The 72089-nt window shown below is 46.4% G+C and overlaps 1 protein-coding gene and 2 pseudogenes across 2 annotated transcripts; 1 reads left to right on the plus strand and 2 right to left on the minus strand.

Annotated features, from left to right (window-relative positions):
- Positions 1–15951: 15951 nt before the first annotated feature.
- LOC120678409 (nitrate reductase [NADH]) lies at positions 15952–22199 on the plus strand. 2 transcript variants are annotated; one of them, XM_039959592.1, is made up of 5 exons: positions 15952–17114; positions 17265–17405; positions 20137–20369; positions 20483–21828; positions 21859–22199. In XM_039959592.1, the coding sequence occupies exons 1-4, from the start codon at positions 16082–16084 to the stop codon at positions 21821–21823; spliced, it is 2748 nt and encodes a 915-aa protein (XP_039815526.1). In that variant the 5' UTR covers positions 15952–16081; the 3' UTR covers positions 21824–21828; positions 21859–22199. The 2 variants fall into 2 exon arrangements, with proteins under 2 accessions (XP_039815526.1, XP_039815525.1); XM_039959591.1 differs by having other exon boundaries at positions 20483–22199.
- Positions 22200–28876: 6677 nt separating this feature from the next.
- Positions 28877–35753, minus strand: LOC120679270 (annotated as a pseudogene).
- A 29420-nt stretch (positions 35754–65173) lies between these two features.
- Positions 65174–67941, minus strand: LOC120678191 (annotated as a pseudogene).
- Between the last annotated feature and the right edge of the window lie 4148 nt (positions 67942–72089).

Below are 72089 nucleotides of genomic sequence, written 5' to 3' on the forward strand. Positions count from 1 at the left end.
CCAAAAAACAGAGACGAAAATAAACGAAACGAGCAGGCTCCGCGTCATACAATCTACTTATACCTCCTCTGCTGCATTCCTGCATACGTACGTGCCAAGGGGCCCTTTGTTTTGGGGGCCCGGGGCGGCGGCCCCTCTTGCCCCCCTCAGGACCGGGCCTAGCCACCAGTATATTAAGCTGGACCTTATTATTTTTTGAGGGATCAGGAGGGGTTGCCCTTGTTGTATATCTATCAGTTTATAATTTTACTATTACTAATGGGAGGCTCATTTGGAGTCTTCACATAAAGCCACCTAGGATCCCAGGTGGATACTCTAAAAAAATAGAGAAATTCTATAAATTCTCACAAAAAATTAGAAACATCTAACCATCAATCCAACAACTCTTGTTATAATAACCATCGGATTTGTTGTCTTTCCTAACAAATTACCCACCTCTACCATTATGAAAACAGACTAAAGTAACCCCCTAATACTAATTGGAGGCTCCTTTGGAGGCTCCACATGAAGCCACCTAGGATCACAAGTGGATACTCTAAAAAAATAGAAAAATCCCATAAATTCTCACAAAAATTAGAAACATCTAACCATCAATCCAACAACTCTAATTATAATAACCATCAGATATGTTGTCATTCCTAACAAATTAACCACCTCAACCATTATGAAAATAGACTAAAGTAACCGCCTAAACATGTATCTAAATTACCCACTTCTACCATTATAAAAAAAATCTAAATGACCCCCTAATATTTGTGTAAATTACCCACCTATGTCATTATAAAAATTATTCAAATACTGACGGGTAAAAGTAATGGATACCCCAAAACGATCATTAAGCGACAAAGCCCCGAGCAGGTCAAGTTAGGCATGGCCCGTGACGAGCCAGGATGGCCCATCGTTAGCCGCCCCCACCTCGTCCGACCCCTGAGAGACCGCCTCCCTCTGGCCGACCCCAGCGAGGCCATTTCCACCTCGCCCGACCCCTATGGGCGGCTTCCGCCCCGTCCGACCCTTACGGGAAAATATGGCCATGTCCGACCCCCGCTGAGGGGAAAGGTACAAGATCACGTGGTAACTTGAACGCTCCACAGTACGAAGGCCATCATTAGTCAAGGGGAGGCCCACGTGGGCCAACATGGCTACTCGCCCATGCCTCAGCACGAGCCCGGGCAGTCGCGACAGAACCTCCGATGTGACTGCACCTCACTGATGGGATGGTACACAACCACTCCCCTGAAGTCAGCTCTAAGGACGGGGAGACTATCCTCAGGGATAGAGGGGAAGGACGGCCATCCCTGCCGATGTCAGCGCTATCGGCGAAGCGCCTGTGAACACGTGTCCCGGCGATGGGACGACAGCTACAGCACGCCAAGACTTCTCCCATCCGCCATGACCGCTAAGGGCGGAAAATGGGAAGGATGACTACCACCGAAGACAGTAGAGAACTAGGGACCGTACCCGGGCTGACAGGATAGAGGGGAGGGGTCAGATCACGTCCGACCCCCTCGGCTCATTTCTTTTTACTTATCCATCGTTTTTGTATCTGACCCCCTAGTTCTCCCTGAGACTATAAAGGGACGGGGGGTTGTACCCATACACGGTGGACCGACCAACCGAACTCTCACACACACATACACACACTCGCACACCTAGGGAATTGGGAGCCCACTCACTCTCTCATCTATTTGTAACCCCTACTGCAAACTTGAGTGCAAGAGCACGAGTGTTCGAACTGGACGTAGGGACATTCAACCCGAACCAGTATAAACCCTTGTGTCCAATCCTTGCATTACCATCTGGAGTAGTGACGCGCACACAGATTTACTAGCCAGTGATACGGAATACCAACAATTGGCGCGTCAGGTAGGTAGGGGATCTAGCGCGTCACGCGACTTCACCAGGCTTTGGATGGCCTACTACGCCGGAGGCTGGGTGCCGGGTGCGCGCTTGCGCTTTGGTAGCCCAGACTTCATCATCGCTCTCGACGGGACCTTGGAGCGAATCCAGGCCCCGTTCCCCTGCGGCGGTCTCGGAGCCATCACCGAGGCTCTACATGACACGCAGCTGTGCGCCTGGGAAAACGAAACCTCTCCAGGCGGGCAGCCGCGCGACTTCGACATCGCAAGGCTGGAGCGCCAACTCCACACTTTCCTGGGCCCGCATTCGACCCAGGAAGACATGCGCACCGCCGTGTTCGCGTTCACGAATGTCGCGGTGCAACTCGCCGGTGGAGAGCCTCTCTCTCCCCCGACATCATGTTCAACGCTGCCACATAGACGTACCCGTTCGGTCTGCCGAACGCCGCCACGTGCTATCGCCGCTCTCTGGCGGTGCCGTTCGCCCCGAAACCCGACAACTGCGGGCTAGTGGCGATGACCGACTATGCCATAGAGTCAGTGTTTGACCTGCTCGCGGAGGAGTCGCTCGTGAAGTATGTAACAGTCTAACAGAGAACAGAGTAAGACAGAGTAAGTAAACATCAGAACATACGCTGTTCAAATATTGTAAAGGTCAATGGTCTATGCAAACAACATTTATTAATTCGAATAAGAAGAGGAAAGAAATATAAGTGAAACAGTGGCAGCCCTTGTTTGTTTATTTTATGAGACATGAGTGCTCAATTCTTATCTGCAAACTTGTCGCTTGTAACATAAAAATTCGAGATTGTGCATCCAGTCTCATCGAAATCATTTTTTTTTGGAAAAAGGAAGCTTTATTGATCTTAGACAATTATATCAAAGTGATACAATTATATAAGATCCATCCCGATCTCTGCATAACTAAGATGCACACAGCAAATGAAAAAGAAACAAAAAAAAAAGAGAACGCCATGACCTAAAGATCATGCCGCAGCAAACTACCACAAGCGACTTCACCTTCATCCACTTCGCAAACCAAAGCAACTCTTGGACTATGAAGTAGGCTCCCGAGACAATGCCTCCAACGAGGAAACGGCACGCGCACGTGCTAACATTGCAGTGACCCAACCAATTAAGGCCAGATCAAAAATTTTCACCTGAGGGAGTAATTCATCTTAATCCAAACAATGCCTTCAACAAGGTCACTGCCAGGTTCAACCAATTAAGGTCAGACCTATAAATTTCTTTCCGGAACCGGTGAATTAGTAACAAGTACCACCACAACAAAGTCACGCTGTGTTGCTTCTCTCTTCTTACCAAGCCAATGCTTCCATATAGACCAGATTTGACCCACTTCGAACGGCCACAAACTCCAAGTCTGGCAGACCATCTGAACTTGTAACCTGAGATACCATACTGCAAAGTAGCCACTGGGTACCGTGCATAATCCACCGGAACAAAGTACAGATGAAATCCTTCTTCGAGTAAGAGAATCCGCGAATGAAGCCAAGGTGACTCATGTCTCTTGTTCTCATCGAAATCATGCCTATAGGTAATTAGCTACCCCGTAGGACATATCATTCAGACAAGATTTTGTCCTATGAAAAAACAGCTTGTCCCGCTTAAGGACTCAAACTTCGATTATAGTCAAAAGAACATGATGCCCTCCACTCTACATGTCATCACTAAGTTGTTGGGATGCTTGTCAACACCGCATGATACTCAATGCACTTTTTTACGCAACAATCTCTGAATTAGGACAAATTACTACCTTGATCCATCATCTTCCGTATAATTTGTGTAGTATTTATCATCTTTGTCTTCTTATTTTTTTTGTTTAAGTTTCTAATTCTAGATAAGATCCAGAAACCATTGGTGAAACGATTTTCTTCCTCGTAGCAAGAAATCTAGAACAACAGGTTTAAGTTCGGATGTTGGGAAAATTTGCTTTCCATCTTTAGAGAACATATAACATGATTGAATTTGCAGCTCACTTGATCGAAAAGCAAATAGAGTGATTGATTTCTAATCACTGGTGGTTTGTTCTAATACTCAGCTAATATACATCAAGCAAGAAACCATAAACAACATGGCAGAATAGCATCTTTACATTACACTTATGAACAACTTATAGGCTACAACCTCACCAGAGAAGTAGTTTTTTACAGGATTAACTATTGCACAGATTTCAAATCTATAAATATCATCCGGTGCATGAAAAAGGCTATTTACATTTTACTTTTAAAAAAAAGATGACAAACAAAGCAGCAGAGATGTCTACATCCAAAAATGTGGCATACCCAGTTTTCATTGTTTCACATTTTTCAACTTTGTCGTTGTGTCCAGAACATGACTTGATCCAGTATTTTCCCTTGCAATTAAAATGGATAAAGCAATCTCAAGCTCAATCAACTATGCAATCTAACAACCAATCAATTTGAACAAGTGAATCAAGGATTGCTCACCTGCGTTGCTGCTGCTCCTACCTGAATCTGCTGTCGGCTGCTCGGCGCGGGTTGGCGGAGGGGAGCCGCGGCGGCGTGGGTAGGGGTGGGGACGACGGCGGAGTTGGGAGTGCGGGAGTCGACGGAGGGTGGTGAGAGCAGAGGAGAAGGCAGATGCGCGGGAGAGGGCAGGAAGTCCATCGCGGCAGGCGACGGTGAGGGCAGGGGAGGCCGCCGCGGCAGGCGACGGCGAGGGCAGGGCGGCGGCGGCGGCGGTGCTGTAGGATAGGGCAGGACGGCGGCGGCGGCCACGGTGGTGTAGCAGTGGGCAGGGCAGCGGCGGCATGCGAGGGCAGAGCGAGGGGACGACGGCGTGCTAGAGGGCGAGGGCACGGGCAGACGGCGGCGGCGTGCAATGCGGAGGACGAGGGCGCGGGCGGGTGGGTTTTTTTAATGTGCAGTGACCATACTGCCCTTTGACGAATTAAATCAACCAAAATAGTTATTTTGGATAGGCCTTGGGAGGCGTTGTAAAGTATTTTCAAGTATTGTAAAAGGTCTCATGATATAAAGGGGATGGAGTTGCATCATGAATGAAGATACACATAGAAATACCTAGGGAAAATACAGAGATTAAGCTGTTGCACCAACAAGGTGTTATGCACTACTAGTTAGAAAATATTTGTAGAGTATTATCAGGTGCTATAGGCATTGCTATCTTTCCTCTTCATTCCGGAATATGTTCCTTTCTTTACAGTTGCAAGGAGGCTTCCCATCTACCCAAACATCCAAGCTATCCACTTACTAAATAGTACCAACAACCTAAGCCGCATCCACATACACACAAACACACCTCACAGTAATCTGTATGTACAAGAGCCCTCCAATTTGCTATACCATTCCTCAAATGGGCTCTGGCGCCAAGCTCGGTACCGGGATTTATGGTGCCGAGCTGGGTCAGAATGTGCGAGGCCAGAGTGGATGGCTCCCCAGGGCTCGGCGCCACGAATTATGGCGCCAAGATGTATCACCTCAGCGCCATGATTTGTGGCGCTGAGCTCCTGAGTCCAAGGATGCAAAATGTTTCTCGAAGGGTGCAATTGTGAAAATCTTTCATGACAAAAGCTAAAAAGCAAAAAATACTGTGCGGACTGCCTCCCCGGCCTTTCAGGCTCGCTGAACTGACAAGGCAGCTCCCAAGCCTCAAACTGACAAACCTCTCCGATCTGGATCAGCTGTTGCTATCGATGGAGCGATCAAATCACACCCAAGCATGATTGGTGTCTGACAGGTGCATCAGTGATTTCTTGAATGCTCTAATTACTTGCAAACGCCGTGTTCTCTGAGCAAATTAGCAGTAGTTAAGCAGAGCTGTATCATGTCGCTTCTGCGATACCGGCTAATTGTCCGCACCTAATGCTATCGAAAAAATCAGTCTCTACGACAGTTTTAATAGCAGTTCCGTCTCTGTCATCAAATATCTAAGCTGATAGAAAATAAAAAACAATATTCCTAACCTTCAAGAGTCCAAGACCTTACCATAAAAACAATGTGCCGGCGTCAGCAGAGAGGTTGGAGACGTGAACACAACGGACTGCACGGATCGTACATTGAAGTCAGATCAGCGAAGGCGTCAAACCCAGAACCAGCAATAGGTAGCATCGTCACTTGCGCGCACTAATTTATTGTGCAGAAACCGTCCATGTCGAATCGATAAACCAAACTGACAAGAAGTAGGAAGTCAGACAGAGATGCCTGGTCAGTACAGCTAAGGGGTTGTTTAGTTGGTGAAAAAATTTGGATTTGACTATTGTAACACATTTCGTTGTTATTTGACAATTAATATCCAATCATGGATTAATTAGCATCATTAGATTCATCTCGTAGGAATCAGTTAGACTATGTAATTAGTTATTTTGTTCAACTGCATTTAATGCTCCATGCATGTGTTTAAAAATTCGATGTGACAGATACTGCACAAACTTTTTTTGGAAACTAAACGCAGCCTAAGAATGTACTCTGACTCTGTAGCACATCAGGCTCATCAGCATCGTAAATCCGCACGGATTAACCAGAGCAGGCTGCAAAGAAGGTTCGTGTTACCGCAGGTCAATCAGAATTCAGAGCAGGGCTGCGCAGAGCGTCAAATCCAAACATAGGCGTACGTAACGTAAGGGCGGTTGGGTTGCAAAAAGCACTGAAGAAGTGAAGATCAAAGCTTGTCAAAAGCTAAACTTATGTTTAACCAAAAGTTTGAGTTGATAGATTCAAAAATGCAGCTTGCAAGCAAGGTAAAATCTCGTGCAACAGCTGGTAGATTCCTTGAAGCAACTCCAACACTCAATTCGCGACATACAACTGGACTGTGTATAAGAATTCCTCTCTTTCTGACTTTGAGTTTGTGACTTTCTTTCTCTGTAGCTTGCAAAACATGAACACTAAACCGAATGAGATATGTAGGCAATCCACTCTATTTAGAACCTTTCAATCCCATGAAAGCTACCGTAGTATTACTAATTGGAGATTTGCGTTAAATCTTACGAGGCGCGCTTGGAAAAAGATAAATTCTAGAAATTCTTACAAAAATTAGAAATAACCGACCATCAATTCGCTACACTTGATCTACAACAGTAACCGCTGGTCTATTGTGTTTTCTAAAATAATTATTCAGCTCTACTATTATAAAAATAGTGTAAAGCAACCCCTAATTTTATATCTAAATTACCCACTCCCCATTATAAAAATGAGCTCTTTTACAATGATTGTAAAGTACTAATGGTACTTTTATCTTGAACTTTTTTTTAGCCGTTGATCTATAGAAAATATTTATAAAAATTAAATTAAATAAAATTAAATTAATATTCGGTCCCACTTTTTGGTACTTGGTCCCACATTTTGGAAGTACCAGGTACCTGGTCCCATATTTTAGAAGTACTAGGTACTTTATCCTAGATACTTCCTACCTTTACCACCGTAGGATTTTATCAGATGGACGGCTCCTATTTTTTTCAATCATTGTAAAGTTTCTCCTAAATTATACATATTACCTATATATGTCATTATAAAAAAAACACCCATTGTTACGATGATGATGAAGCTAGGACTCTAGCAAGTCCGTATGCATAAATGTGATAATATCCTTGCACAATAGGACTAGAATAATAAGTTAAGGAGACCTTGCTAATAAAACTCACTAGAATTAACCAAAACATGTCATTGTTAACGACGTTTCCACAGTCCTTCCGCATCAGGGTTCCTTAAGACTAAAAGCTGAAAAACTCAGTACAAACACTGCGGATGAATCCTTCCGCTGCCTTTCACCTCCTTTTGCCCTTTATGCATGTCGGTCGCACCACAAGTTGACACAGATGCGATGCGACAAAGAACATATGGTCCAGACGGACGACTGAATCCCAGCTCCATGCCAAGAGCACACGAACCAAGAAGCAAGGCCAACAACTGAGGGTGTGTTTAGATCTCACAAAAACTCTAAACTTTTCATCACATCTCCATCACATCGAAACATTAAATATAGCAAATGACCCATGCATGGAGTACTAAATATAGGTAAATAAAAAAACTAATTACATAGTTTTGATATATGTTGCGAGACGAATCTTTTGAGCCTAGTTAGGTCATGATAGGACAATATTTACCACAAACAAACGAAAAGTGTTATATTGTGCTACAGTGTCCGATGTGACTTTTTCTTCCACCATTTCCAGAGATCTAAACACAGCCCGAGCGATTGGCTGACGTCTACGTCCTCTCTAAGGCCACCAACAGGTCCGCACACGAACAGAGCAGACGAAGCGTTGGCTACAGGGCTAGAGGCATCCATCGCTCTGCTTCTTTTCTCTATCCAGAAGGAGGCCAGCGATCCAACGGTTAGTGATGGGGACGCGTTCAGGATCTCTCTCTCTCTCTCTCTCTCTCTGCGAATATAGTGGACTCCCAACCGCCACGACGCCGGACCCGTGTTCGCAGAAAATGTTATCCCGCGACGTGTTGATGCATGAATGAGAATACAATAAGATCTTGGCGTATGGAAAGAAAAGCTGCAGGGGGATTAGAGGATAGACGGACTCGCTGCGTCCATGTTTTTGTGATTTGGTTCTCACTTCTCAGTGACCTTTAGCTAGCAGATCTCTGCATTTCGTATCTGACCTTCTGATTATTCAAAAAAAAACATGCAACTGATGATGTTGCCTGCACTATACTTTTTCTTGTCAGCGTCGTGGGCGCAGCACGATGATCCTGGAAATATCTCTCTTCTGCCTGCAACGATGAATATCTCTGCGATCTGCGCCCCAGCACATTGTTGTTCACACTGACGTTCCTAGAGAACAAAAAATTCTTGCTCACATTTTTGGGTACATCACTGCTAGCTCTCTGCAGCGCAAACCTGCTACATGCAAGCTCACGCGCTTTTTCTCTGCAGGCGCTTAGCAGCATTTCGTCGGTCATCTGATTTCACGAAACCAACTGTCTGGACAAGCTAGCCCCGGCGCATCAGCCACGCGGCGGCGGCGGCGGCGGCGGCGGCACACGGTACAAGCGGGACGAGAAAGGGGACCTGCGGCGCCGGCGCACGATCTGTAGCGGTTTTGCCCGCATCGGGGGGAGGCGCGCGCCAGCCCGGCGGTGTCGTCGTCGCGTCTCGCACGGCGCGCACGGGGGGCCGGGAGAAACCAGCTCGCTCGCTCCAGAACGCGCGCCGCGGGCGCGGCCCTTGGCCCCCGTCAGGAGGCAGGGCCGTTTGCGCGCGGCCTGCCGGGAGCGGCGCGGCCAGGCGAGGCCACCGCGGGCTAGCGGCCCTCTCCGCCCTCGCTCACGGCTCACCCGCCGCGCGCGCGTCGCGTCCCACCTGGCCGTTGCGCTCCCCATGCGCCAACTCTGTCCCCCCACCCCCGGCGCGCGCGCGAGGCCACGCCCCCACCCGGCCACCCGGTCAGTCACCCACCACCCACCCGAGCGCCCACCAGAGCTCGAGCTCGCCGCCGGCAGCTCGGTGAATTGTAAACTGGCCTGCCTAGCTAGCTCGCCGCATCGACCGATTTCTTTGCTGAAAAAGTGATGGCCGGACGATCCGTGCATGACTAGCTGCCCGCGGGCTCCCACAATATACTAGTAGCTAGTACCATGCCACTAGTGTCCCAAGGATTCCCTTTTAGGGCTTTGGAACCGCCACCGCTAGCTAGTATATTGGTTGCCATCATCTGGAGGCGGGCGTCCGGCGGCGCTTTTTTCCTCAGTGACCGATCGAGCTCAGTCGACTGGGGGAGGTTGCTTGTCCGGTTGATTGGCTGCTAAGCTAGAGACAGACCAGCTGTACTACTGTGGGTGCCCGACTGCCCGGCCTGATTGAACGAGATACTCGGATAAGATTCAGTAATCATAGAGGCTCCTAGTATATAAAGCTGGCGATTAAGATTTTTTTTGGACATCTCGGTTGCAACTCCCGATGAGATGATGCCTCCCATGACCCTGTCTGAATAAAGAAGCCACCACCAGCGAGTGGAAGAGGCAGATGTTCAGTTGTCCTGCTTCAGCATAGCAGGTGAGCAGCACAATGCACAATGGGCGGTTCTTGCGTCTGCACAATGCATTTGCAAATGCACACGCAGATGAAATCAGCAGAGTATACAGCACGACTTGCACTGTGCAGCAGATGAACTAGTGCATTATTATTTCCAATCAACCTGTTGCTCAGCTAGTGACCACCACAACACTTTTTTTTTTCCTCTGAGAACGGCTACACTTTCAAAGCATCGGAATATGAAGTTGCATAGATCCACGGGATATCTGCGAGAGATCCGATCCCATCCAGTCCAGCAGACCTGCAGCTAGCAACATAGCCCAATCAGCATGGGCGCCTCTTGGTGCTTCCAAGCAGCATGGATCTGGCCGTTCACAGGTGGAGCATGCAGCAGCGGGACGTGGAGTCCTGCATGGTCGCCAAGGCAGCAAAGTGTATGTGCCACAGCCACCAGGCAAACGCTAGGTGCCTGCCTCTTCACGTGCCTGCGTCCTAGCTAGCTTGCGAGGGATCGGAGCTAAGCTAGCTGGTCTGCTGCTCCCTGGAATGGGCGGTTGGCCGGACCAACCGCGCGCGCGCGCGCGCGCGCGGCGGCCCTTCCCGCATCTGAGGAGGCGCGCGCGCGCCGGCGGTCGGCGCCTGGTCGTCGCCGACGGCGACAGCGCGGCGTGCCGGGCTGGCGGCCGGGGAGCACGTGGCCGGAAATCGCAGGGGAACGTGCGTCACACACTCGGGCGACCGCTCCGAGCCGCTTGTGTGGTTGCTTGACGGATAGGGACGAAGAGGGGGTGTAGAAGAGCTCAGCGCACGGCGGCATGACTGCCAGCGACGACGGAAACCTGATCGGCCTGGGCGCACGGCGGAAAGAGACACCGCCGGCGGGGGTAGGGATGGCTTTCCGGCGATGCCGACGTGGTTTGGAACCGTGCGCTCCCTCCTCGCTCAAAGATCATGCTGTTGATGTGATAGCTGGATTGATCGAGACATATCTCGAACTAGGAGACGGCGGTATTAGACATATTATCTGCAACATCCTATAGCTGATTATCATTTTTTAAAGAACTACCGAGGTAGAAATGTATCTTTAACATTTTTGAAAGAACTACTAATGAGGTAGAAATGTATCTGAGTAGATTTCATAAAACTGTAGTATCAAAACTGCATTTTTATTATTATCAGACAGTGTCGCTAAATAACAATTTGATATATATCATAAATAATTGTACTTATGTTCCCATTCTATAACACCAATTGCCGGCATTAGGATCTAATAGAGGAGTTTAATCTATCTATCAGCTAAAGTTTGAGGCGAAATATAAGTGATGAGACCAATATAATCATAATCTTACTATACTGATTGTTGGGAGTGTTACTTGCAATAATTCATAGATAGATCCAGAGTTTTGACATTGCTATAGATTTGGATACATAACATGGCAAGACTAGGATATATAAAGCTCGTGCTACAGAAAGAGATGTGGCATTTACATTGATGGTACTTGGTGATAGTCATGAAAAGAAATTGAGTGATGGCACAAAACACCACACATTTCGAAGTCATATTTTCACATTGCGCCGCAATTAAAAAGCACTTCAAAACCTTTCAAAAAATAAAAAGCACTTCACACTACACCAAGTTAGCTTAAAAAGAACCTCACTTTGGACACCGAGACAACATGGATGCCTTGGGCCCAATTAAAAAGCACTTCAAAACCTTTCAAAAAATAAAAAGCACTTCACACTACACCAAGTTAGCTTAAAAAGAACCTCACTTTGGACACCGAGACAACATGGTTGCCTTGAGCCCATGTAAGCCACACAAAAGATTTGATTTGCCACATGGATTTTGGCTTACAAAATAAACCGTCAAGAAATCATAGCCAACCAAAAGGACATTTTTTTCCGTCATTGTTTTAAAATATTGTGGTGTCCATCAAATATCAAGTGCCTCGTTTGATGTATTAAGATTTATAGATTTCTGAATCTCAAATTTTCGTGTGTCCATGCCGTACATACCCCTACGTACCATGACACGTGCACTTGCGATAACCGGCAACCCCCATGGAACACTCAAACTATTGTCATGTGGCTGACATATGGGCCATGCATCCAATAGAAGGTTGCTCAAAGTGAGAATTATTGAGCTACAACCTGGTGCAAGGTGACAATATGACAAAAAAAAATGTGGTGTTTATGCAATTTATTAGTCGAAGAAATTACCGTGATCAAAGAAAACTTACCCGTGCTGAACAGATGCATGAGTGGAGAAGAGCAGTCCAGCGGAAAATATCAACGTGACACCGAAGAGGATCGGATTTCAGAGAGGAAAACATTACTGAGACCACGTTTATTATGCTTATTATAATGCTACAGATGAAGAAAAAAAAAAGTCGACATGTAAGTGCTTGTGCTAGTTCATATACCTTGCTAAATCCAGTGACAAAAACGGTAGAGGAAGGACAAAGAGCCCTCACATTAATCACTGTGGGAAACGCATTGGCCTCTTTCCGTAGTCCGTACGGAATTATATTCACGCATATATATATATATATATATATATATATATATATATATATATATATATATATATATGTGTGTGTGTTGTATATGCTTTATTATACTTGTACCATAGTCGTGCCTACTTTAACGGGATGTACCCGTATACTGTATAGTAGTTTTTTAAATGACTTTCGAGTGTGGACGCACGCACGTAAATAACCCGAAACCTTTGGAAGGAAGCACACGAGACCCGCTCTAAAGCTGTTCAACAGACCAGAGCGATCGAGTATTCCCCGTCTGCCACGGCTTCCGTACCCGCCGAAAGCCGTGGCAGACGTCTGCTTGTTCCCGTGCTTTCCACGTCCGCCGACGAATACCCACCCCCCTCCCGCCTGCCGCGGCGTCCGTCGTTCTCACGGTCACGGCACGGGGGTCCAGGTAAAACCCCGCTTGGTAACTGGTCATCCAATCCAGCCATCCAACCCACCCCATTTTCTGCGGGCGCGGAGGCCGGCGGCCCGTGGCCCTTGGGCGCGCGGCAAGGCCAGGCGGCCGGGGCGACCGCGTCCGCGCGCGCAGCTAGCGCACATGGTTTAGGCATGCAGGCAGACTGGCAGAGGCAGAGGCGACCGGCGCGACGCCGACCCGCGCGCGTGCCGCCGCCGCCGAGGCGGCCCGCGGGCGTGGAGCCCCCAGTAGACCGGCATCCAGGAGGCCGCTAGCCGCGCACCGGCCGCCACTTCGCAGCCCTTGGCGCCCCCGGCAAGGGCATGGTGCCTTGCCTGCATGCCCTACGCCGCGTGCCCGACCGCCCGGGGCACTGTGGGACGCGACGCGTACGTACAGCCGCGGGTTGGCAGCGAGAGGAGGCTGCAGATTCCAGATCGGATTGCCCTGCCCCCGCTACGCCTACGCGGGTTAAACAAGTCGCCGCCCGGGCAGGCCGGTACGGTTGCTGGGCGGGTGATGCCAGCCAGGTGCATGCGCGCGCGCTGGCTGCGCGGCCGGGTCCGTGGTTTCGCGTTCGCCCGCCGTGACCTGACCTCGGCTCGGCGGCATTCTTGGCCGCGCGGCGACGACTGCCGTGCTGCGGCCGGGGCGGCGCGGTGGCCAGAAACCAGAATGATCCGGGGCTCGAGCCTAGCTCCCCTGTCTCCGCCGGGCAGGGGTGGCCGGCTAAGAAACAAGCGCACATGTGCGCGGGTACTAGCGGCGGCCAGCGAGGTGTCGCGCCGGGACTGGACGGTCGGCTGCTGCGCCGGTAGATCCGAGGGGCGCGGATCTGGATGTTCTTCGATGCCGTCATCAGATGCCTCGTAGCGTACGTCTTGGCGACGCGATGCATGATGCATCGGTGCGCTCGTTGTCTGTGGATGTCACAGCTCGGCGAAGATGCAATCCTTATCGGTTTCATGGTGAACGTGTACAACTGCAAGAGGATTAGTTTTGGATACTCGATGCATGGCTATAAACACGGTCACGTATACGCTCAGGTCAGGTGGAGGTAGAGTGAGCGAAACTGAAACCACCACCTTGTCACGTATACGCTCAGGTCACGTATATGCCATGTCACGTGTGCCGACGACGTGCCGTTGTGTGGTCCCTGCTTCACATAGTATTCGGCGCCGAGTATCTTGCCCCCAAAGATGCAGGGGTATATCCTGTGCTGCATGCATGGATCCCTGAACGGGAGACAGCTAGCTGCCTTGTTGATTCATGCATATTTCGATTTGAGACGGTCTATCATCCATCGTTGACATGCACTCATGCTGCTTTTGATGTAGTTGGCATCCATATGCAACATTAATTGATTGTGTGCGCCACATGTGGTTATCAAACCTAGCTATGTCACCCAAGTATATCTAGCCTCTCTGGCAAAACAAGGCATATAGTTCACAGTGGTGCTATTGTGAAAAAACATGCTAATGAGAAGAGAGGATGAGCCAAAAAGAAAAGTTCGAGGACTAAAATAGCCACTTCGATAGTTCAATGATGAAAGTGAACCCAAAAGTAAATTTTTAGGACTAAAATGACCATTTTTATAGTTTAGGGATGAAAATGATCCTAAAAATAAACTCGAGAGACTAATATGGCCGTTTTGATAGTTCAGGGACGAAATTGAACATTGGGTGATATTTGAGTGACGAAAATGACTATTTTGCCTTTCTTGTGAAGTAACCTGTCCTCCAAGGTTTGGGCTTGTGACTCAATACAAAAGTAGATGGCTACATGACATGATAATCGACAGCAAGGCACCTAGGTAACTTCGTGAATATGAATTTGTTGGCTTGGTCTTTCGAACGTCGTTCATAGGTGTAGGACATGCATCATAAATTCCTCAGGGCGAGTGTGTGCACGCAAGTTTTAATTTGCAGGCGTCTGCGTCTTCACAATGTCTAAAAATTTGCCACACTTATGTGACTTTCTACACCCTCATAGTTCTTTTGTAGATGAAATCATTTTATTTGATATTACTTAAGTAAAATTATTTAATTTTTATCCAAAATATTATAACATTGTGTCTTGATGTTTTAACCGTAAATACATCAATATTTTAGGAAAATATGACAACATCCATAAGTCTTCTATAGAGGAAATTTAATATCTTTGGTATTATGGTGTGCAAGCTGAAACGCCTATTTATGCGAATAAGACCTACATCAGGTTCTAGAGTTTCTAGTTAACATGCATTTGGAGGAAAAAAATTTATTTGCCATGCAAATTATGAAATTACAGTAGGTAAGGTTGAATTGGAAGCCAAAATCAGGATTGAGTTTGAACAGTTGAACATAGATGGTGTTATAGTACGTAGGCATCTTATAGCTGCTATCTAGGGACTAGGGATGCAAACAAAAAAAAAATCTTGTTTCGAACCCGCATATAACTAGGGGCGGAGCCTAGTAGAGGCGAAACTGCCCCCCCCCTTGCCTCGGTAGAAATTTCCTAGGTCACTTGTCAATTGTCATGGCCACTTGTATTTTGTGATATATGACCAATTATATCTATATTATATGTGTATATATAACCGTTATTTCTGAACTGTTGAATTGAATTTCACTTGCTTTTTAAAATCCCCCCCCCCCCCTTCCGCCACTGCATATAACCACTTAAAAATGCCCCGCATGCGGGATTGTGGATGAACCCACTGTTGCTAACCGTGCAGAGCTAGCACGAGTTGACGAATCACTCTAGTCTTGTTGAACTACCCTTTCAAATTTGTGCAACCGATTGAAATACAGTATTTACTTGGTCTCCAATTCGCGTTCTCGAAAACTACCAGTAATCTTATCCTATTTTTGCGAACCCACATCTCAGATCATGTACACACAGCCATACATATCGTGTCTTTTCTAGCTAGGTTGGAACACGAAGTACGCTCTAGAGTTTCGCACAAAAAAAGAAAAGAAGAAGTACACTCTAGAGAACGACAATATATAGTATTATTACACTGTAAACAAGCTAAGAATCACGATCGATATGAGACATTTTTGTGGCGTTGAAGAGTGCTACTCAAAGTGCCAAGCGTTAGTGTGCTAGCCTTATAGTAGCTAGGACTAGCAGAGAACGTGTGGCGCACACTGGCTTTTTAGGCGCCGCGCCCGTGTATATATACGCCGCTCGTGCCAAGCCACCAGCCACTGCTACTCCATCACCAGCTGCAGCAGGCAGCAGCAGAGCGCACGCAGCAAGGAAGAACACCACCTCTCCTCCTCCTGCCTTGCCAATCGCCATACAGCATGGCCGCTTCTGTCGAGCCGCGGCAGCAGTTCGGCCGCCTGGAGCGGCCGGTGCGCGGCGGCGGCGCCACGAACGGCGCCAAGGCGTACCCTCCTCCGGCGAGCCACCTCCCGCGGCGCGCCGACTCGCCCGTGCGCGGCTGCGGCTTCCCTCCCCTGGTGTCGCCGCCCCGCGGCCGGCCCGACGACGCGTCGGACGACGAGGACGACGAGCAGGAGGACTGGCGCGAGCTCTACGGCTCGCACCTGCAGCTGGAGGTGGAGCCCGCGGTGCACGACCAGCGCGACGAGGGCACCGCCGACGCCTGGGTGGAGCGCAACCCGTCCCTGATCCGGCTCACCGGGAAGCACCCGCTCAACTGCGAGCCCCCGCTGGCGCGCCTGATGCACCACGGCTTCATCACCCCGGCGCCGCTCCACTACGTGCGCAACCACGGCGCCGTGCCGCGCGGGGACTGGGCGACGTGGACCGTCGAGGTGACGGGCCTCGTCCGCCGCCCCGCCCGGCTCGCCATGGACGAGCTCGCCCGCGACTTCCCCGCCGTGGAGCTCCCCGTGACGCTGGCCTGCGCGGGCAACCGCCGCAAGGAGCAGAACATGGTGCGGCAGACGGTGGGCTTCAACTGGGGCCCCGCCGGCGTGTCCACCTCCGTCTGGCGCGGCGCGCGCCTCCGCGACGTGCTCCGGCGCTGCGGCATCGTGCCCCGCCGCGGCGGCGCGCTCAACGTCTGCTTCGAGGGCGCCGAGGACCTCCCCGGCGGCGGCGGGTCCAAGTACGGCACCAGCGTGACGCGCGAGTGGGCGCTGGACCCGTCGCGGGACATCATGCTCGCCTACATGCAGAACGGCGAGCCGCTGCTGCCGGACCACGGCTTCCCCGTGCGCGTCATCATCCCCGGTTGCATCGGCGGCCGCATGGTCAAGTGGCTCAAGCGCATCATCGTCACCCCCGCCGAGTCCGACAACTACTACCACTACAAGGACAACCGCGTCCTGCCGTCGCACGTCGACGCCGAGCTCGCCAATGCCGAAGGTATGTAAAAGAAAAATCATGGAGGCAAAGGATGAAGCATTTGCACCAGCAATCCTCCATCAGATCTTGAACAATTTTCGATCCCTGCAGCTAACTAGATTAAATTGATCGGATGTCTGAACATCTTTTCTCTTGCAAAAATGCGCGCAGCGTGGTGGTACAAGCCGGAGTACATCATCAACGAGCTCAACATCAACTCGGTGATCACGACGCCGGGGCACGACGAGATCCTGCCCATCAACGGCGTCACCACACAGCGGGGCTACACCATGAAGGGGTACGCCTACTCCGGTAAGGCCTACTAGCTACTCCTACTACACTGACGCCGGGAACCTCTGACTTTTCTTTCTTTTTGACTATGACTTTACTGCTTGGTTAGCTGGTAAGATTAAGAATATGAAACTTGCATTGGCCCCGTGTTTTCATATTCATGGCGGTGCCGTGACTCGGCTTACTTACAGGACTGCTTCCATTTATTAGACGCAAGCTAGCATAGAGAGGAACCAGTTGGAATGCGTTGCTATTAGATGGTAGTAGTAACCTGTAATCCTTGACACAGTTTTTTGAGAAAATAATCTGACTTGGGAATGCGCTGCTACCAATCTGACTTAGATTTTTTTTAAAGAAAAAAACTGACCTAGGAAATATGACCAGTGGTGCCATGAAGAGACATTCCTGAAGAAGACCTTTCCATTCTATTTTTTTCTTTCAAAAAAGGGAACGTTTTTAAATTCCACCTGGCGCGAGAAGCAGCTTAAAACTTTTGAAAATCTGAAGATTGACAACCAATGGTAGCGCACTAGCTACCAAGATCCAATAATTGTTGACATCACATCTCCCGGGGCATTCCCAAAGTTTGATTGTTGGGTAATTTTGCTCTGGGACACTTTATAATGTTGATTTTTGCTAGTGGACACTACTCAATTTTATCTTTGCTACTGGACACTCTTTAAATATATATCTTTGCTACAAAACATTATAGTAATTAAAATAATAATTTTCTGATTTAGAGGATAGAGAGAACAAATAACATGACCAAAATACCCCTACAATACCAGGTTGCTCACAGAACTCAAGAAAATCAACAGTCAAACGCTATTTGACTTCTCTTTCTCTTTCTCTCTCCTTTGTCTCTCCCCTGTTTCTTTCTCCCCGTGAGCAGAGCTCGCTGGCAACATCGGCATCGCACCGCGCCGCGAGCCTGATTAGTCAGGGCGCTCGACCGGCCACCGACCAACTGCGCCGCGCTCCTCCGCCCTGCACGCCAGCGCTCACCCAGCACCCACACGCCACGCGTGCGAGTATGCTCGGGCCCTGTCGCTGCGGCCAGCGCGCGAGAGCTCGAGCTCGCCACCGCGCCCGGCGCTTGCGAGCCACGGTCTCCGCCGCCACGGCAAGAGGAGGGAAGAGGGACGATGGAGGTGCGGGGCGCATCGAAGCCGAGCCGAACTCGCCGCCCTTCGGGGTCGTCTTGGCCGCCGTGGCCGCCCGCCGGGGAAAGAGAGAGGGGTCCGGCCGCCGCTGTCGCAAATCGAGGGAGCAGGAGGGGGATCCGGCGCCACGGCCGCGCCTCCACCCCGTGCTGCAACCGCCATGGCCAACGAGGGAAGGAACAGGGAGGATGGAGGGGAATCCGGCCGCCGCCGCTCACGAATTCGGCGCAGGAGGGGGCGCGCCGGCCAGGGCTGAGGCCGACAAGGGAGGAGGATGGGCGCGGCAGACTCTGCTCCACAATGGCCTCGCGCGGCCTTCACCGGAGCTCAAGGCCGCCTCCATGGCCAGAGCTCATGGCCGCCGTGCCGCGTGGGAGGAGGAGGGGCGCCACCCGCTGAAGCCGCCGTGCACGAGCCATCTCTGCTGCGGCCGGCGAGAAAGGCCAGGGAGGAGGGCCGCGGCCGGCGAGGGAGTCCGGGCTGGAGGGCCGCCAGCGGCGGCGGCGGCATGGGGATGGGTTTGGCGAGGCGGACGGGTGGGAGGAGCTGGGAGGAATTTTTTTTACGGCATGGGAATCGGTACTGTGTTGAACAGATACGGTTAGAAGGAAGGGGTGTTTTGGGCATTTTGAATTTTTTTCTCCCTCCTCTTTTCTAAAAATGAATATTATATTATCTAAAGTGTTCATGAGCAAATATGCAAACTTAAATAGTGTCCAACTGCAAATAGAAGATTGAGTAATGTCCTGTGGCAAAAATCAACATTGTAGAATGTCCAGGAGCAAAATTACTCTTCTTTCACCAAGGTTAGCAATAAGGAATCCAACAAGGCATACATGACGTAACAAGAAACGCACTTTTTAAATTTGGTCATTTATTCGATGTCACACTGAACTTTTGACTGTTGAGGAAGTCTAGATGACCAAAGGGCAGGATACTCAAAGCACTACTCGATCAACCAGCAACTTGCAAAGAAGTAGGAACCGTTCATGATCACACTACTTCACTAGATAACACAGGTGCAATGAACCGGGTGTTGCTGGGAAACCATGAACTAGTTGATAGTTTGCTAGCCCAACATGTGCACTTTTCTGCTGCACAAAAGCGTGCAGTGCATGCATGAACCCGGCTGCGTTGGCACTTCGTTGCACCCAAAAGCTGCTCAACGGTTGCACACCTCCAAGAAACAAAATTGTTGCTTCTGCAGTAGTCAAAGAGGGTGCTGTGGAATTATGTGGCCAAGTAAAAACAAACAATAAAAGCTGTCACCGTGTGTCTGCTTTGTCGGCCTCTGTGGGCTGTGGCAACATGCATGCGTACTTGCGTAGGAGTAGGTTGCAGCTGGTGCCGGCTGGGAGAAACATTTGACAAGTCCACTCATGGTCGGCCGCGATCTGAGTGACCAATCACAGATAAAAGAAAGATCCATGTGTTTATCAGAACTGCAATGGCCATTTTTACCTGTCCTGGCAGTAAAAAGAAACTTACTGTTTCTGGTGAAAAGAATGGGACGGAGTCAGGGTACAGATGATGTCATGATGAGCTGATCAGCCTGACTGACTTTTTGTGTGTTTTTGGTTGGTACGTAGGCGGCGGCAAGAAGGTGACGCGGGTGGAGGTGACGCTGGACGGCGGCGAGACATGGCTGGTGTGCGACCTCGACCACCCGGAGAAGCCCAACAAGTACGGCAAGTACTGGTGCTGGTGCTTCTGGTCCGTGGAGGTGGAGGTGCTCGACCTCCTCGGCGCCAAGGAGATCGCCGTCCGCGCCTGGGACCAGTCGCTCAACACCCAGCCCGAGAAGCTCATCTGGAACCTCATGGTACGCACTTACTTGCCATTGGCATCGTGCAGCAGCAGCAGCAGCTTCATCCATGGATTCTGATGGTGGTGTGGATTCGTTCTGATGGTGGATGGTCTTGTTTGGGGCGGCAGGGGATGATGAACAACTGCTGGTTCAAGGTGAAGGTGAACGTGTGCCGGCCGCACAGGGGCGAGATCGGGCTGGTGTTCGAGCACCCGACGCAGCCGGGCAACCAGACGGGCGGGTGGATGGCGCGGCAGAAGCACCTGGAGACGGCGGAGGCCGCCGCGCCGGGGCTCAAGCGCAGCACCTCCACGCCCTTCCTCAACACCACCGACGACGGCAAGCAGTTCACCATGTCGGAGGTGCGCAAGCACGCGTCGCAGGAGTCGGCGTGGATCGTCGTGCACGGCCACGTCTACGACTGCACCAAGTTCCTCAAGGACCACCCCGGCGGCGCCGACAGCATCCTCATCAACGCCGGCACCGACTGCACCGAGGAGTTCGACGCCATCCACTCCGACAAGGCCAAGGCGCTCCTCGACACCTACCGCGTCGGCCAGCTCATCACCACCGGCGCCGGCTACAGCTCCGACAACTCCGTCCACGGCGGCTCCGTGCTCTCCCACCTCGCGCCCATCCGCGAGGCCGCCAGGGCCCCCGCGCCCGTCGCGCTCTCCAACCCGCGCGACAAGATCCACTGCCGCCTCATCAGCAAGAAGGACCTCTCCCGCGACGTCCGCCTCTTCCGCTTCGCCCTCCCGTCCTCCGACCAGGTGCTCGGCCTCCCCATCGGCAGGCACATCTTCGTCTGCGCTACCATCGACGGCAAGCTCTGCATGCGGGCCTACACGCCGACGAGCATGGTGGACGAGATCGGCCACTTCGACCTCCTCGTCAAGATCTACTTCAAGAACGAGCACCCCAAGTTCCCCAACGGCGGCCTCATGACCCAGTACCTGGAGTCGCTGCCGATCGGCTCCTACATCGACGTCAAGGGCCCTCTGGGCCACGTCGAGTACGCCGGCCGCGGCAGCTTCGTCATCAACGGCAAGCAGCGCCACGCGAGGCGCCTCGCCATGATCGCCGGCGGGAGCGGGATCACGCCCATGTACCAGGTCATCCAGGCGGTGCTGCGCGACCAGCCGGAGGAAGAGACGGAGATGCACCTCGTGTACGCCAACCGGACGGAGGACGACATCCTCCTCCGCGATGAGCTCGACCGGTGGGCGGCCGACTACCCGGACAGGCTCAAGGTCTGGTACGTGATCGATCAGGTGAAGCGCCCGGAGGAGGGGTGGAAGTACAGCGTCGGCTTCGTGACGGAGGCCGTCCTGCGGGAGCACGTGCCGGAGGGCGGCGACGACACGCTGGCCCTCGCCTGCGGGCCGCCGCCGATGATCAAGTTCGCCATCTCGCCGAACCTGGAGAAGATGAAGTACGACATGGCCAATTCTTTCATCGTCTTCTAAGACAGCACACACACACACACACACACACACACACACACACACACACACACACACACCAGATGTATATGTATATAAAAAACTAGTCGAATTGCCAGCGTAAATTGCTTGAGAGATGGGGGGTTGTGGGGAGGATTATTATAAAGTTGTACACTTGTACTCTGCTCTGCTCTAGCCAAGAATTATGAGACTAGAGCAGCACATAGGCCGGCCATGCTTTGTCCTCAGAATGTGCAGCTTGTGAATTCTGAGGAGGCTGTTTATTTCTTCCTGTGTACTACTAGCATGTAACTATTGTTGCTCTTAGCCTTCTGATGGAAATTATATCTGAATATGTTCCTTTTTCTTTAAGGCTGAATATGTATGCTAGTTGTTTCAAGAAGAGAAACATGAGTTCGAGTTCAACAAATTGCATTGTATTGTTTCATTCTGTATTTTTTTCTCTTCTTACAACTTCTTGGTTTTCTTTTCCTGAACGACCTTTTAAAGAGTGGGGAGTTCCTATAATTCAGTACAGAAGAATGAAATTGGCCTAGTTTATGAGAGAAGGTAAGTCCGAAAAATCTCTTTCCCCCTGCAAAATTCCCCCTGAAGTGATTCCATGGCAACGAATTGAACCTGCTGATGATTTTTTTTGAACGAACAATACTCGATGAGTGTATTTCTATTGATATAGCAGAGATCCTGGGAGGCCATAACCAGGCAACAAAAGAAAAACACAAAAACAACAGCCGATTAGATTGGGGTATCAACATGCGCCAACTCATAATCTCGGGGGAGTCATTGTTACATATGCAGCACAACCCATAAACTAAACCCTGCAAAGTGAGCAACATTGTGAAGCGCCTCTCGAATGCAGCTTCTGGACAAGGGTTGAATGACTTGGCTTTTGCACCGAATGATTAGTACTCCGAGTATATTCCAAAGGTGTTGTAGCATAGCTATCGCCTTCGGCCATTTACTCTGAACTTTTGATGGTGCAACATTGTGCGACAAATAATACCTTTTGACAAGCCTAAGCAAAAGACTTACTTGGTAGATTCTTTCCTGCGTAAATGGCTTAATCCTGAATGGCAAGACATGATTGCTGCAGAAAGCCAGAAACGTTTGGTTCTAGATCATGAGTGCATTTTCTGATCCCTGTCAAATTGGGCTTGCAAAAGACTTAAGACATTGTGACCCTCAAAAAATAAAAAAAAGACTTGTGACATTTTCTGATTCCTGAACCTGAACCGAGAGCTTGAACTGGCTGATAGCCTGATGTATGGTGAAAGTTCATTGCCATGCAATTCCAGCTCTTTAGCATGGCTAATCAACGTTCGGAATGTCTAAAGCTCGCAAAAATAGAGGGGAAAAAAAACAGCCGCAACTGTTCAGTCGTCTGACTCTGCTCGTGCAGCTGACGAACTTAACGAAACTAACAACAGCAGTTCATGTGGATGCAGCATTACGAAATCAACGAAATTTACAGCAGAGCACAGGAGTATCAATTCAGTTTACATGTACAGAATAAGCTGGGCTATCTGTAGCAATAATTATTGGAGAAAACCATGCCGGATTGCCGGTGCTCTACCTCTTCTCCTGCAAATAAGCAAATGTGTTGTATATTGCACAACTGAACAGCAGCCGTTCAGCGGCAACTGAAATTTGCAGCAGAGTGCAGGAGTATCCATTCACTTTACATGTCAATTCCCTGACGACGATCACGTCCTGAGAAAGCATAGCTTACACAACATTTGCAGATGCAACTCCCAAGTTTCATGGTTAGGATCGTTAAATGCAGAAGAACCCTGAGGACTAAACCCTCATCCCAAGCGAGCTTGACTTGAAAAAGCATCTCGCCGCCGCGAAGCGTGCCGGGTGTGCGTTGCGCGGCATTTGGCCCTTCTTCATCCCTGGCGGCGGCCCTGGTGGCTCGATCTTCTGTATCGTGCGTCGCCGCTTCGCGTCCTCGGCCTTCTGGTACCGTTCGTGCAGCTTGCGCTTCGTGGCCTCCATCTTCTTCTCCTCTTCGGCGGCGCTTCTGACGACGGCCGGCGGCGTCTTCTTCGGCTGCGCAGGGATAACGGCCGCAGCTCCCATGTTCGCTGACAGCCTGGCTTTGCTGGCACTGGCGATCGGAGCCCCCTTCTTGGACTCCGCCGTGCTAGGATGGCTGCTGGTGATGGCGTGTAACGAACATGGCCCCATTTAGGCCATTTCGAGTGATTTTGGTGATCGAGTGACAATGCAATCAACGTGACTAATGTGTTTGTCAAGTGTACCTCATCATGTCCCTAGAATGGAGTAAAAAGCACTAGTAAAGCAAAAAACGAAGAAAGAACTCAAAGAAACGCTGAATTGGACGAGTTTTGCAGAACACAGTAGGGTCGGATTATCCGAACAGACAGGGTCGGATAAACACTTCAAAGAAGCCGGATTATCCGACCCCATATAATACACGTCGGATTTTGAGTCAGAGCATCCTTAGAGCCTGTTTGCCAGATTCTGAAATTTCCTTTAGGCTCGGATGATCCGACGCTAGAAAAGTGCCACGTCGGACAAAGTCTCAGATGATGTACAAGAGAGTCTGTTTAATCAGATGGAATTCATGCTTCAGGATCGGATGATCCGACGTGGGCCTCACTAAGCGTCAGACTAATGCTAAGGGGCAATGATCAGTGAACGTTGAAAGGAATTCAAATTTGAAGAAGGCACCGGATGATCCGATGCATCTTTCAACACGACGTCGGATAAACACGTCGGACAAATGACGTCAGCAGTTGGTTTGAAAGTTAATGGCTACTAGGGGAATCTCAGTGGGGTCGGATTATCCGAAGCTACCTAGTCAGATTATCCGACGCCTTGCGTAGAAAAAGGCAATGGCTACTCAACGGTTAATTTGAATTGGTGGCCTATATAAGCGACTCTCCCTGGTTATTTGAAGCTTGCTGTAGTTCAGTGATGACCTAGACACATTGAAGAACATCTTCAAGCCAACCCAAGAGCAAAGTGATCAAATCTTTTAGGTTTAGCACATCCTTGTAAGTGAGAGTGCTAGGATAGCTCATGAGTGAGTGTAGTAGCAAGGTGTTGTACCTTGTGGCTGGTTCTTGAGTGAGCCAACAAGAAGATCTCGGTGAGCCGGCCATCTTTGGAGTCTTGGTGACTCGCCGGCACGTCAACGACCCTCCGGCTTGGTGTGGAGCGTCGTCCACAAGCTTTATGCGGGGGACGTGGAGACCCCCTTCCTTGGTGGAGAAGCTCCTTAGTGGAACCCGGGGCTAAAGTGACTGTGAGTGTTCATGGAAGAGACTTGGTGGCCGAGAAGCAATACTCGTTGTGAGTGCTTCAACAACATGGATGTAGGTGTGCATTTATGGCTAACCGAACCACAGGATAAATCCTCGTGTCACAAGAGTTTGTATTCTCGCATCCCTCTTTAAGATTCCGCATTTACTTATTGCAATTCTTGTTTGCCTTTACTTTCTAGAGTAGAATCTTGATAGGATTGGCTATAGGTTGCATAACTCTTTTGGGATGAGGGTTTTCACACTAGTTGAACACTAGTTGCACATCTAGATAGCATGATCTTAGTTTAATTTATGTGCAAGTAGTTGGAGCTTGAGGTTAAAGTTTTTAGTTTTCCAAATTTATCCCCTCCCCCTCTTAGGCTACGAGCACCCGATTCCTTTTATGGCGGTGGGTGTCTTCCTTGCACGAGGCTGCTCTGGGATCTTGGCTTCATGCTTCGACTTGGTGCCGGTGTCGGCCGCTGGCGCCGCGGCGTCCTACGGAGGAGGAGGCGGCGGCGTAGTCGAGAGGCCTTCCAGCACGTCCATGGCGGCCCTAGCCCTGGCGAGCTCGGCCTTGACGCGCGCCCTCCACCCGGGCACGATGTCACGTGCGAGCTCGCGGACCCACTCCGACGGGTGTTCCTTCATCAGCGCGCCGACGGCGCTGACAAGATCGCCGGACGCCAGCTCGATCTTCTCGGGGGCACGGCCCGCAGCGTGGCGAGCGACCCCGCCATGGCCTCGTCCAGCAGCTCGCAGAAGCCCTCCACCTTTTCATCATCGTTCTTGGCCCTGGCGCTCCGGAACTCGTCGCGGGAGAGGCCGCCGCCAGCGTCGTCGGCCTCGATGGCGGCGTCGATGGGTGGGAACGCCGCCAGGATGGGCTTGGAGCGGCGGAGCGCCATGCCGCCGGCTAACACGAGATGGAGTTGGTTTCTGGATGGGTCTGATGCAAGAGACGGCGAGAAAGGAGCGAGAGATGGGGAGAGAAGGGAGATGACGAGAAGGTGTCAGGGCGCTCCAATCCTCGGTAGATTTACAGCAAGCCCAATAAGCTTGGCTTCAAGCCAAGCTGTGTCATCAAGAGACAAAGTCATCAAACAAGCTATACAACAATTTGTCTCTACGCCATCATATTCTATTCAACCTGGACCCACCTGCCAGTTTTCTTTATTCTCCGATCTCTCTCCGCTCATGTGATCCGATGGGATAGAAGAGGAGTGGTGGGCCCCATGAACAGATAACAGCCCGGCGTTGCATGTGGCGACTACCTCACCCTCTCTCTCCATTTCTCTCAACGCCAGCTCGGATTTGCACCTTGGCTTCCGTGAGGCGCCAAGTGAGGTGGCCTTATTGTACTTGCTCTTATGACGGCCGCTGCCCGCTGGCAGCTGTCGGAGCGCCGAGACCGAGACGCAGTCGAGGCGCGCGTAAGCTTGACGCGCGCGCCAGCTTTTTCTCCCGGCAAATTTCGTGTCGGATTGGCTGCAAGCCAAATTTGCCTTCCGCAGAACCCCATCCCGTGGGTTTTCGTCCCCATTCCCCCCAGCACAAGCATATCGGCCTCCCCTGTTCTTTCACAGAGAACCTAGGGTTTACCTGCTCGATCCCAGGGCCGTCGCCGACTCGGGCACCCCCTCGCGGCGGCGTCGCTGGACCGCCGGCGCCGGCGCTTGCTGCCCCGTGGTCGCCGCGGCGTCCAAGGTCAACGCTGCCACCTTCCTCGCCTTCGTGTTCGTCAGCGGTCAGCCCGATCGCCACGCTGCTGCTCATGGGTAGCACGGGCGGCTCCTACCTGCAACAAGGCAGGCAGAGAAGAAAGTACACCCAAAAGGGAATCAGTGTTAGCAATAATTTTGTCTTGTGTGTTGCGTGTGTTAGTTGGTTAGTGCCTGCGAGCATGCAGTTGAGATGCATGCTGCGTGTGTAGGAGTCAGTTGCGTACGGCGCTCTGCAAGGAGGATGCTGCATGCGTCGTGCCGAGCGAGTGGCTCTCGCATGGAGACGCGCGAGTCTTGCGGATCGTGGAGTGGAGGCCGGCCAAGGAGTTCGTGCTCTTGGGGGTTTGCCGTGCGTGTATAAGTACCCTTGTACTGGTGTATTTTGGTTTGAACTGAGTGGAATAAGAAAAGCCAACATAGACCGTTCGGTGGCCGTGGCATTCGTCGTCATGTCTCGTGTGTTACTGTGATCATTCGTTGATCCTCGATTCCAACAATCAGTGCCTTTTGGATCCAATTTTACATGTGCGGCGCTGCAATTTTTTTATTTTCAGTTTCTACTGTATGTATGTAGAATGTGCAGCTCTGCGTGATTCCAGTTCGTGATAAGCATGCCGTTTGCAATTGACCAATTGAACATGCTGGTGCTCATTGCGTTCCAAGTGTTTGTGTTTTGTTCTGCATGCATCAGGCCGGGTGCCTGCTCTGGAGAGTATCACCGAACCATTGCTGAATCCATGCGGGAAATGCTGGGCAACACTCGTGTACACACAGACCGGCCACACCTGAACGGTTGGACACAACTGATCCAAGCTAACTAACATCTGCCACACCTGAACGGCGGAGGAATTGGTTATGTCGTACTTCATCTTCTCTACTCTAGGTTGGGCGAGATGGCGAACTTGATCGTCGGCGGCGGCCCGCAGGCGAGGGCCAGCGTGTCGTCGCCGCCCTCAGTCAACATGTTGCTCTAATTGTTCCTTTGCCCATAACAATGCTATATGTGCTCAACTAAAGCATTCATTTGTTCTTAAGCCAAACCAGCTGATGTGGCAGTTGCAACGTCGATGATGCGGACGGTCCGCCCAGGCAGCGCAGACCATCTCCAGGATCGGACGTCCGAACTCGCGGACTGTCCGCGTCTCTTGGACGGACCGTCCGCGGGATTGGTCCTTTGCTGCCGAGCCTCTTCTGCCGAGTCGACGCCACAGGTTCTCCCTGTGCCTTGCACACCTACGCCGCCGTCGCCGCCGCCACCGCTCCCCCTGTGCTCTTCCACCGCGCGCCTCAGCCGCCTCTACTACGGCACCGCTGCACCACCGCCGGTCTTCCCAGTCGCTGCTGTCAGTTCCTGTCGCCGCGCCGGCGCCGCCACTGGCCCGCCCCCGGCCGCGCCAATTTCTCATCCTTCCCCATGCTAGGGTTTGCGTTGCGCCGTAGGATGGGGTGGGGAATGATTCAGGATTGAGAAGGAAAGGGGCAGGGGCATATAAAGAGATTGACGCGCGCTCGATTTTACCAGAAAAAAGGATTCGGCGCGCGGCCCCGCCCGCGCACGGGATCTTGGTGGCCGTCGACGGCTCGGCTACGCTGCTACAGCGCGCGCTTGGTGCTGTCGACTTCTATTGGAGCACGAGCCCCTGCTCTCGACAAAGGATGCAACAACTCTGCTCTCTCTCTGCATTCAATCGGCTGACGAAAGGCGTATTTTGCTGCGTTTGATGCAAGACGACGCATCGACTGACCGTTGTACATGCCCTAGTGTCGTCAGTTTTCTTAAGGCTTGTCCCCACCAGGTGTGTACACCCCTGCATTAGCACTATAACAATCTACCAAGAGAGAACACAAGGACTGCATTAGGCTTGATTTGAGTGCCAAGAGTGCAATTTTATTAAGTGCTTATTATTCTTGGTGGTTGGCAACACCTAATATAATGATGATGTTATATATGTTAATAATGACAATGCGATCGAAACACATATATAACATGGTACCGTAGCACTTTATTTTGAATTTTCCTTACACACATTATTCCATAGTTTTATCTGAATAACCTTACACAAGGGGTTGGAGTATTCCCCAATACACAATTTCTCATTTTGTATACAATGATCTTCCATTTACACTGTGGGTCAATGCTCCACTAATTCATCCCCATATATACTGCAAGTCATTTATTTTCAATATACATTTTTACAGAGAAAATTGCAATTATAGAACTCAAAACAATGTGCTTCGCAATTATAGGAGTCATATAATTATAAAGCGTATTGTTTCGAGTCCTATAATTGCAATTTTCTAATTCCTATAGGACTATATACTGTATTATAAATATATTCCCCTGTTGTTGCGGATCGAGCAGACGCAAATTGATCTTATTGTTGGCAACGAACTCACGGCGCTATGGAACTTAGAAGACGACGAAAGAACTGGACCTTTGGTACTTCATCTTCTCCAGGTTCGGCGCGACAGCGAGCTGGATCATCGCCGGTGGCCCGCAGGCGAGCGCCAGCGCGTCGTCGCCGCCCTTCGGCACGTGTTCCCGCAGTATATCCTCCGTCAAGAAGCCGACGCTGTACTCCCACCCCTCCTCCGGCCGCTTCACCTGGTCGACCACGTACCACACCTTGAGCCTGTCCGGGAACTCGGCCGCCCACCGGTCCAGCTCGCCGCGCAGGAGGATGTCCTCCTCCGTGCGGTTCGCGGACACCAGGTGCATCGCCGTCCGGTCCTCCGGCTGGTCGCGCAGCACCTCCTGGATCACCTGGTACATCGGCGCGATCCCGCTGCCGCCGGCGACCATCGCCAGGCGGCGAACCCGGCGCGGCTCGCCGTTGATCACGAACTCGCCGCGGCCGGCGTACGCGACGTGGCCGAGGGGCCCCTTGACGTCGACGCAGGAGCCGATTGGGAGGGAGTCCAGGTACTGTGTCATGAGCCCGCCGTCGGGGAACTTGGGGTGCTCGCCCTTCAAGTACACCTTCACGAGGAGCTCGAAGTGGCCGACCTCGTCCGCCGCGCTCGTCGGCGTGTACGCCCGCGCGCACAGCTTCCCGTCGATGTCGGCGCACACCAGGATGTGCTTGCCGACGGGGAGGCCGAGCGCCTTGTCGGCCGACGGCACGGCGAACCGGAAGAGGCGGACGTCGCGGGAGAGCTCCTTCTTGTCGACGAGGCGGCACTCGGCAGGGGACCTTCTCGCGAGGGTTGGCGAGCGCAAAAGCGGGCGCCGGGGGCTTGACGGCGCCGGGGATGGGGTCGAGGTGGGAGAGGCTGGACGCGCAGTGGATGGCGGCGTCGGAGTTATCGCCGGTGCCAGTGGTGATGAGCTCGCCGATGCGGTAGGCCCCGAGGAGCGCCTTGGCCTTGTCGGAGTGGATGGCGTCGAACTCCTCGGTGCAGTCGGTGCCGGCGTTGATGAGGATGCTGTTGGCGCCGCCCGGGTGGTCCTCGAGGTACGTGGTGCAGTCGTAGACGCTGCCGCGGACGACGATCCACGCCGAGTCCCGGGACGCGTGCTCCCGGACCTCGGCCATGGTGAACCGCTCGCTGGCGGCGGCGGTGTTCGTGGTGGGCGGCTCGGGCGTGCCGCCCTGGAGCGCCGTCGCGGCGGCCTCCGCCACGTCGATGCGCTTCTGCCGCGCCATCCACCCGCCCGGCTGGTTGCCGGGCTGCGTCGGGTGCTCGAACACCAGCCCGATCTCCCCCTTGCGCGGCTGGCACACGTTCACCTTCACCCTGAACCAGCAGTTGTTCATCATCCCCTGCCAGTGCCAGCACAATCCATGGCAGAGTATCATCAGAATCCACCAGAGAAACAGAGCGATGTGCCAATAGATGACGGCGTCGTACCATGAGGTTCCAGACGAGCTTCTCCGGCTGGGTGTTGAGCGACTGGTCCCAGGCGCGGACGGCGATCTCCTTGGCGCCGAGGAGGTCGAGCACCTCCACCTCCACGGACCAGAAGCACCAGTGCTTGCCGTACTTGGTGGGCTTCTCCGGGTGGTTGAGCTCGCACACCAGCCATCCAGCGTCCAGCGTCACCTCCACCCGTGTCACCTTCTTGCCACCACCTACACAACACAAAGCAGAGAAATCATCATGTAAGTGTAATGTGGTATGGCGGTCGCTTCAGTCCAGTTGATACATTTGTTGGAATTGTTCCCTTTTGCGGTAAGAGAAGGGGATTAACGTTTTCTACTAGCCCCCTAATCTTCGTTAGATTAAAATCCAGCACCACACGCTCACCGATCCCCTAGCTTGATTCAAATGATTCCATATGCACACCATCATGTAACCATTTCCCATGAGTGCCTTTGTGACTGTGATACCCGTCTGGTTTCTTTTTTTTTTTCTATAGTCGACCGTTACTTAAGATGTATAAGTGAATTGTACCCACATATCTATATCAGATTAAGTTTTTGGACCGAACTAGTTGATGAACTCAATATGATATCAAAATCAAATATCTCAAATTTGAATACTGACAGACGTGATTAAATAAAATAATCACAGATGTTCATATTTCCACATTCGAGGTCCACCCGTGGCCCACCTTGACTTGTGTCCAACAACGCCTCATACCTTGCTAGACTAACATGCTTCATGGCCTTCTGTCTAAAAGAAAGTAACTAGAATAGGCTTTACTCTAAGATGTCCAGATTGGATAGATGTTTTAATATTCCCTGAGTTCAATAATCTTATTATTACTAATTGAAAGTTTCTTTTGAAGGCTTCACGTGAATCCACATAGGATCCTAGGTGGATACTCTAAAAAATACCAAAATCCTAGAAATTCTCATAAAAAACAAAAACATCCACCCATCAATCTGCCAACTATCTTAATGGTCATTGGATCTATTATCTTTCCTAATTAATTATCACCTCTGCCATTATGAAAATAAATTAAAATAACTCCCTAAATATGTATCTAAGTTACCCACCTGTGCCATTAAAAAATATATGAAGTAACCCCTAATCTTCATGTTAATTACTCACCTCTACTATTATAGAAATAATGCAAATAACCCCCCTAAATTTGCATATAAATTATCTAATTATGTTATTATTAAAAGTTAAAGTAACCTTAAAATCTGAATCTTAATTATATAATTATAATAAAAATATTAAAGTGCATCAATATAAAATATTTAATTACTATTTCTATCATTATAAATACATTATTCATGTTATTGTTTATATAAAAATACTACCCGATAAGAATACCAATTCACAAACAAATATATATATCAAATACACATGGAGGTGTGATGCAAATAAAATCTATTGCAACTAGATAATGATAGATATGTATTTTAGAGTATGAGTTAGAATATTTATAGATGAAAGAGGGTGTGAGATTGATAATCTATATATCCTATATAGATAGCACCAACTAACTATTTCTCTCTTCATGCAAGGTGTCCACATCATTCTCCACTAAGTGTCCCACTAACTTTCAACTACCTTATTAATTACAAAAAAATGTTCATGTCATCTCTACAATATGCAATACTTTTAATCTTTAATTAACTAAAGTAAAATCATATACATACACTATTTTTTCATCACCTATTCTTCTATAATGTGATCAAATATTCTATTGGTGTTTATTCTTTTAGCTTATCGATTTTTACGAGATTCAATAAACAAGAAAATGTCCATATGATCTCTACTATGTGCAATACTTTTAATCTTTAATCTATTAACGTAAAGTCATATACATACTCTATTTTTGCAATACTTTTAATCTTTAATCTATTAACATAAAGACTCATATACATACTCTATTTCATTGAGCACCTATTCTTTTATAATGTGATCAAATATTCTATTGATATTATGTTATGTAAATCACCTTCGTATGCAAACTATGGAAACTCCAATCTAGACAATCAGATCAATATCCAAAGAGCATGGGAGATGTGATAATTTTACAATCTGGACCCGCCTTTGGATTAGGTAATCACACTTTTGCAAATCCCCCCTCCTATGCCCATGCGCCCCTCCCTTGGATGTTGATCCGATGACCCAAATTGGAGTTTCTATAGTTTGCATACGAAGGTGGTTTGCATAGCATACATTACCTACTTCTGTTAGTTTATCTATTTCTACCAGATTTTGATAAAAAATAACATGCAAGAAAAATTCATATCATCTATATAGCCTATATGGATGACACCCACTAAAGTCATTAACTCTATTTCTCTTACATGCAAGTTATCCGCATCATATAGAAACTCATTATATCAAATGTCACATCAACGTCCACCAGGGCCATCTATTTATGTTTTCCATCAATTTTTTGTGTGAATGTTGCCATGCAATCATCTTAATTTTTCTACTTTCAAATTTCACATTAAAATTTTATTTAAGAAATCCAGCAGCAACGCGCGGGGTATCACCTAGTTATAATTATTTAGCTATCCCGTAGCCGGTGCAGACAGCCAAAGTCAGGTAGGCACCTAAATCCTAATCCCCAACCCTAACCTTGGGCTTAGAATTGTGTCAGAGAGAAGAAAAATAGCTAGGCAGCTTGAGGTCACAATAGAGGATAACATCAATGACTTGTCGTGTAGCATTTAATTAGGCCATTAAATTTTTAAAAATGTATTGCCGTGTTTAGATCCAAAAAATTTACACCAAAAAACATCACATCGAATATTCAGACACATACATGGAGTATTAAATAAAATCAATTTACAAAACTATTTGCACAGATGGGTTATAAATTGCGAGATGAATCTAATAAGCCTACTTAATCTATAATTTGCAACAGTGATGCTATAGTAATCATACGCTAATTATGATTTAATTAGACTCATTAAATTTATCTCGCGATTTATAACCCATTCGTGCAAAAAGTTTTGTAAATAGATTTTATTTAACAATCCTAAATAGCAAGATTCCCTTTCAAAATTTTTTTGCCAAAAGATCTAAACACGGCTTGTGTATGGTACGCAAACCCAACACTTGATATGCACTAGTATGCATTATAGTACTGGTGACATGCGTCATGCGTGAGCATATAATCGAGCGCAAGAGTGCTACATACATACACAATTATTTTCCTTTTTTTAATTAAGATGATTTGGATATCAACTTATGCACTTAGGGTGTGTTTAGTTGGTGAAAATGTTTGAGTTTTGGTACTGTAGCACATTTCGTTGTTACTTGACAAATAATATCTAATTATAGATTAATTAGGTTTAAAAAATTCAGCTCGTGTTAATCAGTTAGACTGTGTAATTAGTTATTTTTTCAAATATATTTAATACTCCATGCATGTGTTCGAAAACTCGATATGTGACAGGTACTGTGCAAATTTTTTTGGGAACTAAACAGGACCTTAATATGTTTATGCGTGGATCTAGATGTCTGCTTTGAAAGGATAGGGGCCTAGATGGTCCTGAACGTACGTTAAGTTTGGACATCATCTGGTGCATGTTACTGAAAAAAAAATTCTCTGCGTTGTGGATAGTGCAAACAGCATACGGCCACCGTCCACATAAACCGCCTGTACTTCTGAAGAGAATATTTTGTAGTTTGTCATGATCTATGCATGACTCGTAAGCATATTCTAACATGCTAGTAACGAGGAAGAAAAGTTGCTGCACGAATTGTAAAATGGTAGTGCAGAGTCGAATGCCGGGCTGTCGGCACCAAGAAACTAAATAAAGAATCGATCATTCCTGTAGCCGACTCACCGGAGTAGGCGTACCCCTTCATGGTGTAGCCCCGTTGCGTGGTGACGCCGTCGACGGGCAGGATCTCGTCGTGCCCCGGCGTCGTGATCACCGAGTTGATGTTCATCTCGTTGATGACGTGCTCCGGCTTGTACCACCACCCTGCATTTTTTATCGAACACGCCCAAGGTTCAGAGATTCAGTAGTGTCGCCGTGTGATTTGCTTGGACAAGTTAAGATTCTCGCCTTCCGCGTCGGCGAGCTCGGCGTCCACGTGGGACGGCAGGAAGCGGTTGTCGCGGTAATGGTAGTAGTTGTCGGACTCCGCGGTTGTGACGACGATGCGGCGGAGCCACTTGACCATGCGGCCGGCCGTGCAGCCGGGGACGATGACGCGCACCGGGAAGCCGTGGTCCGGCAGCAGCGGCTCGCCGTTCTGCATGTAGGCGAGCATGACGTCCATGGCCGGGTCCATGGCCCACTCGCGCCGGATGCTGGTGCCGTACGTGGTGCCGCCGCCGCCGGGTAGGCAGTCGGCGCCCTCGAAGCACACGTTGAGCGCGCCGCCGCCGCGGGGCGCGATGCCGCAGCGGCGCAGCACGTCGCGGAGGCGCGCGCCGCGCCACACGGAGGTGGACACGGCGGCGGGGCCCCAGTTGAAGCCCAGCGTCTGGCGCGCCGCGTTCTGCTCCCCGCGCCGGTTGCTGGAGCAGACGAGCGTGACGGGGAGCTCCGCGGCGGGGAAGTCGCGGGCGAGCTGCTCCATGGTGAGCCACGCGGGGCGGCGGACGAGGCCCGCCACCTCGACGGTCCACGCCGCCCAGTCCGCCCGCGGCACGGCGCCGTGGTTGCGCACGTAGTGCAGCGGCGCCGGAGTGATGAAGCCGTGGCGCAAGAGGCGCGCCAGCGGCGGCTCGCAGTTGAGCGGGTGCTTCCCGGTGAGCCGGATGAGGGACGGGTTGCGCTTGACCCACGCGTCCGCGGTGCCCTCGTCGCGCCGGTCGTGCGCCGCCGGCTCCACCACCTTCAGCTGCAGGTGCGAGCCGTAGAGCTTGCGCCAGTTCTCCTGCTCGTCGTCGTCGTCGTCTTCGTCCCACGGGTGCGACGGCGACGAGACAAGGGCGGTGAAGCCACGGTCAGAGCGGCGCGGGGAAGGAGGAGGGTACGCCCTGGTGCCGTTCATGAAAGCCTGCATCTGAGCGGAGCTCGGCTCGAGGCGGGCAAGATGCTTTGGTTCGACCGAAGCGGCCATGGTCATGGTGCTTAGCTTTCAGTTGATGATGAGCTATAGTGGTAGGACTGATGCTGGGAGAAGGCCGTATGGGTGGCATATATATACACTCCTGAGGCCCCAGCCTGGGTGCTGTTTTTTTAAAAAAAATCAAACTCTTAAAGAAAACTGACCAGAAGTCAGAAGATGATTTTTCAAGACAGTGCACGCTACATGTCTTTCTACATTGGGCTAGTATGCCTAGATAATGGCCCCATTTGGTTGTCATTCCATGATTCTAGAATGAAGTTCAACCACTCATTACTGGTGTAAATAAAGGCAGTTTACAAAATCAACTTCAAAACCCCTGCGCTAGGAATCCTGACGAATCTAATAATGAGGCCTTTAACTGCTGATTAGATGTTACTCCAGACCGTGTTACTATAGCATCACTATAGCCAATCATTAATTAATTACCGTCATTAGATTCGTCACGAAAAATTACCCCCGTCCCTCAAAAGGTTTTGAAAATAGACTTCATTTAGTGCTTCATGCGGATCCTAGAAGACACATTCTAGAATCTCTAAAATGCAACCAAACGAGGCCAATGCGGTGATGAGTGATGACGAGGGCATCTCTATAGTAGCCTACATGCAGATTCTTTAGAAGATCGTCCAGAGAAATATGCCGAGTTCCATAAAAAGGTACTATTATTGTAATTCGCTTGTAGAAATGTGGTTACCACCATAAGCAGTCATGATAAACAGCCGTCTTTATGTGTGTCTACGTACATACATACTTTGTGTTTCTCGTCACGGTTCCAATTTCACACGAATGAATCATCCGTGGCAGCTTGAAAGTTGTAAAAACAAGTGAAATGCGATTTTAAAACAATTAAAGAATTATGTATTTGGTTTACTGTATTTTAAATTCCTACGTTCCAAACACCTCATTATACTTCTTTTCTTTTATTTCCAATCCTATGTTTTCCCACTACACTCATCTCCGATTCCTGTGGTTTTTCTCATTCCTCTATTTTTTGTTCCTCTATCCCACCCTAGGATTTGGACATCTCTAAATCTAAAGTAGAGAAGCTCGTAGTTTTGATGTTTGATGGTTTGGAATTGAAGTGCTAAGAGCATCTCCAAGAGCTCTTGTATACTTGATGAGTTAGCTAAAAGAAGAGAAATCTCGTCAAAACTTGATTCCAACAGCTTTTCTATTTTGCTCAGCTAGCTATCCTGTTTTCTATTTGCTCCCCTTCGTTGGGCAAAAAAAGAAGACATGTCTCGCTAGCCATCTTCTGTAGCTCGCTCCCCATGCACCTCACGCGGCTCGCTCCAGCTGCATGTCCTGCACCGACGCCGTCGAGCGCCGCCTTGGCCACCCCAGGCCACCGGCGAGCGCCGCCCGCGCCATCACGAGCTGCTGGCGAGAGCCGCCCCGGCCATCGCAGGCCGCCGGGGAACGCCGACCCCGCCATCCCGAGCTGCTGGCGAGCACCGCCCCGCCATCCCGAGCTGCCGGCGAGCGCCGCGCCGGGCATCCCAGGCCGCCGGCGAGCATCGCCCCCGCCATCCCAAGCCGCCGGCGAGCGCCGCCCCGCCATCCCGAGCCGCCGGCGAGCGCCGCCCGCCATCCCGAGCTGTCGGCGAGCGCCGCCCCGGCCATCCCGAGCTGCCGGTGAGCGCAGGCACCGTCATACCGAGCCGCCGGCGAGCGCCGCTGTGACACCCAAGGTGTCTGCACAGTAGTTGTGTATCTATTTTATGCATCATGTGCTTGATTTGCTTGAAAAAAGGATCTTTTTATAGCCGGCCACCTCCTGCTTCGCACTGGCACCCACGCGTCGCGCTGCACCTCCTCCACCGCCCGTTGCCTCGCGCTGGTGCTCTCTCCCCTCGCCACACTGAATAGAATCGCCCGCGCGGCCGCCACCATGCCGCCGCGGTGGCGAGCTCACTGCAAAGCCCGCCGCTCACTCCTGTCGCACGCATGGGTACTACAAGAACCCCAGAGAGCCGTTCCTTTCACCCTTTTGCCATCTCCTAGCCTACAGACTCCAGAACACCGCCGCCGCTCCACCCGCGACCCCGGCAAGCTTGACGCCACCGCGGAGCCACCACTGCAGCCCTCCTCCGCCCGCTCTGACACCCTAGCGAGCTCCACCGTGGGCCCGCGAAGCTCTCCGACCCGGATTGCCCCTCTTTCCCTCACCGGAGCACCCTAGCCGCCGTTGAACCTCCGCCGCCGCCGCCTTGCTCCGTCGAGCCGCCGCCTCCGAGCCCCTCCCCGCACCCAAAGACCACCCAGAGGTGTGCCTTGACCCGGTGAAGCTCCCACTCCTCTTTCCCCTCGCCGCCGGTGACCCCCTCGCCGGGATTTGGCCGGTCAACGCCGCACCCCCTCTCTGACCACCGGCCAGGGACCTCGGGTTGAGAAGAAATGAAAACCCGGGGGGTTATTTGAATAGCTTGTGACTCATATGAATAGTAGCAGCAAGGGCTTATTTGTTATTTCTAGCTGTAAAATTTGAAATTCTATAGAAATTCAAAGGAAATTCATAAAATAGCAAATCCAGTTGTTCTGGAATCCTTGTGTAAAGCTCTATGCAGTAGAATCAAAATATGGTGGATGTTTGATGAAAGTTTTTGCTGTACAAATTGATTTGTGTCACTAGGTAAATAAAGACTAGTTGTTTTATCTTTTTCTTAACTGATGATTGAAGCTATGTATTGCAGTGAAATTTTTAAGGTGGTTTGTTCATGTGACACTAGTGTTGCTATAAAAACGTCATGGTCAGATCTCATGTGTAACTATTTATTTGATTTAATCTTTGTTTAGTAGACTTTAATTATGATAAATAGTTTATTTTGATGTTAAATCATGAAAATATTTATGAGTGTTCTGTTTGAACGGTTTAGATTGTACATGAAGTTTGAGCCCCAGTTCATGAATAGAACTGGACCTAAAAATGAATCTTGTTATATTGATGTCGGTTTTGTTTATTTATTCAGAATTAATTATTTGTAGATAAAATCATGAAAAATTCACACTAGCTAATTCATTCCTGTGTCATCCTGCTGTTTAATTTTGAGCTTCTGTTTTGCTCTTGTTTAAGCTGTATAATTCAATCTTGTTCTAGGTGTTGTCTGAATTAATAAATTGTTCTGAATAAATGGCTGCATGTTTTGACATGAAATTTACAGGATAGCTTACTCTGTTCATATTCTATTTAATGTAATTTTTTTCTAAATTTATTACTGTTGTGTCTGAGTTGTTGATTTATTAACAAACCATGATTTAATTGCTATAGGAAACTACTCCCACTTGTTTAGGAAGTTAGTATAGCTTTCTTGTGCTGTTGATCATGATGCCTTGGGTAGTTAGATATGTTGAGTTACTACTCTATAAACAATTGCCCATGTGTGTATTAATTTTGTTTGCTTAGCTTCACCACATCGTGAGCGTGTTTATAATACTGTTCTTGCATCACATATAGATACGACTGCTCTATCGGACGGGACGTACGAGCTGATCCCGGATTTCGAAGGAGGTGATCTCGAAACTCAAGTGAACACTGCTGTACTAACTGAAGCCCCAGACCAAAGTTCGGAAGAGCCCAGGGTTAGGTGGGCTACGTATACCCGTTGACGGTTAAGTCTTGCTGAGTATTAAGAATACTCGGCCTTGCTGTTGAAACCTTTTTCATGTATGAGTTTTGAGGACCAGGTTGCTAGTTTGTCTTGGCCCTGCTCCTTGCCTCCTGGCTGGTCCGTAGAGTGGGATACATCTTCGGCCGGCAATGACCCTGACGAGTGACACCATGCTTGGGCTAGCTTGGTATACCTTTGCGACGTGTTGTAGCCGTCGTTTTCTCTTCCGCTGTTTAAACTCTAAATCTTTACACTTATGGCTTGTATAACTGTTTTACTAAGTTTGGTTTTGTAATAATGGTTTGAACTGGTTTGTAATCACTACTTTACCTGTGTTGTAAAATAGTTGTTGTAATATCTTTGGACAAGCCTTCGTGCGGGGTATGCTTGTTCGATCCGAGAACCGGTGGTTGTATCGGGATGTTACCAGACAGACCAAGAATTGTTCCGTTTGAAGTGCGTTTGAGCCGGTGTTGCCTTTATGGTGATGGCCTACGCACTTGAGCCGGGATAATTCAGGTGGTTCTGCCACAGCTGGTATCAGAGTTGCAAGCGTACACCAGAGGTGTTGGAACCTTAAAAATCGATTTCCGTATAAATTTGGAACAACAAGCTATTTCGGAAAACTACGTTGGATTCATTAAGAGTTGTGCATAGAACGTAAAGTCCTAGGGAATTTCTGGGAATTACTAGGTGGCTATTTATGTATGGTTTATGTTATCTGACTTCCAGTACTTTACATTTTGTCAAACCATACTCACAAGCAACTCTTAATTTTTGTAACGATGCACCTACGTTAAGGTAAGATGGTAAGGATCCTCAGTCAGCTGAGGGAGACTGACCTTCCCGTCGGTGATGCGAGCCGAACGCTGCCCTCAAGCAGTGGCTTACTTGAGGTGCTCCCAATATAGCAACTATTAGTTGACTATATTGGAAGTAAAGTGTACTCAGTCAGCTGAGGGAGTCTGACCTTCCTGTCGGCGATGCGAACCGAACGCTGCGCTCAAGCAGTGACCTACTTGAGCTGCTGCCAATATACCGACCTCGGTCGACTATATTGGGAGTAAAGGAACTTGTGAATACGCCACTGAGTAGCGTATGTTAACGTTGGTCATACGGCGGAAATTGTATGGCTGCCGCTTCTATAGTGAGCGGTAATGTATGGGGACGCTTTCATGAGTGCTGGCATGAAAGGTTCAATGGATATATATATTTTCTGTCAATCTTCTGCAGGTACACTAACCATGATTCGATAAGTTAAGAACGGTTAGAATGTTTCGACTAGTTATATAGGGAGATCCGTATCTATGTTATGCCACCGTGCTAACCACATAAGCCCAACGATAGTTGGCAATTGTTTATCTTGTGAGGACGGTCAGGACGTGCATGCATATTTGGTTGATGTTTGAATTGGTTCCTAGTATTTGAAGTTGTTACATAAGCTTTTTAAGGAATTTCTAGTATGAATCCTCATAGATAAGTGTTAGTGTGCTTAAACCATAAGTGAGGTTAAATTTTAATTTTAGAAGCCTGCTTGTTAAAATGCTTAAGACTTTCTTGGATGAAAAAGATGGTTTTGAGTCGTGCCTTCATCCTAAGCCCCATCTTGTTGTTATAAGGATCTTTTCATTTCTTAGAATCTCAAATGATGAACCAGTACCAATTGTGGTTTATTATTTTCTGAGTTTGGAACCATATCATCTTTTGAATTAGAATCACATTTTCTTTACCGCAGTCTTATTAAAGCTTTATTTGAGAAGTTTTGAGATAATCACATAACTCACATTTGAATCTTTTTTATTCAGATGGTGGCTTGTCCCTATATCTTTTGGGATGAGGAGGGAAATGCTCATACCTACTGTCTGTACTGGGAGGGTTTTCCGAGGATTCTGTGGGATACACTTCGTACCTTCCACTACCCAGATCCACCCCAGTACACGGGACACCAGTTTTATGAGGATGGAGTTCAGAAGAACAGAGTTACAATGACCATTCCTCAGCACCCCACCTTGGAGTGGCCACCTATCGAGATTGAGGTGATTGGGTACCGTCTTGTGGATGCTTTTGAGATAGCAGCTCTCAACGCTATCACCACTTTTTGTGAGCACCATCCCGAGGAGGTAGCTACGTATCCTATTGGTTTGTTTCCAGCAGTCAATGCTGGCAATGCAGAGTGGTTTTTCAGGATCACACACTTCGGGCACTTAGTTGGAGATGTAGCGGATGAGACTATTCAGGCTGTGACCAGATATATGAATGCTCAGTCCCACTACCAGATACTTCAGCAGCGACACATGGACCAGGTGATAGACTTGGCCCAGAGTTTCCAGCGAGGTCTTCGTTTGAGGGATACCCTGATTTAGGGACTTCAGGATGCCGTTGCAAGAAGAGATCATGCCATTGCACAGTTTGAGCATCAGGCTTTGGAGCATGGTGCTGAGATAGTGCAGCGTGATACAGTGATTGGTTTTCTTCAGGGGCAGGTGCATGAGCTTCAAGCAGATTGGGCTGATGCTTTGGCTCATATTGGTATGCTCCAGGAGCAACTAGATGTTCCAGCCGAGCCTACAGCAGCAGAAGAGGACCCAAAGGAGGTTGAGGGAGTTTCTGATTTGGATTCAGAGCACGCACTTGCAGAGCCTAACCTTCAACCGGACGACTCTTCTTCCGGCAGTGCCTCTTCTGTAGGCAACCTCGATGACTTCTAGGCACATTAGGCTTGTCCTAGATAGCTTGTGTTTTTCTTGTTGTAGCATATGTACATAGGGAAGATAATGTTGTAAAATAGCCCTAGGGAGGAGTACCACTTGTTGTATTATATGTGGTAAGGGTGTGTGATGCTAGGTTGTAAGAAAAAGGCTACTTTGGATGTAATATAAGTAGAGACTACTAGTTTGGAAATCATGATCTTCCTACTTGCCAAATCTCTTTATTTGTGCATTTCTAGGCCGTTTGATGAATACTAAAGATGTTGCAAGTTTTGTGGCATGTGTGCTCATCAAATTGTAGCCTATTGAGTCTGTGAGACTATATTTTTAGTCCAATCACTTCTATGATCTCTGTTGATTAGCAGCATAGCACAGAACGATGAAGAGTGAATTGCTAGATTATCTTCTTTACCCTTTTGCTCTCAGCATTGAGTATCAATACGATGGAGCATGAAGCAATCTAACAGCTGACCAGTTCTGAGTTTTGTGGGTTGCACAAATATGTGTTGTGCATATTGTGTTACACCGCATCTAGCTAAATTCTGCTGATTTTATTTTGATATACAATGTATGATCATTGCACTTACCATTGATTTTGGGAGCAAGAAAAATTGTATCTAATGGATGTCTTCCATAATTACAGATGGTTGGTCATACTCGTGGAATGCCTGATGGCTTCGGCCGTGAGACTGGCAGTGGATCTCAGCAGCCACCCCCACCCCCACCGAATCTGGCCGAATTAATGGTCATGCAAACTGAGTTGCTTCGCCAGCTGGTCCAAGGGCAACAAAATCAGCCACGCCAACAGCATGGAGGACGGGATGCTCAACCCGCGGGTTACCAGGAGTTCTTTGGTACCCAACCTCCACTTTTCAGCCAAACAGAGGAACCTTTGGATGCCGATGCCTGGCTCCGTACGATTGATTCCAAGTTTGCTCTGCTAGCGGTACCTTGTGCTGATGCAAACAAGGCCCACTTTGCCGCCCAACAACTTCGTGGTCCTGCACGTATATGGTGGGATCATTATTGTGCGATGCAGCCTGCTGGACATGTCATCTCTTGGGAGGAATTTCGAAATGCCTTCAGATCACATCATATTCCTGAGGGACTAATTGAAAGAAAGTTGAATGAGTTCTTGGCTCTGAATCAAGGAACCCGCACTGTTCTACAATATGCACAGACCTTCAATCACCTGTGCCACTATGCGGGCCATCATGCTGATACTGATGCCAAGAAGCGTGACCGTTTTCGTCGTGGCCTCACTACCAAGCTCAAGGAACGCCTGAACCTTGTTCAGCCCAACGCTTACAATGAGCTGGTCAACCTGGCCATTACTCAAGAGGACTGTATTGCTGCCCATCGTGCTGAGAAGAAGCGAAAGGCACCAACAGAACCCTCGAGTGCTCAGCCACCGAGGTATCGGCTGGTGCAGAACACTCCACCCAGACCTCCACAGAGAAATGCCCCAATGGGCAGGCTTGTGTTTAGGCCGCCTCAGTAGCAGGGAGGATTCAGACCTCCAGTGCCTCAGCAGCAGCAGCAGTTTGGCCCAAGGCCGAATGCCCCACAGTTCAATAGTGGGAATGATAACAATCGATGCTTCAACTGCGGCAGTACTTCCCACTTTGCCAAGAATTGTCCGCAGCCCAGAAAGAATTATCCAGGGCAGAACTCCAACCAGAACAACAACAAAGGGCAAGGGCAAAAGGCAAATGGTGCAAGTCCGACAGGGGCGAGTTAACTTCACTACTCTTGCAGAGCTTCCCGAAGGAGCACCAGTCATGATGGGTACTTTCTCTATCCACAATAAACCCACAGTCATATTATTTGATTCTGGTGCAACTCATAGTTTTATAAGTGCCAAATTTGGAGCAAGAATAGGATTGGATTTTTGTCATACTAAGGGATCTTTTATGATAACAACCCCTGGTGGGAAGATAGCTTCCAATCAAATCACTAGACATGTGCCAATTAAGCTGGGTAGCAATTTGATCAAGACAGATTTGATCTTGTTGAATTTAGAAGGCATGGATGTTATTCTGGGCATGAATTGGATGACTACACATAAAGTACTGTTAGATATTTCTTCCCGAGCTATCGAGATAGATTCACCACATCAAGGAACCACCATACTCTATCTGCCACAACGAGAGTGCTTCAACTCTTGTGCCTATGCCGCAAAAGAAGTTAAGATTGAAGATATCCCTGTTGTGTGTGAGTATGTGGACGTATTTCTAGATGATTTACCTGGAATGCCTCCTGATAGAGACATCGAGTTCGTTATTGAGCTTCAACCCAGTACCGCCCCTATTTCTAAGAGGTCGTACCGAATGCCTCCAAATGAGTTAGCAGAATTGAAAATCCAACTTCAAGACCTTCTTGACAAAGGTTTTATTCTTCCAAGTTCTTCACCCTGGGGATGTCCAGCCCTATTTGTGAATAAGAAGGACAATAGCTTGAGGCTATGTGTTGATTATCGACCACTCAATGCGGTCACTATTAAAAACAAGTATCCTCTTCCCCGCATTGATATACTGTTTGATCAGTTAGCTGGAGCCAAGGTTTTCTCTAAGATTGATCTTCGTTTTGGCTACCATCAAATAAAGATCAAGTCTTGTGATATTCCAAAGACTGCTTTCTCGACCAGATATGGACTCTATGAATATCTGGTTATGTCTTTTGGTCTTACCAACGCCCCAGCATATTTTATGTACTTGATGAATTCAGTCTTCTTGCCGGAGCTGGATAAATTCGTCGTGGTATTCATTGACGATATTTTGATCTACTCCAAGAATGAAGAAGATCATGCTGAGCATTTGCGTATGGTTCTTCAGCGATTACGAGATCATCATCTTTATGCCAAATTCTCCAAGTGTGAATTTTGGCTGGATAGTGTGAAATTTTTAGGCCATACTATCTCCAGTGATGGTATATCTGTTTATCCAACTAAAGTATAAGAAGTGATGGATTGGGAATCTCCTACTTAAGTTCATCAAATTCGCAGTTTTCTTGGTTTAGCTAGATACTATCGTCGATTCATTCCTGATTTCTCCAGAATAGCCAAGCCTATGACGGAGTTATTGAAGAAGGGAGTGAAGTTTGTTTGGAATGATAAATGTGAAGAAGCTTTTCAAACTCTCAAAGCACGATTAACTACTGCTCCAGTGTTGGCTACACCGGACAGTACCAAACCTTTTGATGTCTATTGTGATGCTTCTGGTACGGGACTTGGTTGTGTGCTTATGCAAGACAACTGATTTATTGCTTATGCATCAAGAGCTCTCCGGAATCATGAGAAGAATTATCCAACACATGATCTGGAGTTAGCAGCTGTCATGCACACTCTTAAGCTTTGGAGACATCATCTTATGGGAACTCATTGTAATATTTACACTGACCATAAGAGCCTCAAATATATCTTCACTCAAGCTGATCTCAACATGAGACAGAGACGCTGGCTAGAGTTGATAAAGGATTATGATCTAGAAGTGCACTATCATCCAGGAAAGGCTAATGTGGTTGCGGATGCACTCAGCCGCAAGTCACAATGCCATTGTCTATCTGTAGAGCCATTCAATGAAACTCTATGCCAGGAAATGATGAAATTAAACCTAGAAATGGTACCTCAAGGAAGTTTGAACCATATATCTATTGAGCCTACACTTCATGATAGCACCATCATGGCACAATTACATGATGAGGGTATCAAAATCATCAAGGAAAAGTTATCCCAAGAAGAAGCAAAGTACAAATGTTTCCGAGTGGATCATAGAGGAGTTCTATGGTTTGAATCTCGACTTGTTGTACCAAAGGATCATCAGCTTAGAAAGCAAATCCTTGATGAAGCACATCTATCGAAGTTTTCGATTCATTCCGGTAGTACTAAGATGTACCAAGATCTTAAACAAAATTTCTGGTGGACTCGAATGAAAAGAGAGATTGCCAGATATGTTTCTGAGTGTGATGTCTGTCAAAGAGTTAAGACTAGTCACTTGAAAGTAGCTGGTACTCTCCAACCTTTACCCATTCCATCCTGGAAATGGGAGGACATCAGTGTGGATTTTATTGTCGGTTTACCCAACACTTCTTAGAAGCATGATTCTGTTTGGGTAATCGTTGATAGAATCACCAAGACCGCTCATTTTATTCCAGTGCATACAACTTATTATGCCAAGAGGTATGCAGAGATTTATCTCGATCAGATAGTCCATTTGCATGGAGTTCCAAAGACGATCATTTCTGATCGTGGGGCTCAATTTATTGCACGTTTCTGGGAACAATTGCAAGAATCCCTTGGAACAAAATTGATTCGTAGTTCAGCTTATCATCCAAAAACAGATGGGCAAACTAAACGAATCAATCAAATCCTTGAAGACATGTTGAGGGCATGTGCTATTCAATATGGCAAGAACTGGGATAAGTGCCTAGCATTGGCAGAGTTCTCATATAATAACAGTTATCAATCCAGCTTGCAAATGGCACCATTTGAAGCATTATATGGTCGAAGGTGTCGAACTCCATTGAGTTGGTCACAAGCTGGAGAACGCAAAATCTTTGGGCCAGATTTAGTCTCTGAGGCAGAGGAGAAAGTCAAAGTTGTCTAGACTAATCTCAAAGCAGCCCAATCAAGACAGAAAAGTTATGCAGACAAAAGAAGAGATCTTTACAGATCAAGGTAGGGGATTTCGTATATTTGCGAGTATCTCCTACTAGAGGTGTTCAATGTTTCGGTATCAAAGGGAAATTAGCACCCCGATACATCGGACCATTTGAAATTATTGAAACTTGTGGACCAATTGCCTACCGACTTCGTCTTCCTTCTCAGTTGGCCGCCATTCATGATGTCTTCCATGTATTACAACTCCGGAAGTGCATCAAGGTACCTACTGCGATCCTTGAACCACAAGATATGGAGATTGAATCCGATCTATCCTATATGGAGTATCCAATCAAAGTTCTTGACACCAAGGAAAGAAGTACTAGAAGGGAGAAAATTAAAATGTACAAAATCCAATGGAGTCATCATACCGAGGAAGAAGCTACTTGGGAGACTGAAAATTTTCTCCAAAGGAACTTTCCTGACTTTCTTAGAATAAATTCAGGTATCAAACCTTTCCATTCCTTTTCTTCCTGTAATCTCGGGGCGAGATTCCTTTTAGGGGGGAAGGCTGTGACCCCCTAGGTGTCTTCACAGTAGTTGTGTATCTATTTTATGCATCATGTGCTTGATTTGCTTGAAAAAAGATCTTTTTGTAAATGTAAAGGTTATATGTGTAATTATGATTTTATGCAAGGTCCTTTTTATAGTTATATTTGAATAGGTTGTGGAATTATAGCTTTTGTGGAGGGAGTTTTTGCAAAATCTAGTGCATTTATTACATGGCAGCAAATTTTTCTTTTAAGTCTAAGTTTAAAGTGAAATTGCTTTGGAAAAGACAAAATTCCCTGGAATTCAAAATCTCTCCTATGTTTTCAAAAATAGCTCTTGAATCTTTGATCAAATAAACTTTTGCACAAAATCAAAGTTGTAGATCTTAAAATGTTGAACAACTTTCATGTTGGGCACTTTTTCATTTGAGCCCTATTTTAAAAGTTATCGCTGGTTTACATTTGGGTCCCTGGAATTTTTGGAAATTGCATTTGGATCCCTTTTCCCCTTCCTCCAGCTTGCTTGCCTGCTTCCCCTGCCGTCGCCGCTGTGCAGTGCCGCCGCCCGCCGTGGAGGGCCAGCCGGTCACCTCCTGCTTCGCGCTGGCACCCACGCGACGCGCTGCACCTCCTCCACCGCCCGTTGCCATGTGCTGGTGCTCTCTCCCCTCGCCACACCGCCCAGAACCGCCCACGCGGCCGCCACCTCGCCGCCGCGGCGGCGAGCTTGCTGCAAAGCCCGCCGCTCCCTCCTCTCGCGCGCATGGGTACTACAAGAACCACAGAGAGCCGTTCCTTTCGCCCTTTTGCCATCTCCTAGCCCACAGACTCCAGAACACCGCCGCCGCTCCACCCGCAACCCCCGCAAGCTTGACGCCGCCGCGGAGCCACCACTGCAGCCCTCCTCCGCCCGCTCTGACACCCTAGCGAGCTCCACCGTGGGCCCGCGAAGCTCTCCGACCCGGATTGCCCCTCTTTCCCTCACCGGAGCACCCTAGCCGCCGTTGAATCTCCGCCGCCGCCGCCCTGCTCCGTCGAGCCGCCACCTCCGAGCCCCTCCCCGCACCCCAAGACCACCCAGAGGTGTGCCTTGACCCGGTGAAGCTCCCACTCCTCTTTCCCCTCGCCGCCGGTGACCCCCTCGCCGGGATTTGGCCGGTCAACGCCGCGCCCCCTCTCTGACCACCGGCCAGGGACCTCGGGTTGAGAAGAAACGAAAACCCGGGGGGTTATTTGAATAGCTTGTGACTCATATGAATAGTAGCAGCAAGGGCTTATTTGTTATTTCTAGCTGTAAACTTTGAAATTCTATAGAAATTCATAGGAAATTCGTAAAATAGCAAATCCAATTGTTCTGGAATCATTGTGTAAAGCTCTATGCATTAGAATCAAAATATGGTGGATGTTTGTTGAAAGTTTTTGCTGTACAAATTGATTTGTGTCACTAGGTAAATAAAGACTAGTTGTTTTATCTTTTTCTTAACTGATGATTGAAGCCATGTATTGCAGTGAAATTTTTTATGGTAGTTTGTTCATGTGACACTAGTGTTGCTATAAAAACTTTGTGGTCAGATCTCATGTGTAGCTATTTATTTGATTTAATCTTTATTTAGTAGACTTTAATTATGATAAATAGTTTGTGTTGACGTTGAATCATGAAAATATTTATACGTTTTATTTTTGAATGGTTTAGCTTGTACATGAAGTTTGAGCCCCAGTTCATGACTATAACAGGAGCTAAAAATGAATCTTTTTATATTGATGTATGTTTTGTTTATTTTCTCAGAATTAATTATATGTAGATAAAATCATGAAAAATCTACAGTAGCTAATTAATTCCTGTGTCGTTCTGCTGTTTAATTTTAAGCTTATGTTTTTCTCTGGTTTAACCTGTATAATTCAATATTGTTCTAGGTGTTGTCTGAATTAATGAATTATTCTGAATAAATGGCTACATGTTTTGACATGAAATTTATAGGATAGCTTTGCTCTATTCGTATTATGTTTAGTGTAATTTTTTGCTAAATTTATTACTGTTGTGCTATGAGTTGTTGATTTATTAACAAACCATGATTTAATTGCTATAGGAAACTACTCCCACTTGTTTAGGAAGTTAGTATAGCTTTCTTGTGCTGTTGATCATGATGCCTTGGGTAGTTAGATATGTTGAGTTACTACTCTATAAACGATTGCCCATGTGTGTATTAATTTTATTTGCTTAGCTTCACCACATCGTGAGCGTGTTTATAATACTGTTCTTGTATCACATATAGATACGACTGCTCTATCGGACGGGACGTACGAGCTGATCCCGAATTTCGAAGGAGGTGATCTCGAAGCTCAAGTGAACACTACTGTACTAATTGAAGCCCCGGACCAAAGTTCGGAAAAGGCCAGGGCTGAAATAGTTAGTGACTACCGAGAAGGCAAGCCCCCGACATAACCTATATTTCAAATTGTTACCATTTATTGTTATTATTTACTTGTGCATTTACAGTTCTTAGGATTTGGATTGAAACCATAGTTGCATGATCCTAGGAACCTATGTACTGAACACTAGACTTGAGTTCGACTACTTGCTAAGCTTATAGGACCGGTAAAAGTCGATTGATTGCCTGTCACTCGCGAGCTCTATAGGAATTGATTGTTTACTTTCTGTTATCAATATAAGGACGATGGACGGGGTTGTGTTCGATATCATGACCTTGTGTGAGACCCCGTCTGTGTTGATGAACTTGCTAAGGTCGTGGTGTGTGGTAGTGTTGGTTAAGTTTTTGAACGTACTGGCCACATGCCGTAAATATGGTACGCAGTAAGCCTATTGGACCGGGGAGTGGATATACCTATCACTCTCTCTTTAGAGACATGTTTTTAAATGTTATTGTTGATCAACACTGCGACTTTGAGGGATAAGGTTGGACCTTGGAGCCCTGTAGTCGGGGAGAGTGACCCTATCCACAAGCCGGAAAGAAAGGTAAACGGTTGTTTGGGAACGACCCGACGGTGTTCCAAACGTGTGTGTTAGGTCCGCCTGGCCAGGTTAACAAATTCGATTCGAATCGTCTGCTTCCCACAGTTTGAGACTACTTGATCTCTTTGCCACACAGAGTAATAAGAGCAATATTATTATGATAAATCTTGATGTTTGCTTAAAGATCTACCATGATTGGATAGTAGTTGCTTACATAGAATGGTTAATCAACTAGAATCTTGGAAGCTAAAATTTGAAAGTAAGGACCTACTCTTTATTGCTTTTCAGCAAAAGGAAAACCAGAGCCTCACAGAACCTTGCATAGTCTAGTTAGGTGGGCTACCTATACCCGTTGACGGTTAAGTCTTGCTGAGTATTAAAATACTCAGCCTTACTGTTGAAACCTTTTTCAGGTATGAGTTTTGAGGACCAGGTTGCTAGTTTGTCTTGGCCCTGCTCCTTGCCTCCTGGCTGGTCCGTAGAGTGGGATACGTCTTCGGCCGGTAATGACCCTGACGAGTGATACCATACTTGGGCTAGCTTGGAATACCTTTGCGACGTGTTGTAGCTGTTGTTTTCTCTTCCGCTATTTAAATTCTGAATCTTTACACTTATGGCTTGTATAACTGTTTTACTAAGTTTGGTTTTGTAATAATGGTTTGAACTGGTTTGTAATCACTACTTTGCCTATGTTATAAAATTGTGGTTGTAATATCTCTGGACTCGCCTTCGTGCGGGGTATGCTTGTTCGATCCGAGAACCGGTGGTTGTATCGGGACGTTACCCGACAAACCAAGAATTGTTCCGTTTGAAGTGCGTTTGAGCCGGTGTTGCTTTTATGGTGATGGCATGCGCACTTCAGCCGGGATAATTCAGGTGGTTCTGCCACAGCCGCCACCCCGTCCATCCCGAGCCGCTGACGAGCGCTGCCCCAACCATCTCAGGCCGTCGGCGAGTGCCGCCCCCACCATCCCAAGCTGCTGGCGAGCGCCGCCCAGGCCGTCGAGCGCCGCCCCTATCCCCGCCGTCCCCGGGCCGCCACTGAGCGCTGCCTCCGCCGTCCTGGGTCACTGTTGAGCGCCACCCCCGCCACGGCCGTCTCGAGTTGCCGCCGAGTGTCGTCCCCGCCGTCCCGGGCCGCCGTCAAGTGCCACTCCCACCCTTGCTGTCCCGTCGAGCGCCGTCCCTGCCCCAGCCATCCAGGCCGCCGCCGAGCGCTGCCCTCGCCGCGGCACAGGTGAGGAGGAGAGCGGCGGTGCGGCAGCTCGCCCATCAGGAGCAAGAGGAGAGGTGGAGAAGAAGATAAGGAAATGAGTATGACATGTGGGGCCCACTGCCTTAGTAACATATGGAGAGTGCAGTTTTAAAAGATCTGTTAGTTTACCCACTGTATAGGAGGTCTTCTATCTTTTTACAAAGCTTTCAAAACTTTAAATTTAGCTAAGAGAATGATAAGGGGGCTATAGTAATTTCCAATCAAAAGTGTGTATAATTTTCTTGGCCGTGACTATATAGTAATCCAATAAATTTCATAGACTCATACAGATACAAGGAAGGTTTGCATATCGCCATCTTATGTCCCACCTTTTGTCATATTTGCTCAAGAGCAAAGAAAACATGATTGAATTCTAAAAAAACATGATTCACAATTTGCATGGTAGTGCTATCACTACCTGTTGAGTAAATGCTTAAGCCTTAATGCTGTATTGTCGGTTGGACCAAATTTATTTTCGTAACCATGGGGGTGATGGGTAGCAATTGGTAACCGCAATAATACATGTTTTCCAATTAGTTTTGTGCTCAGTCTTTGCTATAAAGTATGTGCACATAAGTTATTTATAGAAATGGCTAAATATTAAGCCTACACGTGGGTCTTTGCTGAAATCTCAATATAATTTTTTTTAAAGTGTCTATATATGTTTCAAAACCGCTTTTTCTTCTTAAACAATCATATGTTTAACATTTGCCAACGTTACTTTTCCATCATACCCATGCATGTCAGTGTTTTCTTTGAGGTAGAATATTCCAAGAGAACCAAATTAAAGTCTGTGCTTTACATACCATTGTCAAGGAGGCACAAGAGCCATCATTAGCACCCTCCATAACAAAAATAGGTTTATGCAGAGAATATTACCTATAAATTCTGTATGATTCTTAAGGAGGCTTGGGAATATACAAGTGTTATTTCGGATATAGTGGAGCTGCATGTTTTGTTATCTTCTTGCTTACTATGACTATAGTAAAATTCATAGAGATATGGATAGTACGCATATAACTGTCTTATGCCCCCTCCCTTTTTGTCATGTTTGTTCAGCAGACCATGAAAACAACATGATCCACACTTTAAATTCATAACAGATGATAATATCTTACTATTACTAATTGGAGGCTCCTTTGAAGATTCCACGTAAAGCCACCTAGGATCTTAGGTGGACACTCTAAAAACATAGAGAAGTGCTAAAAATTCTCATAAAAATCAGAAACATCCGGCCATCAATCTGACCACTCTAATCATAATAGTTATCAGATCTGCTATCTTTCTAATCAGTTGCCCACCTCTATCATTACGAAAATAAACTGAAGTAACCCCTAAATATGTACCTCAATTACCCACATCTGTCATTATAAAAAAATCTAAAGTAAGCCCCTAATCTTCGTGTAAATTATCCACCTATACTATTATAAAATATTGCAAATAACCCACAAAATTTCAATGTAAATTATCAAATTATATCATTATTAAAATTTAAGGTAATCTCTAAACCTATCTAAATTATATAATTATAAAAAAATTAAAGTGTACAATATAATTCTAAATTGCTATTTCTATCATTATTAATATATTATTTATGTTAGTATTTATATAAAAATACCTCCCACGATATGTGTCACCATGTATTCATATATGATGAAAGAGATAAGAATACCAATTCACAAACAAATAGTTAGATTAAATATATATCAAATACACATGGAGGTGTGATGCAAAATGAAATCTATTGCAACTAGATAGCGATATGTATATATTTTAGAGTATGTGTTAGAATATTTAATAGATGAAAGATGGTGTGAGATAGATAATTATAATTATTAGTTGTCAGCCTATTTTTATATTAATTTTAATTAGCATGTGAGGGAGCACGGTTTGATAGCTAGTATATATAGTGGCATGAATAGGCAGAGGCTGGGTCTAATAATATTCCAAGATGGGCAAAAGCGATACCATTCGGAGATTTGTGGGTGTGAGACACTTGCAAGAAGCACGAGGAAATATTGAGAATAAAACAGATTAGAGATGACAATCCAAAAATAACAAGGTGACAAAATAGTTTCTTTAGGCTGTCTTTGTTGCTTGTAGGTCTTTAATCAAATAGCAGCATATAGTCCTGAAAATCTAGTTGGAAGACTTTTCAACATGCTGATAGCACATGACTTTGTATCTCTCCATTATTATAATGCCTCCATGATTAACGAGGTTGATGATGACTTTAGAATAATTAATTCCTGCTAGCAACTCAGAGATCTCATATATGGTTTGCTTCGCTTCCCAAACTCTTCAACTTGCATGCAATTCAACCAAAAGCTTAAAATGATGGGAAGATAAAGGCAATTCATTTATACTTCAAAACTCCCCCTCACATGTAGGCTCACTCAGGCCTCAAACATGGAAATTAGGAGTCAGCTACAATTATTTTATTTAATCGCGTCCGCCAGGATTCGAACTCGAGACCTCTAGCCCTGGTACCATATTGAGGGAGCCTGCACATGAGGGGGTTGTAAGTCATTCCAACTTTCTTGGTGAGTCAAATTATTTTTATATTTGACCAAAATTATAGAAAAGATTATAAAAAAGAAAGAATATTTAATGAATAATCTAATGATACTTGTTTGGCATCATAAATGTTAGTACTTTATTGTATAAATTTGGTCAAACTTGAAATGTTTTGACTCTCCAAGAAAGTTAGGATGCTTTACAATTTGGAACAGAATGCGTATTATATATAGCTGTGTGAGGTTCAATTCATTAGCCTAAAATCCAGTAGTACACTTGGAAGTGAACGTGCAGTTTTTGTTCTTGAAATATTATTGACACTGACCCAGTTCTTTGTCATTTTTCTTCAGCAGACAATGAAAACATGATCCACACTTTAGATTCATAACAGTCCATGGTAGTGGTACGAACAGGCAGAGGCTTGTGGCTAGTTATATTCTGAGCTGGACAAAAGCGACACCATTTGAAGGTTTCTTGGTGTGATATGCTTGCAAGCTTCCAAAGAAAACATCAAAATTTTGAAAATATAGAAGAAAAGAGAAGAGAGTCTAAACAAGGCCATGTAATTCAAAATAGTATGCTCCTGTTGCCAGAACAGTTTTTTAGGGTATTGTCTGCCCCATAGGTGTTCATCAAATACCCTCACACATAGTCAATATATATTTGGAATACTTTTCGGAATGTTGATAGACCATGACTTTGTATCTCCATTGTTGTAAAGACTCAATGATCAAGGATGTTAATTTTTTTGTTTGAAAATGGAATGGTCACACACCAACAATGATGGTGAAAATATATATGTATAGATTAATTTTTGTTATCGATGTATGATGTATCTTTGGAGATCTCATATGTTGTTGCTTTGCTTCACAAAGTCTTCTACTCTTCTTGTTTTTTCCGATAAGGGAAGTTTATTTAATTCAAGGTTTTTCCTCGTAATCTTCTTGTGCTCACTGCAATCCAAGTCATGTGAAGCATGTGTAGTTCGCTATTCCTGTCTTCCGGAAGATTTTGAGGTCAAGATGCTGGAGCATATTGCCCGTGCAAGATTCAATTTGTTAGTCGTAATTCTAGGCTTAGATTCTTGATAAAATGTTCCAAGTCTCCTTGCTTAAGGATACATCGTCTTATCTTCCTGTGTAACCTTTTCGTGGTGGTGAAATATAGAGATCCAACAGCTTAAAAAATTGGTGATTGCAACATTTTTAGATATAGGCTCCAGCAACCAAAAGCTGGCACAGTGTAATTCCCATCCTTTTCCTCCTCCTTTAATAATACGAGTGTTTCTCACTTATAATTTCCTTTTGATTCGTTCAAGCTAAGAATTAAATTATTGAGGGAATTTCATCAACAATTGTTTGTATCCATGTATATGGAAAGCGCTGACGTAACTCCAGAAAGAGTTCATAGCTATATTTAAACCTGACCGAGGGATGCTAGAATGTTGCTAGCTTTTATTCATCCCAGCTTCGAGTCCTACAAGGTTGGACGACATATGAGCAACAGTCTAATGTAATGGTGACTCACTGAAATAGATGCTCATAGTCTACGAGGGAGAGGGGTCAGTGGCGGACGCAGCCTAGAAAATTAGAGGGTGCTTGTCCACCTCATCCTTCCACTTTTTCTTCTTCTCCTTCCTCTTTTCTTCATCCTCCACTCTCTTTTCTTCTTCCTCTCCTTGATTCATGTCAAAATTTGCTAGCGAGCTTAGGGGGATCCGTGGACATTAGGCTGGTAGGGGGCTGGAGACCCCTAGCCCCCCTTTGGATCCACTCCTGGAGGAGGTGAATTAGGCAAGTAAAAATCTTAATCTATGCCTCCAACTAGAATTGCACAAAACATAAACTAAAACATGATATCTAGATGACTTACGATTCTTCTAGTGTGAAACACTCATCCCAAAATAAGTTTGCAACTTATAGCCGATCCTACCTTGATGCTACTCTAAGAATATAAAGGCACACAAGTAGCAAATATGAAATGCGGAAACGTAAAGGAGGGGATGAGGGGAAGAAAAATCTTGACGCAAGGATGTATCCCATGGTATCGGTAGGCACTAAGCCACCCCTAATCCACGTTGTTGATGCACTCAATCAAGAGTATTGCTTCTCGGCAACCAAGTCTCTTCCGAAACAACCTTGACTTGCCACAAAAGCTCGGCCACTAACTTTCTCGGTCACCTTGATCCTGCTTTCCACTAATGATGGGGGTCTCACGTCCCTTGCACAATATTATCGACGCCTCTCCACACTAAGCCAAAGGGTCGAAGACGTGCCGGCGAGTGTCTAAGACTCCAAGGGGACGGCTCACCGAGATACAAGTTTGGTTCACTCTAGAACCAGTTCACAAGGCAGCATCACCTTGCTCTCTCACTCTCTCAAAAGCTAACCTAGTACTATCTCTCTCATGGAAAATGCTAAGGCCTAAGGATTTGATCAATTAGCACTTTGGTGGCTTGAAAGCGTTCTTCAATATGTGTGTAGCTTCTCTAGACTCTAGCAACCTCAAATGACCCGGGGTGAGGCGTATATATAGGCTAGAAGGCACCACATGTCCTCAAATGACCCGGAGTGAGGCGTATATATAGGCTAGAAGGCACCACATATCCGTTACTAGCCATTGTGCCAAATTTGCACACAAAGCGTCAGTTAAACATGTCACCACCGTCAGTTTAACCGGTTACACTAGGCCTTCACCTAGCCGTTCAGTTGACCGTTGATTCCAAGCTGATGTCGTTGCAATGATGCGATGCACCATCAGTTCGACCGGTCCTGAGGACTTTTTCCCTCGAACGCTTCCATTGGTTGACATGCTCTCTGGACAATGCCAACACAATTGCACCAACGCTTCTTATTGCACCATTGGTTTACCGGTGCTACTATCATTTCTTCACTTGATCTCTCTTTGCACTGTCTGATGCACCAACCAGCTCATTTTCTAACCCGTTGGTTTAACCGATCTTGCTGACCTTTCCAACTCTTGATCGTAGTTGCAACTTCCATTGCACCGACCCGGTCATTCTTCATGTTGTTGGTTCAACCGACGCATGTATTCATGCTGCATTTTGTCCAATTTATCTCTGGATTTTTCACTATGATTTGGACACCTTAACAGTGAATTGGACATCATGATTATGGTTTGGACTACATCCATAGAACCTAGAAATCCTACAAACCGGAGCTCACCAACTTTGTTAGTCACATTGATTATATTGTAACACAATTATCAAAATTACAAACTATGACCTAATGGGCCATGTTCCTTACACTCACATAGTCACATGATACAATGACATGGTGCATTGGGATATCAAGCCTTAAAATTTAATAGTAGATGTCATCCTCAGCACCACAATAATGCCATTTTGTGCTATCCTTGTGCGACAAATGCTGGAATCCTTAATGTCATCCTCAGCACCACAATCTATTCGGCTAGCTGTGGCTGGTGGCTATTGCTGATTTATTGTGAGAGAAAAATATTACTGGCTGGCTGGTAACTGGTGGCTGGTGCTGATTTAGTGTGAGAGAAAAGCACTGTTGGCTGGTTGGCTGACAAGCCAGCCGAACAAAGTAATGTCGATGTAGTTGTACCATTCTTTACAAAGCATATCCGAAACATCATTTTTGTATCTTTTTAGTTTATTCATTTTTGCTAATTAATCTGTTTTCTAATCTGTATTGGAAGTGATATCGTTTAGAAGTAACATAGTCCTGCTTGTAGCCTGTGCTCTGATCACTCAAATTGCATTTGCATCCACTTTTTGGTTGATCACCCAAATTAATCAAGAAGTACTTCAGGTCGGCGCTTTGGGCCTCTGCCCTCCGCTGATTCTTCATCGAAGAAAATATTGAATCCAGCAGACATGCACTGTTTCTTCTTCCTTTTTATGTCTTTTATTTACACAAATTCTGGTTTCCTCGAACTTTGTCAATAGTAACAGCAGCCAAGTTGAAGATACCATGAGTTCCTATCAACAACTTCGACATCAATCTTAGGGCACTATGTGCCATACTTATCCTTGTTAGAATACTTTGGATCGAATAGTGGTAGATCGAGGGGGTGACGTACTTTGCCAAGAGGAATACCTTCCTGTTTCCATGGTGTGACCGCATTCGTCGATGAAGGCAGCGCACAGGCAGCGACGGGCGGTGTAGATGTGTCGCGGTGAGATGCCGGAGTAGCCATGGGCCCGCCAGTTCAAGTCGAGGATGACATGGTCGCAGAGGCATGGCGGGGTGACGAAGAGGCGGCGATGTCGCAATGCAGTGGCCGGCGCTGGTGGAAGCTTCCCGTCGCGGTCAGCTCTTCCCTCTCGATCGGACTAGGGTTAGGACGGTGGGGAACAGTGGCGGCGACAAACCTCGTGACAAGTGCTGCAGTCCCCACCTCCTCTATATATGGCACTGCGCGACGGGGGCCCACCAGCCATCTATTGGGCTGGGCGTCCCCGATCAGGACGCGAGTCAAGGTTGGCCCAGTCGTTGGACTGGCCCGGTGGAGATCAACACTAACATTCTCCCCCTTGATCTCACTTTTGTACTTTAAAATTTCTCAATTTGAACTTAACTCTTTACTTTCTCTTTAGTCGCTTTGCTATTGGTCTCATCTCATTGCAGATCAGTATGTAGGGCGTGCCTCATCATGACGGTTATTAGTTACCGTCAGACTTAACAGCCACAATGCACCTTTCTGTATTGAAACAAGACCTTAACCTTTCTTTGGGCCCTTTAGTAATCCAGAAATCATAGGCCTCCCGTAAAACCCATGTCGACTTGGGCGGTAGGCCTTTTGGTAAGCGGATCCGCAAACATTTGTTTGATACTTTGGTGCTCCATGATTTCATATGATTCTGGATTTTCTCCTTCGCAACATATAAGCCATTGTCAATGTGTTTGGCAGCACACTTAACATGTTGTATATTGCTGTTGTCTACCATTATCAATTCCGGGTAATGATTTCCTTAACCATTTTGCCTGTCCTGTAGCCTCATATAATGCTAAACTTTGGGTACACGACCCACAATATCACAACTATTTTGCTTTGGAGATTTTCCACAATAAAACTCCAAGCGCGAGTGTTAGCTACTACTGTGGGCTTCACTAAACATCTCGCCAAAACTTAATTCCTTTTACTCACATCCTTTTGAGAGTACATGTTCCTTTCTTACTTAGCATGAGGCTGACAATATTTTGCAAAATTGCAAAACATTCTATAACTCCATTCCAGTGATCTATTGCTGGACTGGACTTTTGCCAAAATGTCTCGGATACTTGCACTATGTCAGGGTAAATTCTTTTGCGCACTAATTTTGCTTCCAACAGCTGAAGCACATGGAACCTTTTTCTTTTGATTGATCATATAACGGTTCCTGGAATTCTAAAAATTTCAAAACTATTACCCTTGACAATAGGACAGGCGTAGGCTTACTCGCATGCATACTATATATCTTTAGATCTCTTTTCTTAATATGCTTTCTGCGATAGTCCTGATACCCCTTTTTCTTTTATTCCGGTGAATTTCCTTTCCTAGAGCGAATGACTCTTTACCGAAATTATTCTTATCAAAACTAGAGGTCAAAATAACCTTCTTTGAATCTTTTTAGGAAAAGGATTTCCCATCTTTTGAATTTTGCATATTTGCAAATTGTCATTTTACATTGACCTTTACTTAAAACCCAACTTTTCTTCGTTCTCATGAAACTTTAGATACTACTATTCTATGATCTAATATCATCAAGTGGTATCGCAATATTCTTTTCTTTTCACAACAAAACCATTTGGTTATGTCATGTATATACTTTCTTGTGCAAATCTCCGTCGGGAGATATTGCTCTAACATCCATCTGATGCAATTTAAAAGCAGTATGCCATTAATTGCATTATGATTCTAAAAGAATCCTTTTATGAGACTGAATAAAATGTCTCATTATAACTTATTCTTTTCTTTGCACAAAACTTTTTGCCATAAGTCGTGCTTAGCAACTTTTCATGTTCCCTCTAGAGTCACGTTTCAATCTTGTAGACCCATTATAGCCTACTGTCTTGACTCCATTAGAAACTTATTCCATGTTCCAAAATAAATTTAGAACTTTTAGGTCTCATTATATCTTCCATGGCTTCTCGCCACGTCGATGAATAAGACAACTCAATTTATGATATTCATACAACGTCAAAACATATGTTGAGACAATTTCAGTGCTTGAATCATAGGAGTGAATATACAGTCCCACTTCTCTTCAAGCCTTAGTTCTTGGTATACTTTACTCCCCCAGATTATCCCATCTATTGCAAAGATGGAATATCTTCAAACTTTTGTTTGGGTTTGTTCTTTACAAGCCTCAAAGGGTGCTTTAAGCACCACCTTGCTTTAAGCACCACCTTTTTCTTTCGGATGTTACTGAGGCTCAACTTTCTTTTCTTCCTATTTAGAGCTAAAAAAACTCCAAAAATCTTGCTTATTTTTATGGTTAGGGTATCAACATTATGACCATTGTACTCCCTTTGCGGTCATATTCACTTTAATAGATCATCCTTACTTTTTAAAATGCAACGCATTTATCTTTACGGGGAAATTCTCTCTAAATTTTAATCTTTCTTGTCTTTCTAATCTTTCTCCCCCTCGAAATATGGCACAAACTTTGCTACCATAATTTCGAAACTATTTTTAACACTTGTGAATGTGAAGGAGGAGCCTTTCATTACTAGAACTTTATTCATATGACCAAGTCATACAAAATAATGGGAGTACCATCTCCTCGTTCCTTTTCAAGAGCTCCTCAGAGTTCTTGATTTGTTGCACTTTCAAGAACTCATCAAGTTCTTCGTTTTGCTATACTTTTGCAAGTCATGTTTGCAATCTTGGTTCGCATACAACTTTCCTTTTGTCTTTCGACTCTTTTCAAGTCACTATTCAACATGTCACTATAAGAGTGCATGCTAATTGATGGGATAGCTTTAAAAGCTCCCCCAGACTTCTTCACTTTTATGTGATACTCAAGCAGCATATGAGTCATCACAATTTTTTTTTCTGTCATGCAGGATATAAGTGACACAAGTGCCAAAAACTTTTCCGACATGCGGCATAAAACTTCAAAGGCATTTGCAATGCATGTTTAATTCAACGGTGGTCAAATTGAACGTGCATCAAACTCATTTCAACTATTATTATTACTATTGAAGGATAAGGTAAAAACATAATATAGTGATAAAACTTTGGTCAGGACTACTAAAACATGCACATATACTTTCTTTTCTGATTAAATCTTCCCGTTGATTCCAATTTAATCGGAAAATTTAACGAATTACAATATTCGCAAAACTTTAGTGAGAGAAACAAAAAAAACTTTTCGAAAGCAGTTGCATCTCTTTTCCATATCAATTAAAAGTCAGAATGGAAACAAGCATTTTTCTTTCTTAACCTCAACTATACAGCTGAGTGACCTCAAAACTTTATCTATGGCGTTGATCGGAATCAACTTTTGTCTGTTAATTTCTCTCTGCTTGGGAAGAATTGTATGTCTTAATTTAACGTTGGTCAAAATTAAAACATACAACTTTCCTTTACTTTCAATTCTATATCACCGTTGGGCAGAAATAGAACACATGACTGGAATAAAATTTATAATATTGTCATCATCAACTTTGGTCAGAAAATGACAACATCATAATAAACTTTAAATTTCTTTTCTTTTAAGAGCAAACTAATGCTCAACTTGACACTTACAATGGCAAAATATGCCAAAACAATCTTATTTTTTTGACTTACAACAGCGGAAGCTTTTCTTAACCTTAAACTTACCGGCTGTCTTTTCCCACAGGGAAAATCCCATATGAGTTTAACTTTCTTTATTGCAGCGAAGAACTTTTCTTTCTTTCATAAGTTTTTCTTTGTCTTTCTCTACTCTCTGAAAAATTGATCACTTTGATGCAAAAAAGTCAGATATTTATCCTTAAACTTAAACTCATAAAAAATTATAATATTGCTATCATCAACGTTGGTCAGAAAATAACAATATCATAATTTAACTTTAAACCAATAGCTTTCTTCTCCTCTATTTAAATTGTCCCGTTGGTTCTAATTTAAATAGAGGATGAGACTTTTACTTTGCAGCGGAAATTTGAAAAATTCTATATTCAGAAGCATTGTTGTACTCTTTATTCTCTAAACAATATACACGTTGGTGCAAAATTGAATAGAGAACAAATTACAATCAAAATCATCAAATAGAAAATCGTAAAACTTCTTTGCTGTGCTTTGTAGCCCATACTGCAAATTTGGCTCGCGGCCCTTTCTTCGCGCGGCCCAGCTCGTGTTCGCTCGCGGCCCGGCTCGCTTGCCTCCGCGCAGCACCCGCCTGGGGCTCTGGCCTAGCAGCAGCGCATCGCGCGCGCAGGCCAGCTGCCCTTGCTCACTCCTCGCGGAGAGGCCAGCCCAACTCACCTGGCCTGCAGCGGCCCGAAGGCGCACTTGCCTCCGCGCGGCAGCTGCCGGCGGCCCAACTCGTGGTGGCCCCCCCTGCCCGCCTCGATCTGAGCCGTCGATCTCGATCGGACGGCTCTCCGTTGATTTCGCGGCGGTAAAAACGGCGACGGCCGGCTCCCCCGCAACCCTAGCTCGCCCTTCTCTCCTCCCTTTCTCTAAGCTTGAGTCCGGCGGTGCCGCCGGCGTCCTCTGGCCGCCCCGCCGCCCGTTCCGCCCACCGCACCATGGCCTTGCCGTGGTCGAGGTCGCGCAGCCCCGAGCTTTGCTTTCTTTCTCTCCTCCCCTTCTTTCTCTTGCTTTTGCCCCAAACCGCGGCGGTCATGGATGGCTGGGGAAGGAGATGGCGGCGCCGCCGTGGCGCCCCTCGCCGGTGCACGCGTGCGGCCGGAGCAGCGCGCGGCGCCGTCGAGCGGCACCTCGGTGGTGCCCTTTGGGGGGCCCGTGCGCGCGCGCTCAGAGGCGGCGGCTCGGCTGCGGTGGTGCGCTGGAGATCCGGCGCCTCTGTTCTTTCCCTCACGGCGTCGAGCGACTACCGTCGGTGGTGACCAACACGGCCGACGGCCGGCGGTGGTGGCGCAGCAGGTATGTCCCACGGACCTTTCTTGGCTAGGTTTTGTGATCCTTTCTGTTGATCCGATTCGAATTGAAATCTTTCTTTCTTCTTCTTTTCATTCTGATTTCTTTACCCAAAAACTCGATCTACTCGCTAGATCGGCTAACTGATACCATTGTTAGAATACTTTGGATCGAGTAGTGGTAGATCGAGGGGGTGACGTACTTTGCCAAGAGGAATACCTTCCTGTTTCCATGGTGTGACCGCATTCGTCGATGAAGGCAGCGCACAGGTAGCGATGGGCGGTGTAGATGTGTCGTGGTGAGATGCCGGAGTAGCCATGGGCCCGCCGGTTCAAGTCGAGGATGACATGGTTGCAGAGGCATGGCGGGGTGACGAAGAGGCGGCGATGTCGCAATGCAGTGGCCGGCGCTGGTGGAAGCTTCCCGTCGCGGTCAGCTCTTCCCTCTCGATCGGACTAGGGTTAGGACGGTGGGGAATAGTGGCGGCGACAAACCTCGTGACAAGTGCCGCAGTCCCCACCTCCTCTATATATGGCACTGCACGACGGGGGCCCACCAGCCGTCTATTGGGCTGGGCGTCCCCGATCAGGACGCGAGTCAAGGTTGGCCCAGTCGTTGGACTGGCCCGGTGGAGATCAACACTAACAATCCTGTCACTTCACAAATTCCTCAAAATCCTCTGCTAGTGTTCAGGATGTAGAATGATCCTTGGTAGTCTGATTTATATCTTCTTTTTGTGTGCCACCAGAAAGCATATTCTCTTAGGGCCTAAGATCCACTTTGTTCATCTAAGTACTCCAAGATAATAGAGCTCTCTAGATGCATAGAAATTTCATACTGAGTGTTTTTACTCATGACATGGATTATTGACATGTTACATGGAAAAAAATTTGTATATATAGTATATCACTTTATTCCTCTCTAGATGCATATATAGAAAGTTCATACTCGGTACTTTTTACTCATGACATAGTTTATTCACATGTTACACAGAAAAATTGTATGTATAGTATACCGCTTTATTCAGCGTATACAATAAGACAGGCGTTGAAATATTGTTCGGTATCCAATCTAGTCCTGCGTGGAGAGTGCTTGACAATTTCTCCGAAACTGTGTCTGTTCTTGGACTGACTTGGTGGATCAGGAGGGGTTGCTTTATTTGCCCTCTGAGGCTCTGAAACTCTCTGAAATAAGCTTGCTTTATTTGCTACCAATACATTTAGCTGGACCTTATTATTTTTTGAGGAATTAAGGGGGGTTGCCCCTTACTGTATATCTATCTGGTTATAATATATTGAAAAAGGAGGTAAAAGTAATGTATTAAGATTGATATTATTATTGCCACTTATAAAATATTTTATTGCTTACAACCATCAGTATAATCATAAGGTAAAAGAGAGCAATCTTTTATGATTCACTGGACAGGGCCTCCGCAAGATTGAGGCCTCACTTTGTCAATGTCATTAGACTTGTAGATCGACAAGCTAATTAGTTTGAGAAAATATTGTCACCATACCCTCCCACTCTATCCACATCTAATTACTAACCTGTTCCTTAAAAAAATTTACTAACCTTTTACTCGCTTGATCGCTTATTTGCCAGCCATAAATGCTACAACAAAATTTCTTTCTAAAAATATTTTGGATCATGGACATTACTTTGAACAGAATGAGAGACTGCACTGCGTGCGGGATGCTGATATTGCTGGCATTTTTTATATTATTTTTTCAGATTATATTAATTATTTAATTGTTTTACCCTAATCTAAGAAATTAAGGGTTGTATTTCATTCGAATTCTTATACCTCATAGGAGGTAATCGGAACCGGCAGAACTGCCCATTCCATTATTCGAGTCGTTTGTGTGGGATTATCGCTTATTTTGGCCGGTAAGCGGATTATAATCGTATCCAAACAGGGCCTACGAAAGCAGATCCTAAAGGAAAGAAACACAAAGGAGAAGTACGGCATTGAAATCCTGACATAAATGGCTATGAGGCAACTTCTCATCTAGAACTTTTTTACAATCTAATAATACTGATTTGTCTCCTTATATGCACTCATGATCTGCACCTTAACAAAATATACTCGGAAAACATAGCTGAATACACCATATTGGCTATGTAAATGACAAGAAGTGATGGAGGGCGGACTACGGTTGCAGAATTACATGCCACCTAAGAGAATGGAATAACAGGAATGAAACGGTGGCGGATAATGCCAATACAAATGACGTTGCGCTGATCATATAAAGCACTGGATCCACACATGACTCGCCCAAATCTTCCTCTTCCATCGGTCTAGAACTTGGGTCGCAGGTGCCCCCTTTGGATGAATTGTGCAGGTTAATGTTGCCCATGTAACTTTCAGTATTGAATGTGCTGAACTGACCTGAGTATGGTATGCATCCTGACAAGTTGTTATATGCCACAGAAAATACCTCCAATGAACATAACCGAGTTAAGTCCCCTGGTATTTGCTCACTCAAATCATTGCGGGACAAGTCCAGGTTTTCTATTGCACTCATGTTTCCAATGGTAGCTGGAATTTGGCCAGTGAAGAAATTGTTTGATAAATTGAGGGACTTGATTCTGCTCAAATTTCCTATCTCCAAAGGAATTTCTCCTGATAGCATGTTTGCAGATAGGTCAATGCCAAACATCAGATTGAGAAAACTTGAACTGTATATGAGAGAATGCCCTTTAGTTGAGAATGTGAAGCTTTGGAGTCCATACTGGTTGTCAAACATAAAGGACAGATCGTCATATTCAATATTAGCAAACTCCACAATGAGTATCGAATCGGAGGTCGAGGACAGAACTTGTGTGTCATATGCACCATATTCAAATGGAATGTCACCAATGCACAATGGCAATGAACCCGAGAGTTTATTGTGTGATAAGTCAATTATATTTAAGTGCTGGAGCTGACAGAGCTTTGAGAAGATCTGTCCCTCAAACATATTCCCACCTAAGAACAGTAACTTCATCCAATAAAGATAAGCTACCCATTCAAGATCACCCATGTACTGATTATATCTTAGATCCAGAGCTGCAATATGGAAGCTATTGACAAATTCACCTGGGTAACCTGAGAGTGAGTTCCAAGATAAGTTCAGGGAAATAGGTGGTAATGTGCCGATACAGTTTGGTGTAGACCCCGAAAAGTTGTTGTTTGACAAATCTAGAAACTGGATATTAGTTAACTTGCAAATAGCAGGGTCAATATCACCATTTAAGCTATTGCTAGCAACATTCAGAACTTGCAATGAATAAAGATTCCAAAGTGAAGCATCGAGTTCACCCGACAACTTATTGTCATGCAAATCAAGAACGTCGAGATTACCCGACAGATTGCTGGGAAGAGTTCCTTCGAAATTGTTGCTGTCAAGGTACATTGCCCATGCAATGGACAAATTGCTACCCCCACCAAATATAAGACCCCCATTCCCCCAAGATAATTGTTTGACAGCTTCAATACCAGCAGAGACTGAGAGTAGTTGATGAAAAAGCATGTCGGCACATCTCCTGTGAGTTTGTTTCTTGAGAGGTCCATAATTCTCATCGCGGTGATGCTGCACAGTGATGGTGGAATACTTCCTGAAATGATGTTATCAGAAGCATCTAAAACTACCAACCTCGGAAACAATAAGCTGATATTGGTTGGTAGCTGTCCTTCCAAATGGTTCATAGATATGTTGATGATTCGGAGTTCAGATTTATGCTGCCACATTGAATCCAATGATCCAACTAGTGAGTTGCTTGCAATGTTCAGATAAGTTAATGTTGCTTCATTGTTAAAGATCCAATCTGGAATGCTTCCTGCCAAGTTGTTGTTAGACAAATCAAGGATTTCCAGATGACGCTGTGTGGCTAGGAAACCTGGTCCTGTAAGTATGCTCTTGTCAAGGTGACACCCAGATAGCATAAGTGCTCTTAGTTGAAATATAGGTACCTGCCCTCGGAACTTAACATCGATTGCCAAATCGGCATTCCGGCTCAAGCTTATAGTGTTGAGCATCGTGCACTTTCGCAGCCAGAAGAAAGCAAATGTCCCATTTAGATTGTTATCTGATAACTTGAGAGTCTGAAGCAACGGTGAGATATTAGAAGCTGAGTTTATTGGTATATATCCTTGAAGGAGGTTTCTTGAAAGGTCCAAGTATTCAAGAAGTGGGAGCTCAAATAAGGATGATGGGATGCTTCCGTTCATTTGATTGGACCTTAAACGCAGTTCTCGCAAGTTTTTGAAATTTCTGAAAGCTAGTATCAAGTATGCATACAGTATAGTAAGTAACTAAGTTACGTACAAACAGCAGGTCATCAGAACTAACAGAAAAGGTGGAGTTAAGTACTGCTATACCTGTATTCTGAAGATTACCACCCATGCTGCTTCTGTCAAGATTTATAACTTCGAGGGAAACCAAGTTACAAGATATCCGAAGATATCAGTACTCCCTAATAAGTGGTTGTCACTGAGGTTGAGATAACGAAGCTTAGTCAAGCCTTGGAGCCCTGAGAAATTTCCGATAAACTGATGATGACTATGCTACCTTCCTTGGAGTACAAAAAACCTGAGAAGAGAAAACAAAAAGTGGATGCATGCATGGAGGAAGTCATTACCATCAAAATCTTGTAAACAAGCGTAATTGTAAGACAAGTCCAGCAGCTGAAGCTCATGAAATGCAGCAAAAATCGTCTTGTTCAGATTCCAACATCCACCTCCCGTGGTACAGTTTTCCATGTTTGAAAAGTTGAGATCTAGCACCCGTGTGCTGTCGTTGTTGCATCGGACTCTTTCCCACGAGCAGAAGTTGTCGCCTCGTCCCCATGATGCAGGAACAATGCAGTGCGCCTCGTTGAACGTAGATCGGATATGCCTCAGAGCAATTCCCTCCTCAGTGATGCAGCCGTAAAACATGGACGGCAATAACATGTACAGAACCCAAAGCATGCTTCTTGATGGAGAGTAGCAGCATCTTATCTTCATCAGAGAGCAGAGGTTGCAGCTCATCTGAGATAACGAGACAGCTCAAAGGTTTTGTTTTCCCTCTTGGACCATACCAAGCAATTATGATGGTTGATGGTGATAATAAGCTAAGGTTTTGGAGGAGTGAGGTTGGTATTTGCACACTTAAATTAATAAATTTAGCTGTCTGGTACTTTTGCAGCATGGAATTGCATGCACATTCTTGTTTGAACGGAAGGTTAGGAATGGCAAAAAGCATATCGTTTCTGGGTCAAAGCATATCGTGGCAAGACTTCATTTTCTTAAAACCGCATCCCACCTACATGGAAGGGACGCATTACGTAGAAGAACAACATTGTTCTTCAATTCTCCAGACAAAAAGAGTGCTTAATTTGACTAGCTACGTATGTGAAGTGTGAAAGCTCTGATTTTTCTTGGACCATGACTTCGCTATTCAACAGTTCCATTCGTACCCGGTAGATATATCCACAACAAAAAGTATTACTGACTCTCACTTCTCAAGATATCTATCTCTTACCGAGTTTTAGGGATCCGAAAAAATATCAAATAGCTGAAATTTTAACAGCTTTAGTCGGCGGGCTTCAACTTATATAGAAAAAAAAATCATGTATTTTTTTTTGAGATTACACAGTACAACTCAGACACTCATAACGCACACACACTCACACCACTATGAACACATATACACAAAACCCTACCTCTATGAGCATCTTCGAAGACTGAGCCGACAAATCCTTGAGATTGAGAAAGTCACCACATGCGTCTTGCTGTCGGCGGGAACATCAATGCACAACACCGTTAAATTCTAGAATATTCGCTCCCAAGAGAAGTCAAATACAGGACCTCAGGTGCTACCGAGACTCTTGAAACCACTAGGCTACAGACCCTTTCGGAAAAAAATTCATGTATTGCAAAACAAATACAACATTGACGTGGGAGCTCACTGTACCATCCGATTGTCATAGAAACGCAACTTCAGTAAGTAGTGACGTTAGTGTGCGGACCAACCATGGCAACCAAAACAAGCCCGTGTGCACAAACCGCAGCATGTTGTAAGGCTGACGAGTGCCGACGCCATGGTCAGGCCAGCATGGTGCCGCTGTGCCGAATTTGTACGTACAAGCGCCAACCACAATAGCTGTGCTCCCATACCAGATTCTCTTCGTTACAGAAAAGGTCCAAGATGCATGTATACCTAAGAAATCAACGATTATATTTTATTTCTATTTATAATGACACCAAAATTTAGTAATTTATAGCCAATGGAGTATATAGAAGGAAGCCGATAATTTGATATCTAGGAAAGACACGATCAGTCAAGAAAGTTTTATTAGCAAGGATTCTACGAAAGAAACTAGAGTCCATATATCTTAACATTTCCTTTTGTTTAGATATTTAGTTTTAGGCAAGTTTTCTACGGTTCAACCACGAGTCATTAGTGTAGGGTATAAATATGTACATCTGGCCATTGTATCAATATAACTTTCAGTGGATCACTGTCGGATTGGGATTCCAGCAAGTTCACCAGGGGTATGCCGATGGTAGATTTTTGGTGAGAGAGATCGCAGAACCAAGAACTTGATGGTAACAGAAGACAACGATTTAGACAGGTTCGGGCCACGATGCGCGTATTACCCTATGTCCTGTCAGGGGTGGATATGTATTGCCATGCCTTCAGGACCGAGGCCGGGGCCGTCATGGCTAATGTGGTGTATACAATATGATCTGTTGTTGTTGTCTCCCATGGGTATCCCCACTACCCCTTTATATTATCTAGGAGCCTTAGGTTACAAGTAAGGGTTTAGATCTAGAGTTGTTTATAGGGTAGCAGGTCGGTTAATTAGAATCTCTAATAATCCAGGTAGTTTGTTCCAGCCTTCATTCATATTTGCAGAAGACCCTTCCGTCATCCAGCCGAGTGCCTGTCCGTCAGGTAGTCGAGCAGGGTGGCCACTCGGACGCGGGGACCCTACTTAGTAGTGAAGTATCTGGGTCTACCTCTATCAATCGTCACCCTCTTTTCCGATGCTTTTTATCACCGGCAGAACTCGACGCCTTATGCAGAGGCTGCATCACTTCGATCTCCGGCGAAGAGGTAAGCCCTAAGTTCCGCCTGTCCTAACAATTGCATCAGCTATATTGGTGTTATTCAAGGCTGCATTGCTTCAATCTTTTGGATTGCTCCGGTTCAGTTCGGTTATCAATTCCCAACATATTTGTGAGGCTGCATAGTTAGTCCTCTTGCTAGATCTAATAGAATCACAATTATCTTCGCCTTATTTAGATCTATCGGCTTATATCTATTGAATCTGTCGCATTTTATTAACAAAAGATTGATTCATTAGTGAAAGCATCAGATTAGTTCTCATTAGCCATTAGCTGATAGTTTCTTGTCTTGGCTTTACTTAAGCTTTTATTGAAGTTATTTCACGATTAGATTCGTCGGCTTGTAGCCTTTAATTTATCATTCTGCTTCCAACGTTGTCTCGGTTAGGTCCGAAGTCCGAATGAAGCGCATCTAGGCCCATAGATGCATATGGTAAGTTTTGGTGATTAATGGCAACCGTATGCGACTAACGTATGTTTTGAAGGAAATAACTTTTACAAGTTAAATCATATATGAAATGTGAAAGGAGACCCCTCAATTCAAACAATCATGTGTGCCAAGAACTCATTTTTAAAGATTAAGGACCTTTCTAGTATCGAGTGTCACAAGGAGATGAAGGACACTTGATTTACTTGAGTGTTTATAGTTTTCAAAATTTGACCATACTATTAAGAGGGGTTCTTAAGTTAGTAGCTTGACCTAGCAAAAGTTGGCCTTAGAAATTCCAATGTTAACCTAAACGTTAAACGGTGAACGGTTGGTCACCCATCGTGTAGCAAATAGTCGGAATACACGGCCGTTTAAACGCCCTTATAAACAGTTGAAACGGTTTTATACAGCTTTACACGGCTAATCGGCCTACACGACTAACCATCGAGTAGCATTTACACGCTGTGTAAACGGAGTAAATGACCGTGTAGGCGAACAGTGAGAAATTCACACACTTGCTCAAGCTTAGTTCTCTGAAGCTCAAAGAAGTCAAATAAACACATGGAGATGAAAGAAACTCGAAGACGAAATCAATCCAAATCAGTTGAACATGGGGCAGAACATTCCACAAGGTCGTTTAAACCGACGCCTTAGACTTAGACAACATCGGTGTTTCCGGAGGCCGATGAGCAGTTAAACCGACGGTACATTCAAAGGTGTTGGTGCATTCAGGTCGCTATTGCTCGAAGAAGGTGTTGATGAGTATAAGAAATGCCTACCTCACCGGTTCAATCGATGACCCCAATAACAGCGTCGGTGCATTCATGCTACAACTACTCAGAGAGCATGTTCTCAAAATGAAAGAATTCTCTTCAAGACCGGTTAAACTGATGCTATATCAGTCAAATCATCAGTGCATTGACGTCAGCTGTTTGGCCTGTGTAAGAACTGTAACGGCTACTATTTGGATTCAGAGAGACCGGTTAAATCGACGCTTTCACTACGGTTTAACCGACGCTCACAACTTTTGTGTAGTGGGTGTGACCCCTTGGCTCATTTATGATGTCTTTGACGTATTGAATACATGAGGCTACCCTAGAGAAGTGAAGAGAGTGCTTTGATCCATGAGATGAAGATCTAGAGCTTGAATTTGATCCAAATTTGAAGAAAACAACAATTTCGTGGGTAGCAAGTGTGCTTGAGCTTAGAGCCATCTTTGTGAGGGTCAAGTGAAGCCTTGAGAGCTTGTTACTCTTGGTGTTTGATAGCACCTAGACGGTCTTGGTGATTGAGAGGTTCTTGGTGAGATCTTGGAGTTTGTGGGAGCCCTAAGAAGTAAAGATTGTACACAGTTTGAAACTCGCCATTTTGGAGATGGAGAAAGAGTATTCTTAGTGGAGACTTGCTTCTTCGTTGGGCAAGGGAGCAATACCCTTAGTGGGTGCTCTAATGTGGATTAGGGAGGAGCGTCAACTCCTCGATACCATGGGAAAAAGTCCAGTTGTCTCATGTCCCTTGTATTTAAATTCTAGCACTTCTCATT

The sequence above is a fragment of the Panicum virgatum genome, chromosome 6N (genome assembly GCF_016808335.1).
Source record: "Panicum virgatum strain AP13 chromosome 6N, P.virgatum_v5, whole genome shotgun sequence".
Taxonomy (NCBI): Eukaryota; Viridiplantae; Streptophyta; class Magnoliopsida; order Poales; family Poaceae; genus Panicum; species Panicum virgatum.

What these genes read in the sequence shown, in the direction of transcription:
- LOC120678409 (XM_039959591.1), top strand. Translation starts at nt 16,082, where the DNA reads ATGGCCGCTTCTGTCGAGCCGCGGCAGCAGTTCGGCCGCCTGGAGCGG. An exon ending in CGAGCTCGCCAATGCCGAAG is followed by an intron (nt 17,115 to 17,264) that starts GTATGTAAAAGA and finishes AAATGCGCGCAG; the next exon opens with CGTGGTGGTACAAGCCGGAG. An exon ending in AGCTCATCTGGAACCTCATG is followed by an intron (nt 20,370 to 20,482) that starts GTACGCACTTAC and finishes TTGGGGCGGCAG; the next exon opens with GGGATGATGAACAACTGCTG.